The sequence below is a fragment of the Conger conger genome, chromosome 8 (assembly GCF_963514075.1).
Source record: "Conger conger chromosome 8, fConCon1.1, whole genome shotgun sequence".
NCBI lineage: Eukaryota > Metazoa > Chordata > Actinopteri > Anguilliformes > Congridae > Conger > Conger conger.
Window position 1 is genome coordinate 20,601,887 of NC_083767.1, and position 72,089 is coordinate 20,673,975.

A 72,089-nucleotide genomic window follows, 5' to 3' on the forward strand; every position below is an offset into this window, starting at 1 on the left:
CTGCTTCAGGGCAAAGCAAATCTCCAGTCTGCAATCGAAAATGATATAATGTAACCCAGCCCTCCTTGTTTGAATTAATGTTGAATTAATAATGATTTACTGTGAAGTTCACAAAAGGTAATATGATCACATTAGACGCAATTAAGTATAAAAAAAAAAAGCTGCTGATGGGTGATCCTTATTAAAACTGGCAAGCTTGCTAATTAAAAAAAATAAAAATAAAAATAAAACACAAACAGGTTTAGGACAATTATTTTACAGGTAGGACCTCACTCTCCTATATTTTTTCCTTGTTGGTACTGTCATTTAAGCAGGTGCATGTGCTGTTTGGGGGATGGTGGGAGAGACTCAAAATGCCGCTTAAACCCTGGGCAGGAGAAATGTGTGTTCTGAGTGAGTTCTGGAAAGGTCACCCATTACAGGATTTCTGCGGCTCATTATCCAAACACAGCTTCCTGCCATTTACTTTGTCTAAATAACAGATTATTGTTACAAAAACTATGGCATCTGTACAGTTCTGGAATCAGAATAAGAATGATCATGATAAGAATCTTCTTTTCACAATTTTGCTTTACTACATTTTTATTATTATTTTTTTTGTGGAGGGTTTGGGGTTGCTGTGAGGCCTTGCACATTGAATAGGACATTAATACTGTCCAACAGGAATGATGTTTTGCTTTAGAATAACCATTAGGATATTATCAGTTTTAAAAGTTACTTGAATTGCAACCACTTTGTTTTTACAAAACAAAAAAAGGAACTGCAGGGGAATCTTAAATTCTGAAAATCATCTGTGATAATTTAGCTAGATTCAGCAAAAGGTACATTCCAAGAATTGTTTATTATTTTAAGAGTAAAACCTTTTTTTTTTACACATTTTTTTACACATGCGAGAGCTCTTTTTCATACTTTCATACTTTATCAGTGTAAAGAGAATTCTCTCGTAACCAAATCACGTGGCTGTGGTAATATCAGGGGCATCTCTGTCATTACTAGGGTGACATGTGCATATGTAATTGTCATACGTGATAGATTTTGCGAGAACAAGCTTTGTTTTCACACCACGGAATGCACGTTATTTGCTCATATCCAAACCAACCCCTCCATTTTCCTTGGCTGAGTTTAATAGTGACAATGTAAATTTCCATTAAGCCGTTGTGCGCTCAGTATCAAGAGAACGCATGACACGTGCTTCTCCCCTCCCTCTCCTCCCATGTAGTACAGATTTTTTTCAAAATGCCTAAAGAACCCCTTCTGAGGTGGACACAGCAGTCCCACAAATATGTTTCTACAGTGGGCTCCAGAAATATTGGCACCCTTGTTAAATATCCACAAAAGGTGCCGTAAACTAAAAAGTAATTGACATAAGCATTATTTTAAAACAGTGCACTTTACGAATGATTTTATGGAATCACACAAAGTCTTACATTTCTGAAATAAGAAAAGTCGTTTGCCAAAAAAGTGGTTCCACAATTATTGGATTTTTGACCATTCAGAATCATTGATGTCCTTGGGATACCAACCCTCTTCAGTTCAGAGTCAGACCACAGGGTTTTCGTTGGATTTAGTAAGTCTTTAGACTGAGATGGCCATTGCAGAACATGGTTGTTGTTTTTACTGTGTGGATTTTGATGTATGCTATAATGATGTATCATTGACCTGTTGGACCACGACTCAGCTTCCTAGCTGAGGCAACCAGATTTTCTGCCAAGATTTCTTAGTACTTTGTTGAATTAATTGTGCCATTGATCTTAAATAGTGCCCCTGGCCCAGTGGCAGCAAAACATCGACAAAACATCAATGACCCACCACTATATTTGACAGTAGGTATGAGGCGCTTCTCCTTGTATCCATTCCATTTTGCTGCCAAACCTGTTGATGGTGTGCATGGCCAACATGTGAAATTACATTTAATTTCATTACATTTTGGTCTCATCTGACCATAGTACTCTCTTCCAGTCATAATTCCAATGAGGTTTCACAGACTGGTTTTGTTTATTGTGCTGTCTTTGTGCTACCATTCCAAAAAGTTTGCTGGTATGGTGGTTTTTACACTTGGTGACCCCAAGACACAACCAATCTCTACAATTCTTAAACTCTCACCATCTTCCTTACTGTCAGTGGTGATGAAATGCACTTGATTCCTCCAAGTTTGCAACCAATTCCCCCATGTTTGCAACCAATCCATATGTTTACACCTTTTTATTATTGACCTTACAGTGCTAAGTGGTATGTTTAATAGTTTATTATATTTTTTTGGACAATTTTTTTGTGATGGCCTTCTGTATCTTCTGAATTGACAGTTTGGCTGATCGTTCACAAATCTATTTTGCATGCTTTTTACACAATCTTTTTTCAGTGAAACAGGAAGTAATGGAATTGGAATATTGATCAGCCACAACATTAAAACCACCTGCTTAAACCAGTTTTTTCATGACTAAAATATCTTTAAACTGTATAAACTGGTCTATAAACACTTAGTATTTCATTGTATGTGAATACGTACTGTTTATGATGACCTTTTTCTTAACAAATGCTCCTGGACCTGTAGAATTTTTCATATTTAAATAAAATAAAGACCACATGCCATATTTAAAAATGCATGCCGTCTAATCCTACATCGGTTTCACCCTTCTTCCCTCCATTGGAATTACATGGTACTGTATGTTGTGAAATTTATGTAGGAATAGATGGTGGGTGGTCTTTATTTTTTTTAAATACATTTTGAAATATAAAATTCTACAGGTCCTGGAACATCTGGTAAGATAGATGTCATCATGAACACCAGTACATATTCACATATAATGAAACATTAAGTGTTTATAGAACAGTTTATACAGTTTAAATAATTTTTTGTCATGAAAAAACTGGTTTAAGCAGGTCGTTTTAATGTTGTGGCTGATCGATATATACTGTACTACTAATACTAGTACTAAATAAAAAACATTGAAACATGAGAGTAAATGTATTGAAATAAAAGTATATAGTTTTCCTATATGTTTGAACATATTGTAAAATATTGGTCATTTTCCATGTTGTTTATTATTTGCAGGCAAAAATTTTGGAGCCCACGGTATAACATATTGCCAGAGAACAGTGCAGTCTGTAAGTATTTGGACAGTGGTACAATTTCCGTTCTTTTAGCTCTGTGCACATTGCATTTGAAATAAAACGAGAAATAAAAAGGTTAAAGTGCAGTCATATCACCTTTAATTTGAGGGTATGTGCATCCATATCCAGTGATCTGTGCAGAAATTATATATTTTATTTACATCCATGTGTCGGTAAGAAATTATTGCTTACCAAACTTCAGTGGATCAGGAAACATATAAAAACATATGAAACATATAAAAGCACACCCCATATAAAAGGGCATCTCTCCTGTAAATGGCAGGCTTTATTATCAATGAAGAGAATACAGTAGCCAATATAATGCAAACCTCTTGATAGTTGCTTCCCTTAAATATGAGATATGCTATATTTCTTGAGTTTAATAACTTTGATGTGAGTTTAATCATACGCTCTTTGGCTAATGATATATTTTAAATAGCCTATCTTATATCAAGTTGAAGTTTTAGTAGCTCTAGAATGCGTAGCATAGTTCCTGCAGCAGAAATAAACTGTAGGACAAATGGTAAATGGTTGGCATTTATATAGCGCCTTTATCCAAAGCGCTGTACAATTGATGCTTCTCATTCACCCATTCATACACACACTCACACACCGACGGTAATGCCATGCAAGGCACCGACCAGCTCGTCAGGAACATTTGGGGGTTAGGTGTCTTGCTCAAGGACACTTCGACACAGCTTGGGCAGGGAATCGAACCAGCAACCCTGCGACTGCCAGACAACTGCTGTTACTGCCTGAGCCATGTCGCCCGTTGGCATTCCTGAGATTATTCCTTAATAGGCTAAATAAATAAATGTTATTTGAGCTATTATACTTTAACACATTTACACTAGGTTAATGGCAATTTTTTTTGCCAGCACTTGTCCCTGGCTTTGTTGCCGGAATCAGCTTTTTGCAATTTGCATATTCGTATATTATGTTCATATTTGTATGTTATGTATCCATCCAGTATATTGGTTCTTACTAGTTTTTTGCTCAGGAATCATATCAGTTTTTTATGCTCAGGTGAGAAATATACCACTGGAGTAGCCTACAGCCCAAGCTGCTCTACTGTAGGCTAATTTTTGCACGCACCGCCACTTTTATGGGAACGTGCACAGCTTTTGGTTAACAAAACCAATCTTCACTTTGCAAGTAGGTAACCACCTTCATAGTACTGGTTAAGCCTGATTGCAGTTGTTTGGCTTCGTGAAGCCAGGTTACGCACAGAAACCCAGGGTATGTTAAGCTCCCTTTGTAGCACGCCCCCCAGGTCTACCTAATGAAATGGTCACTGAGCGAGTATGGGTTTGGGAAGGTTCCGGAAGGAAGATTCAGAGAGGGGCCACTTCCATAGCCGCATCTTAAACAGCCTCAGACTGTTCAGCACCATGGCAGATCAAGAGGACCGTAGAATCACTGACACAGACAGCTGCATGTCATTGATAAGTCACTCCCGTCACTCAGGTGATTAGTAAGAGGCATGACAAACGAGCTCTCATGGGAGAGATCCTGGTCACAAACTTTGTTTAACCATCTCTTTTCTCTCCTGCAACAGTTCCGCTAACAAGCTGCCCATACAGAGGTACATTTCACTGCTTTAACTCATGTTGTCTGAGTTTATAGCTAACTTGGTGTGTGGTTGGAGGGGGACTTTTTCATTATTGTCTCGTTTTTGGCATTGTTGTTGCCTAACTATGCAGTTGGGCCTTCAAAATAGAAGTCCTATCTGGTGTCAACACTGTCATCACTGTCAAACCGTGTGTTTGCCTAGTCTCTTTCTTCTCCTCTCCGGCATATCACCCCAGGCAGCCTGACAGCATATTAGATGCCATGTATGCAGCACTACTCTGAAACTAAATTTGTGCATTGTCAGTGTGCCACTCACCATAGATCCAGTGCTCCAACCAAGGTGTGTTGCCTCACCAGTTAGCGCTGTCTTTGTAAACTCTGATTTGGCGATGGATCCGATTGTCCTGACGCAGATTCTCGTGCAAATTAGAGCAATTATGTAGGAAGGGAAGAGAAATGTGTAGATATTTCTTCTTGTCAATTACAATTCCTCATTACTGTGCAGATATTTATTTTTTCCATTAGAGTTGCTCATAACCATTAACCGATATTGTTTCTATTAGAATTCATCTCAAAGCCCTGTATTTATCAAAAATACTGCATGTGGTTATATTTTGAGCTGGCCGCTAGCATAAACACTATGCAGTCGATTAGGGCCATAAGCATCCCTGGGCCACACAATTAAATGAAGAACATTTTAACACTTTGGGGCCACAACAATATTCTTGTTTAGGGCCACCATAACCCTAGAGCTGGCTGTCACTAAAACACTGCCAGAACAGTTGGCTGAGGGTGTTCATACTTGCACAAAATCTGATTTATATACAGTACTGTGCAAAAGTCTTAGGCTTTTTTTGTTTTTTATATATAAATTCTGACTTAGATATTTTGATATTTATTGTTTCGTTTTCTGCATTCTGCATTGTAGTGTGTCAGTACAAAAGAGCAAATTTTATATTTAAAAAATTCAATGTGACAGTAAAACTGGTATTTTGTTAAATAAAGTAAAATATTAAGTAATAGACCACTTTTCAGATAAAGCAAGCAATAAATATCTGCAGAACTGTGGCGAAGTTCCCCGATATGTTTGGTACAACCTACCAATAAAACCTTTCTTATAAAACTGCATGACAGTGTACCTAAGAGAATTGATGATGCAGTCTTAAAGGCAAAGGGTGGTCACAACAAATATTGATTTGATTGAGTTTTTAACAGTTCGCTGTTCTTTATAGTACATAGTACACTGCTAATTTCAGTATTTTCTTTACAGAATTGTTGTACATGTGCCGAATGATTCCGCACAGTACTATACTTCACATGGAGATACTGTACATATATGACATGCACAGACTGAAATATTTCCAAAATCTATGTGTAAAATGTTCCATGCTGTGCCTGTGTCGTAAAAGTGTAAAGACTTGAACTGTTCCACATTGTAGATATCCCTCCTTTCTCAGATTCCAGCAGGGGGGTGACATCATTAGGTATCAAAACTTTGCAGGGAATATTTGCCTCTTCACAGCAGGGTCCACTTGGTGCAGCCAGTCTACCATGTGATTTAGGGCGCTTTGAAACGGCAGGTTTGTTTCAGAACCAGTGCAGTATATTTCACTCAGAGTGCCATGTCAACATTTGAAGTGCTTCAGAGAAACAGGCTGAAACAAAGTGAAACTAAATGAACTGAGACCCCCGGAGAGGGGGAATAGTTTCTGTGACAGGAGGGTTCAGCAGACTTAGTTTGGAAAATGAACTGTGTGAGTAAAACAGGGTTTCATGGTCCGTCAGAACAGGGAAACGAGTTGTCTACTTCCTCGTCATAACCATAACTGCTTATTCCCAGACGTGAGCTTAGAAAGGGCACTGCACAGAGCCACCTATCTTTATATCAGTTGGATACACAGAGGGTGAACACATGTGATTATATTATGGTCTGCCTATTATGTATAGATTAGTGGATCAGCACATCACCTCTAAACCAACGGCCCTGAAGAAACAGACTGGGAACGCTAGAAGTGCGCCGAAACAAAATCGATAAAATACCCTTTGTGTATTTTTCTAACATCTTCGTCTAGTTCCACATCATCTATTTTGTTCCTAATAAAGAAGTTGCACAGCATGGGAGAGCAAAATGTCAGAAAGTCTGTGAATGAAGACTGATTTCATCAGATTTCAAACTTTGTGGGTAAAGGAACATTTTTACTATGAGAGCATTTTGGGATGCATCTTCGGGAGTGGACTACCTGGAATGCTTCACCAACCAATACCAGTAAGCCAACAGTCCTTTTTTATTTTTTACATTTATTTTATTATTTATAATAATAATAATAATAATAATAATAATAATAATAATAATAATTCCTGGAAACTCAAAGCGCTTTACAGTGATGACAGGGAAACTCCAACCACGACCAATGTGTAGTATCCACCTGGGTGAGGCAACGGTAGCCATTTTGCACCAGAATGCTCACCATACTTCACCTGATATTAACTCTAGATCTTCCATCAGCAGAAACTCTGGACTGTATCTCACTTCAATGATTTATGAAAGCTTATCTTTTGTATGGTACCTCACACATGCATGTACATACATGTGCTTTTTAAGGTTATTGTTTGGTCTAAAACTTTTGAAGCTGGATGCAATTAATTAAGGGTGCAAATGTAAAAGCGCAGCACAAGTGTAAAATGTGTCTGATAAATTGCCTAGGTCTCAGATTCTTACAGATGTCTGCCACTTCCTGGTATGTACTGTACCAGGAATGAGTCTGGCCACAGGCAATATACCACACATAAACATTAAGTCCAGGAAGAATGAGAACACTGCCAGTCACACCTCGCGTTAAAAAAAACAGATAGACGTTTGTTTGGTGATTTCGCCGCTGCAAATTAAAATTTCAGAGGAGACGCACGGTTCGTGAGTCTCAAACACGCCATGGAGCAACACTGCCACCCTGTGGAGCAATGCTTCAGTGAGGCGTTCCTCGACTATAAATACAGAAGAAAAACCTGCGTTCTTTCACTTTGGAGAGGGGTAATCACATATGAAGGCATTAAGACATTTAGGAGGCGCCCTGGGGAGAGCCGCATCCATCTGAAACAGATTTTAGACTTCCAATTGGAAAATGATTGAATCGCGTAATGTCATTTCTTTGATCGGCAAGCGCCAACATGTGGGCAGAGGACGAGAAATAACAGTAAAATTCAATAGGTGCAGAAATCCACAGAGATCCCACTCTGAATTTAAAACACATACAGCGGCGTACCTGGCAAACGTGAGATTAATCACGCGCCCAGCGCAGGGGCGTTTTTTACTTTATTTTTTATATCGACGCTCATGGGCGTGGGCGTGAAAAATGTTGTCATTAAGTTTTGATTTTGTCTCTGTGGGCCACTGTCAAAGAAAACAGATATTGTTTGAGGCAGCTGCTCTCGACATCAGTAAAACGAAAATCTCTCTGTTTTCCAGAGGACGCATGAGTTTCCACTCATTCTTCCCCCGCTTTGCAAAATGAGAGCGTGTTGTTCTGTGCACAGACACGTGTGTGTGAGTGTGTGTGTGTGTGTGCGTGCCTTAAAAATAAGATAAGCTAGCATTGACACAAAGTGGAAATGAAGTCTTTAAACGAACATAAATACCATGTAAATAGCAGTAACCACATGAGATTATCAGGAGATATATTCAATTCACATTTTATTTGTCATGTCCAAAATGTATCAGTGGAACAAGTTCAATGAAAACCTCCCACAAATTTTAAACTTTACAAATGATGGACAGTGAATCACATGTGAATACAATAAATGCAAGATAAAGAAAATAATTCCAATATTCAATGAATGTAATAAATGCAACAATTATGCAAATACAGTGTGTAATGTGATGAGAGTAAGTTGTGGATGTGCAAATATTAACACCAGTGGTACACCGAGTATGAATGTAGATAATAGGTGATCTATTAACTAAAATGATGGCTTCTGGGTAGAAACTGACTTTGAGTCTAGCACTTTTATGCTACAATACCACTTGCCAGATGGTAGGACAGCAAACAATCCATGACCAGGCTAGGTTGGGTCTGATCATTTTTACAGCTGTTTCCTTCTTTCTCCTATCCTCTTAGCCCAAGTGTATTGTTTACGTCATTTACTTTAAACTTTAAATTACTTTAAGGCTAATTATTACCTTATTATTTATTTTCCTTAATATTGCCTAAAATACAAGTAGTCCTTTTAAAAAACAACACCATCCTCTGGTTTGTGATTGGAGGCACACTCTCAGACCCTTTGAATGGTTATCATAATTTGTTTGGCATAAACACTGAAGCTCAGAGGCATGACAGTTATGCTGTCTGTGTAATCAGAGATAATATAGTCCTATCGAAAATGATCCCTTCTCCTTCACTGAAGAACTTGACAATTCGCCATGACTCCACAACGCCCGGAAACAGCGAAGATCCCTGAGGAGAGATGTCATTTGCGACGGTTTGTCACAACAGAAACAAAACAAAGCAAAAATAAACACAAAATAATGAGCACAAACAAAAAATGGCCTGTGGTTAAACGCTCGGTGAGAGATTTCTATGCTGATTGTTCGCTGCCAAGCGAGAGATGAAGCACTTTGGGGATTTGGGGAATGGCGTCCACATTGCTTACTCCGAAAAGAGAGGAGAGTGAGAGAGACACATCCATTGGGTTTACTTTCAAGCGAAGACAGGCGCCAAGCTGGGAGAGCAATCTTCTGAGCGCCAGCTAAGCTGTCCTTGGGAACTCTGCCACACTTAAACTAAATTATCCCCCAAAATCAGAGCAGGAGCAGCCAAGGATCCAAGAAACACCCTGGCAGCTGGTAAAATAATCTTAGCCAATCAGCAAGCGGCATGTTCGTCAACCAGGGATGTTTCATTGGGCTTTGGTTGCAGGATTACGGTCGATTGACATGCCTGAATAGCAGTGGATAGTGGATAAGGAACTGTGAAATTGGAACATTGTGGCAAAAGGTAAACTCCTGAAACAGCTTGCGACTTTGAAAAATACAAGGAATAATTACTAAAGGAAGTAGACACATTACACCAATATAAACGTTCTAAATGCGAAGGTAAAAGAAACAAGAACTTGCAGCTCGCTGCTTAGTTACCTTTTAGCATAGAGCAACTAAATTGCTTCCATCAATATTTGTCTGTGTAAGTGCGTGTAATTGGTTTGGCTTCTTAGGTTGAGACGTGAATATTTCCAGCAGGACAGGAGAGGTTCGGTAAACCTTGAAATCCTCTGGTTTATTTACTTTGGCAAACCTCTCCTAATGCATATGATTAATTTATGATCTTACTTTTGATTGTCATAAGATGCAGTTATATACAAATGCCACAGAAGAACAAGCAGAAGGGCAGTATAAAAATACATAAACATGGAGAGACATGGCGGTATTGGCACACCAAAAGCATTATGCCAAATAGTTCAGTGGCTAGGATAGGGCATTAATACTCTTATGTTCATATATAGTCTTATTCCAAAGAACGGAAACACACTACAAATGTCCACTCTAGAGAAATATCCTAGCAGTACTGTCAGAATAGGCCAGAATAACCCGGGTAAATAAATTCTGTCCACAAGGAAAACTCAACCTTTATTGCTCGAGTGTCTGCAGGGCCACACAATCCTAATAACTGGAATGACTGTATGGCTACTGAACCTTGGGTCCTGCGGGGCCGCTATGACTGTAGGGCTACTCAACCCTCTGACTGGAGGACAGTAATGTCTGTATGGGTGCTGAACAGTTACAAAGAGTCGCCACCTTCCACAAGACAGCACAATTATCAAGCTGGCCACCATCTTCTGTTTTGCCACAGCACAACAGGATCTAACTGTGATCTTAACTGTGATCTCGAACAAGACAGATCTTTTTGTGCAGATCTGTGCTGAGGCTAACGTGGGATCTTAAAAGTGTATAGCAGTGACACATAAGGAAGAACACAGAGGAAGTGGGCTGAAGGCTTCAACCCAATGCAGTATGCGCCTGATAACACAATTCTGTCTGATTCAGTTTCACAGACTCACATTGCAGCCCAGGTCTTGAAAGACACCTAGGGAAAGAATTTTGGCTCAAAAACAATATGGCAGCATAATTATTGTTAAGTGGTATCATTTTGCAAAATCACACAACACCCTTTTGTTTTCCAAAAGCCTTCCATGAAGCATGTATAACACGTCATTGTCATGTAACTACTTCATAAATCATTCATAAGTAAATGCAAAGAAGGGATGCCATAGCAAGTGCTATAGAAAATGCTGGTCCCAAATGTGATGCGCCACATGATGCATCTAGATTTAAGGGTACCATATTCCGCCATACATACTGATAAATAATTCATATCAATGGTATACTGTGGTAAAGAAGGTGTTACACATGCTGGACTGAGGCATTTGTAATATATTATTTTTGTAAAGTGTGACCAATAGTCCTTAAGGAGGGGTCACCATAAGGAAGGCTAAAGAGATTTTGAGGTTTTTGATGTGAATTTAAATATGGAGATAGTCTCCAATCCCTTCACGTGGAGAGGAAAGTCATTCTATAATTTAGGAGCCTTGCAGCCAAAAGGCACGCCAACTGTTGTAACTTCAGAGGCCGTAGCTTCGTCTGTGATGTACCCTCTCCTGTGTAAATCGCACCCACAGCGCTTCTCAAAGCAGAGCGCGTTTAGAATTTTTGATCAGGCGCGATGTTAATCACCCGAGGCACTGTTTTGTCGGTCACACCTCGAAGGGTTCGTCGCTAAAGTTTACATTGCACCGCTGCAAGACAATATGGCACGACTGAGAAGTCAATATGGTTCAGTCGTCTCACAGCCAGTGAAAAAACGGTTTTGGGTTCAAAATATGACTGGAGTTCAAAACATTTTTGAGTTCAAAAACTTTTGGGTTGATGGCCACTTGTATTCCAAAAATGAAAATATATTTTTGGGGTCACTTTGACTCCAAAGTGCTAGTTTTCTGGTATGTGGTGCAAATTGTAGCGTGAAAGAAATGTAGGTGCATCAGCAGAGGGCACAGGCAGTGGTTGTTGCATGGATACAGCTGGTATAGTGACAATGCCAATGCATAGTGCAGGTTTGATTCCAAAAGAGGGAGTACAAAAAGGGAGATATTTTACCGTTTCTGTGTTTATGTAAGTCTAAATGGCATTGGTTACCCAGTGTCCATTACTGATGCCCTATTCCCAAATAAGAGTCCATTTGGGAACTCCAGAATCCTCTGTAACCTTGAGAAGAAGCTTTATAAACTGACATTTAGGTCATTTCTTTTTTGTTCCTGTTTAAATGTGTCTGCACATCAAAACGCAGCCTGTAATCTTGTTTTTCATATAATCTGTGACACTCTGAATACATTCAGCACAGTAAGCTTCCATCATAAACACAGACAAGAACAGCTGACAAGAAATGCCCTAAGAGGACCCTTCCTAATAGTCATCCCATCCAAATCATCCATTTAGATGATGAATGTGTTCATGAAATAATTGCATTAACTGATGTCCTCTGGTTAAACTAGTCCAATCCAAATGGTAGAATGCAGTGTTTCAGAGCAGAGTTGATGACAGCAAATATGTAATTTATGTGCACTCCACTAATTTACATGCAATGATTCCACTGGTTTTCCATTATTGCCTTGGTATATTACTTAAGAGTTAAGAGAAACATGGCAAGATTATGCTGACACTGTCATCCTGGTCATATTGGCCTCTACCTTTCTGAATTAGGAAATATTACCTGGGCAGGGATTTTACTGTTGGCATCATTGTTTTTTCAATAACCTCCAATGCATGTGAGAATACTTTGATTGATCAAGTCAGGGATCTCATCAAAGATACTCAACACATGTTTTACATATTATTATATGAGTATACCCTGTTTACAAAAATGGATGATTCTAAAACATTTCTAAAACATTCTAAACCTAAAACATCAAGTCTAAAAAAATGAGTGCTCAGGATAACCCTCTTCCCATCCCATTTTTGGCAACAAGGTGTGAAACATCCATTTTCACCATTTTAGGTGACAATTACAAGCATTCCTCCTAGACACAAAAATGTTTGTCGTCAAACGGAAGCAAGTCTTCTAACACCTTATTAGATGATCTTCCTCTCAGTTATAAATCATCTGACTTGTCACCATGGCAGCAATTGGCCTCTCTATAACAAACAGTGGACTGCTCTTTCCAGCTTGACTAAGGCAGTTGAAAGCAGTGTATAATGAAGATTTAACACACTGTATGTGAACACATACATTTTCCATGAGTCTTTGTTAAAAACAATGACTAGGGCTCTGATATTAAACATAATGAAAGGTGGCAGTTTCGGATCATAAAAGGTAACAGGCAAACCAGCGTGAGAATCTATCAAAAACAGCAGATCCACAATGCCTGCATTGTTGATGACTAATCCACATAGCCATGGCTACATGACATCATGATTCATGCTCTTCATTCCTTTTCCACAATCCCAAAGCCCATGACCCCATATTTTTCTGCGCGGATCCATTTGGCCCTCCCTTTCCGCAAAAACACTCAGTGTGTGTGCATAGCTGCCTCCAAACCCAGGCATCTGCAACAAGCGCATTAGCTTGCATTACAGCGTTCCCCGAAACACCACCAAATAATTTATCATCAGCAGGAAAATGAAGCCGCGGGTATCTTGAAACACTGCGGTTTACAGCTGTTTATCAGCTACGTCCAAAGCTGATGCGTCTTTCTTGCTTTCGCCTCATTGGCTGTTCGCCGCCATTTCGTCCACACGGCCACAAGATTATTCCAGGAAGAGACAGCGGGAGGAGGCCCTTATCCAAGAAACCGTCAGGCACAAGGCACCTGGAGCTTCCCTTTTTATCCCTCCATAAACATAAAAGACCGAACCGGAAAACAGGCCTCATTGTCTGACTTAGATATGAGCGAGAGGAGAACAGGGATGCCACAGAACAAAATCTTTTCTTCCGCCTTGGCCTCTTGATGACAATGGCCCCCATCCAATATTTTGATCCTTTTCAGAGCATTTTACACCCTCTGAAATTCATCCAAGAGGCTGCTCTTTTAGGTATATTTGCATATGGCTATCAGAGATTAACTGGACCACTGGTCAGAGTTGTATTATGCAGTGGATCTTCCATTGTGTCATGTAAAAGGCAGCAATATTGAAAAAGAAAGGTTAGATGTACAGTGGTGCTTCCAAAAAACAGGTTTCACAATTATTGCCAGGCCTGGTCTAATACTTTGTGCAAACACTCCTGGCATAGATGATAGCCATGAGTCTTCTTCTTTAATTTGTGATGTAAGCTTAGAGAACATATTTGGGGGGATTTTTGACCATTCCTCCATGCAGAACCTTTCAGAAACATTTAAATCCTTAGGTTTTGTGCTTATGTAACCCCCTCTTCTGTTCAGATCACAGGTTTTGATGGGAAGTCTGGAGACTGAGGTGGCCATTGCAGATCATGGATTTTTCACTTAACCATTTCTGTGTGGATTTTTTACATTATAGTCATTTGGCAGACGCCAGAGTGGTGTACAATAAAGTGCAATTCCTAATCAGGGAGATTGTTGGGAGATGCGATGAATACGCCGGAGGGAAATATGGTTATTTATGGTGCTACATAAATAAAAACTTGAACCCTCTAAACTGTATGTCCAACTGGACAATATACCTATGACAAAGCTTTCGAATAGAGACAACCAGATTTCCTGCCAAAATATCATGGTATTTTCTTGAATTCATTGTGCCATTGATCTTAAATTGTGCCCCTGGACCACTGGCAGCAAAACATCTCCAAAACATCAATAACCCACCCCCATATTTTATATCGTATCAACAGGTATGCATTCCTCTGCATGCAATCAACTATGTTGATTGTGTGTAAGGCCAAGATATTCCATTTTGTTCTCATCTGTCCGTAGCACTTTCATCCAGTCCAATGAGGAAAGTCAAACTCCAGATGCTTTTTATTGTACCCAGTAAAGGCTGTCTTTGTGCCACCCTTCCAAAGAGTCTGTTGGTATGGAAGTGCCATTTTATTGTTGTTTTTTAGACTTGGTAACCCCAAGACGCAACCAATTTTTTGATCCCTGGGTTCTTTATGGCCTCCCTCACCATTTTTCTCACAGTCTGCGGGGACAACGTGCACTTGTATCCTCTTCTGGGCAAGTTTGCAATGTTTGTTATAACATATATTGTAACATATAACATGTACACAGATTGTTATCTGTGTTGTTTATTATATGCAGCCTTTTTTTCTTCATTTGTATGCAAGAATGCCAATAATTTTGGAGCCCACTGTATATATTACTGCAGTGTGTCAAGCACAGTGGTTTTAGTCATTATATTTATTCAGGAGATTTTACCTCGGTAAATAATAAGTAATTAGCATACTAATGAGGACCCTAATGGCTGGGTTAAACGGTGCCTCTGGGCTGATATACTGTGGTTGATTCACTGTTTTAATTTTGTCTGATCAATTGGTTGCTTTTTCTGATTTGGCTACTCACTGCTGGAGCTGTTGCTTTCAATGTATCTCCAAAATATTTGAAGACAGATTTATTTAGCTTCCATCTACAGGGCTGATATGAAATGTTACATTTAGTTCAGGCCTGCCCTGTAAATGAGCAAAAAGTTTGGTTGACTGGTTTGAATAATAGCTCATAATTAAAAAAGAATTATTCCTTAAAATGAGTTTCAATGACTAATAATATTAGTTGTGACTACTGAAGTAATTTCATATAGATTTTACAATGTAGTTGCTTATTTTGTTGTTGCAGGTATTATTAGCATGCTCAGCAGACAAAACAGAATTTAAAATATGAAGTAATCAGAATGAGGGCAGTTTTATTTCTTTCAAATGGAATACTATGCAAAATTTGTGTTTGGGAAAAATAGCAGTATTTTTCATATTTCAGGGCAATTTCTGTTTGTCATAAAGCGCCAGTAATATAAATGTCTTGAGATGGCTAATACTGCTTGTCTAGTCTTTTTAGAATTGAATACTAGATCTTTGTATCTATTCATATACATATATCTTTTTCATGGTGCTCCATTTGTTCCTGAAAATCATTGGTCTAGTTGGTATGAAATGTTCAATCCAGGGAAGAAACATATGGTGCTGCAGCCAGTATGTTCAATGTTAATAATATAATAATAATAATTTGTTATGTAGCTGATGCTTTTATACAAAGCAACTTACTTACTTAGAAAAGGGGGCAATCCCCGCTGGAGCAATGGAGGGTTAAGGACCTTGCTCAAGGGCCTAACAGCTATGCGGATGTTATCATGGCTACAGTGGGGCTTGATCGACCAACCTTCCGGGTCCCAGTAATGTACCTTAGCCACTAGACAACAGGCTGCCCTGGGTGCTGAATAAGGTTCATTGGCTGTGTGCAGTCATGACTATTTACTACATTCAGCAGAAAGTTATAACAAAGATAATACGGTATGCTCTTACCGTTGATTACCGTCTGTGTCGCTAGCATAAACATAAAGACGGGGCCTTAATCAGATATTTCTACAAAATATAAACTTGAAATTTGTTTTGACCACATTCAGAAAGTAAGGATTGTATATGCATGCTTTATAGGGTAGAGTCCAAAACATTATATGCACCTGTCCTCTTGTGGTAAAAATACGAAGCAGTGAAGTGATTGTCCTTCTCATTAAAGATTATTTAGTTGCACATTAAGTTCACTATCCTAGTTATTAAATGTGAATTTCACCCAATTTGAGTTTGATAATCCAAGGTAAAATAGGCCATTAAATCCAATGCATTTTTGAGGCTCTTAAACAGCAGCACATTCCTTTGTCAAGTCTGGGCCTTAATCTCTTTAGTCTCAGCAAAAGCAGACTCAGGGGGGATTTGATTGAGGTTTTTTTTTTCTTTTCTTTTCTTACATTTTAAAAGGGATTAATAAAGTGGATAACAGAAGCTATTTCAAATTGAGTCCAGTCAGCAAAAGAAGAGGGCATGAGTGTTTAAAGTCAAAATTAGTTAAAAGTGGGCTCCCAGTGGTTCAGTAAGTGAAGGTACATGCCGCAAGTGCAGACTGAGGGCATGGTTATTATTTCAACTGGACGACAGCACAGATCATTCATTCATTCATTCATTCATTCATTCATTATCTGAACCCGCTTATCCTGAACAGGGTCGCAGGGGGGCTGGAGCCTATCCCAGCCCAAGGCAGGAATACACCCAGGACAGGTCGCCAGTCCATCGCAGGACGCAGGACACACACACACACACACACACACACACACACACACACACACTCATACACACACACACACACACACTCATACACTCATACACTCATACCCAGACTTTTCAATCATCCTAACCTGCATGTCTTTGGACTGTGGGAAGAAACCGGAGTGCCCGGAGGAAACCCACTCTAACACGGGGAGAACATGCAAACTCCACACAGAGAGGCCCCGGCCGACGGGGATTCGAACCCAGGACCTCCTTACTGTGAGGCGGCAGTGCTACCCACTGCACCATCCACCCCATTCTTTTTTGTTAACCTAAAATACGTATTGTGATGACTAACTGTGCTAACATGGCTCTTCTTAAAAATATCCATCCATCCATCCATTATCTGAACCCGCTTATCCTGATCAGGGTCGCAGGGGGGCTGGAGCCTATCCCAGCATACATTGGGCGAAAGGCAGGAATACACCCTGGACAGGTCGCCAGTCTATCGCAGGGCACACACACCATTCACTCACACACTCATACCTACGGGCAATTTAGACTCTCCAATCAGCCTAACGTGCATGTCTTTGGACTGTGGGAGGAAACCGGAGTACCCGGAGGAAACCCACGCAGACACGGGGAGAACATGCAAACTCCGCACAGAGAGGCCCCAGCCGATGGGGATTCGAACCCAGGACCTCCTTGCTGTGAGGCGGCAGTGCTACCCACTGCACCATCCACCCCATTCTTTTTTGTTAACCTAAAATACGTATTGTGATGACTAACTGTGCTAACATGGCTCTTCTTAAAAATATGAAAAATATAAATGCTTAATGCTGGACAAAAAATAATTTCTTCCTGTTTGGAGAAGTTTTGGGTAGGTTTTTTGACCCCTAGATATTTTAAGACCCTATGCTGTTTAAAATATAGTAATTCCCACTTGGAAATGATGTAAAATAGTTTCATGAGTCAAAACAACCAAAAAATGTAATACATTATGTTTATTTTATGATTCATCAGAATGCAGAATTTATCCATTTGGATAGATCTGGAGATACTATGGGACACCAGGGTACACTGCTTCATAGATCTTTACTAGTTATATCTATCACCCTCAGATTTTTCATACTTGTGGTCAAGGAATTTATAATTCAGACAATGTACCTACCTGTTTCTGATTCTTAGTATTTCATTGAAAAATAAAGGAGAACATTTGTGCACTTTTTTTTGTATTTGTAGCACCTAATTTTGTTTATTATCATAATTTAGGTATAAATAAAGTTGCTATTGTAAAGGTACAAGTATCTTCCTTATCTGAAGCCCTGTGATGCTCATCTCTGGAGTTGTAAAGCCTCAAAGTAGGACACTGCAAAAATGCGTAAGGTTTGCCAGATTTGCCATCTGAACAAAGGGGTTAAATGCATTGATATGGAAAAATATTCTTTTCAAAGTCAATTGAAATGAATGGAAAGGCATTTCATTTTCTGTTTGCTGAAACTACAGTTTGAAACAACAATTCTCCCTAAATGAATTGCCTTGTTTTATGTATGCAGCTAGGGCTGCCAGGTGAAATTCCCAGACCCGGGAAAACATAAAGAAATTTCTGGGTTAGTACAATAATATTTGCCATAGGTCCACAGAACTTGGGCCCACCCCCATCCTCCAAAGCCTGGGACAAAGTACCCAGTTATCCCCCCCGACAGCAGGCCTGCATGCAGCCACAAACAATGCACTGCAGCCTGGGGTTAGTGGGGAAAATTCGATAATGGATGACTTATCTGTATTGTGCAAAATAACTCATTAGGATTTAAAAAGACAAATGCACACTTTGCACACAGGCCATGAGATCTCATCATACTCAGACTCTACAGGTCTCCAAGATATCATCTTTTCTGGGGGAATTTTTTTATTCCCAAATGTTTTGAGGAGCATGGACTGACATCATCCATATGCCGTGGCATTACCAATCACTAGATCTCAACACAATCAAGCATTTGTGTGATATTTTGGCACCAAACACCTGAGACTGAACTAGTTATTGTAGCAAGAAACCATCTCGAAATACATCAAAAGGATCTGAAAAACCTCCGGATGATGTGTAAACATGGCATACAGTATTGAGTTTTAAAGTGTAAGATCAATTATTCAAGTAAATTGGCAAGGGGAAACAAAATATGATTATGGGTTCTGTTCCAAGCACAATGCAATGTACGTGCTGGTGTGTTTGGAGCGGAGGGGGGTTGGTGGAGTATAATTGCACTTTTTTTTCCCTCTGTCTTGTATGAAAGGTTTTAACCTATTGCAGGATCCCTGCACACTAGGGTATTTTTTGTTTATGGGGGAATCCAGTTAGAGTTTATATGTTTTTTATTGGTGTGGAACAATGATCACGGCTGTGCAGTGGGTGAGAATTCCTATTGTTTGTGCTGTGCATTTTGTGGGTGCTGTTTTTGTTTAGCTACTCTGCCTGTCTGTGACCCTATTCCCTCACAGTAAGGTTTGGTCTTTTGGTTTGTGGCCTGCGTTTAAACACATTTTTACTTTAAAAAATGAGTTTAAAAGTCATTAGATTGACTTTAACAAAACCTGTCTTTGTCAGAATACATTATTTGTCACTGAAGTCCCGCTCCAGATTATTCCATTTTATCTTGCGTTGATTTCCCATTCTAGCACCTAATTTACATATATACATATATAATTCTCTTTTTATCAAATTTAGACTGCCTTTGCCTTTGGATGGACTGCGAATCCATCCACCATCCCCAGTTCTTGTATTATAGTGACCCTGCTTTGATCTTCTCGTCTCCAAACCCTCTTCTGTTTGGTTTTCATATCAACCACATAGTATCAAGGTACAACTTGTCCTGATTGATAAGGTTTGACATCAATTGATTTATTTTAGGGTTCTTTCTTTTTTTCATGTTGTCATTGGTTGTCAAGTCCAAGCACGAAGCGTGAAAGAGAGCGCCATTTGGGTTGGCAGTGCATCATGGGAGTAGTCCTGGGAGTAGTCCAGGCTCCCAAAAAATAATTTTGTTGCCCAGATGGTTTACAAGAAACCATGAGAGTGGCCCATTTTTTGCATCAGTGGTTTAAAATCTTCTCCGTCTGCAACATGTTAGAAAACCAGCCATATGTGAAATTTCTCAGTCAGATGCCACCTGATCAATAGCGTTTGTGGTGGGTCTGTGGAAAATATTTGGCTGAGCAAGATAACCAACACGAGGCAAGTAGCTACCACCTAATACACTCACTGAGCTATCTAATCAGCCAATTGTGTGGCAGCAGTGCAATGCATACAATCATATAGATATGGGTCAGGAGCTTCAATTAATGTTCACGTCAACCATCAGAATGGGGAAAAAATTGATCTCAGAGACTTAGTGGCTTGAGTATCTCAGAAACTGCTGATCTCCTGGGATTTTCATGCACACTAGTCTCTAGAGTTTCGAGGCCCGAGGAGAATGGGTAGACTGGTCAAAGCTAACAGGAAGGTGACAGTAAGGCAAAAATAACTACACATGACAACAGTGGTAGAAGAGCATCTCCGAACACACAACACATCAAACCTCTAAGTGGATAGGCTAAAGCAGCCTAATAAATACCTAATAAAGTGCTCCCTGAGTGTATAATGCCAGTTACTTGCAAACATCAACAGGTCAAAAATGCACATTTTAATTGAGAACTAGCCTATATCTGAGAACTGAGCACACCAGTATTCTGTGGCAAAGTGTAAATTGTTTTTGTCAATGTTTTAATGAAAGTGTATGTGTTGGCCAGCTGTGAGTAGTTAGGTAGTTATACAGGAAGTCCTTTAGCTTACAATATCGGACAATGAAAAGATGGACACCAGAATATTGGTGTGCTTCAAATTCTAGAAAGTTACACTGAGATTTGAAAAATTATGGAAACATACTTTACTTCTACTTTTGGGTGAACTCAACTGCCCCTATATATGTCACATCTTCATAAATTTTACACAGGTTTTTACAGGGATTGTAACCATGCACCTTGCTTATAACCTGTTATACCACCACAGCAACAGACATGCAACTTTATTGTAGCATGCTGTATATGTGGTTTAGAACGAAAGCAGAAACCATCTTACACTCAAATGTAAAGCTTACCATGGAGTTCAGCAGTGTTTATTCTCCTTCTTGTCACAAACACAGTGTGTGCTCCAGCCCCTTAAACAGGGGGGACAGCTGTGATCAGAGCAGAGAATTTGCCAGTATGGTCTCCTCCACCTCAGCTTCCAATTAGCATTATGAGAGTGCCTCTCACTAATACGCATTTAATGCACTGCAAATTCAATTTCCCTCAAAGTCAGCCTATGAAATTGGATGTGGAAAATAAAAGCAAAAATAAAAAAATATTAGTAATAGTAGCAGTAGTAGTAACAGTTGTTGTTAATAATAATAAGACATTGTTGCATGCCAGTATGGAGGGACCATGCTAAAGTGTCCGGGAAAGGGAGGCAATCCAATTTAAGAGGTAAAACTGGGAGATCTCCAGAAGAAATTCCAGTGTGATGGAGTATATTAGGCTGATCTTAAGGTGACAGATCACACGAGGGAGAAGGAAGACACGATTCCCCACAGATTGAGGAGGCAGAGATGTTTGTCTTTTGAGGAGGGTTGAAACGAATCAGCGATGCCGGGCGCGAATTGACGGCGGCCCCTGAGAGCTGGTGTTTTTCTACACAGGGGCTGAGATCAAAGAGGGAGAGGGAGAAAGATAGACAGGGAGAAAGAGAGAAAGAGACAGAGATGGGGAAAGAGAGTACGCGCTAGTGGCAGGTGCCCGTAGCACTGAAAATACAGACACCCCGCCGTTCAGTGGTGGAGAGGAGTGTGTGTGTGTGTGGGGGGGGGTTTGCGTGCGTTTCGGTTTGGGCACATGCACACGCATGTCGTGGTGCCAGGCTATGAATATTTCAGTGCACTGCCACCTCAAATCAAATGAAAGCACCCCAGTGAACGGAGCTTGAAGGACTGCTACTGGGGGTTTGTTTAAGGAACTACCCTCATTAAAATACAAACTGCTAGATTTGGAGTCTAGGAGAGGCCTTCCGGAAAGAGGACGCAAGAAGCCAGCCACCTCTGACAACAAAGCAATTTTTAAGTTCTCAGATAACCCGAAAGTGGCCCACGCAAAGGCGTAACGTATCGTCAAGACCACGCTGAAGACTGGCATACCGATTGTAAATATGGCAGATGAACATAGCGCAGGACAACAGCGCATTTCCTGGTTTTATGGAGACTCTGGGAAAGCAAGTATCTGGTTTATATGCTCGGCGATGCCCAGTTCTGCACCTCAGCCTCACAGCGGGAGCTGTTAAAAGACCGGGAGAGTGTAAGAACAGGGGCGGGGGGGACAATCAAAAACATGTCGCCGCATCTTGAAAGGACAATTAGCAATCTGCCCGTGCCATTCACGCCGCTAACGGCAGAAAACAAAACACGAGGATTCGGGTAAACATCTTGCCGTCGCAGGAGCATATTGCAACTTTATGCGCACCCGGGTCCCAGTGGGGTCCCAAGTCAAATTCCGCCGCTGTTGCGTACTACAAATCTAGACTGGCTCACGGTGCGGGCTGGACCAAATCCTGTCGCAGTGCGGTAAGGTTATGATGGAGTGCACAAGAACGAGTGTCCATTTTGTAGGATTGAAGTAGAGGGCCCCCCCTGCCTTCTACTTCAATCCTAATGACAGTTCTTTCATAGTGAACCCTTACAATGTCACCCATTTACAGTAAATCCTGACAATACAGACTCTTGACTCTGCAATCCTGACTAAGCTGATCTGTTTATGGAGTATCCTAATTACTTTCAGTTCAAATGTTACAGAATGCATTAAAAAAGATAATAATACAAGAAAAAACTATTGGAAGTGGTCTACAACACAGGTACTACCAGACAAGTGGATCTCCCAGCTTCCACAAAATAATAACTAGAGGGCACTGACAGTAGAAATGTGTCACTCAGGTGCAGCCCATCAACAAACTGGCCATTAAACCATCATATTTCTTCTCTCATGTTCCTAGAGGCAGAAATGTAGCCCATCTGCAAGGGCCACCATCCCACAAATCCGTGCATTATGGGAGCCCACAGAGCCAGGTCTGACAGATGACAAATGTTTCAGAATGTTTTGGGAAGGGGGCCTGAGCGATTGACTAATGAAGGTTCCTCCTCCACGTTGGGATATAGCCTGGAGCAGCAGTAACTCAGGGACCTGAAGTGGGCGGAGTCCACAGTATAAGGAAGCGCCAGTCTGTATACAGGAGCTGTGGTTTGTGGCAATCTTTCATATTTTTCTTCAACATATTCATGTATGAATGTGTTTTATGTAAGAAAAACAGTATCTGAACAAATAATGTGATAGTGTCTCTATAAAAAGAGCAATACTTGAATTGAATTCCGACAAAAATGTCTCATCACTCAAGTCGGTGATATGGACTGCTTATAAATCCTTGCAGTGCTACCACACTGTTGTATTATCACAAAACAGCAGTAGCTTCTTTAAAAATAAGAAATTAAAATAATACCCCAGGTTTGACACTCTCCCAGTGCTCACTTTCATTCCAAAACTAGGTCCTATCTAGTTTTTATAACAAATTTGTTGCTGTGTAAAAAGTACTTGTTGTACGTAGATTGTGGGGATAACAGATGTTGTGATTAATGCTGTACTCAGAGACAGCTGTACAGATTGCATTTTCCATCTCTTGATTATTACTCAGTGAGCCAATTAAATGGCAAAGTACATCTGTGAACACAATAACTGATGCCTCAAAACAGGAACAATAATAAACAATCAGATATAGTCATTTCATGGAATTAATCTAAATATAGTCTCTTTGAGTGGTGGATAGAAAGACAAATAGTCAACTAACTGAACTGAATATTCATACTTCAACTTGGTATTTAAAATATTCTCAAGTGGTTTCCATGGCCTCAGTCGCAAAACACAAATGAAGCTCATTTTGATGCTGAAGTTTAGAACCTACTCTCCAGTCATCCCACCAGACACTGTAATAGCCTTAAAGTAACTTGCAATTAATTCCTCCAAAGTAGTTAGTCTCCAGAAGAAAAACCCGGAAAGGGAGAGACAGGGAATGGAGGTCAAGCACTGGGACTATTTTCAATTAACATGCTGTGTGGTAGGCAATTCTGCAAAAAGATACCTTCTGTTCCACCTCAGATATGCCATGTAATGGGGTTATAAATTGAGATGTGAAAATCACACATTTGGAACAGCTGCCAACAGTCCCTGGCTACTGACGCCTACTGTTTCGAAGAAGCCATCATGTTAGAGCAACACAGCTCAGTAGAAGGTTCTCCACTCAAAGTCGTATACAATCTATTATGTACATTATACCACACTTGTGGCAGTGTAATAGAATAGTTAGAGTGCTGGGCTAGAGAGTTACTGTAACTATAGGTTAAATTCCCAGGGAATTAGGTGAGCAAGGTGCTTATCCTGAATTGTGTCTGTAATTATCCAGCCGCATAAATGGATTCTATTTCTTTTTTTTATGTGTCTGGATCAGAGTCTCTGCTAAATGTTTAAATGTAAATTTGGAAAGTCCCTGAACAGCCACTGTGGTATTTATCCAAACACTTGAATAGGGCATGAGAGATGCAAGCGTATGGTAAAGTGTGCTAAGCAGCTAAGACTGGGCACAGATCTCTTTTTTGCCATTAGCAAATATGCTGGCTTCGATTCAATCAACATTTGTCCTTAGCTTTGACATGATTTTTTTTTCTACGGTTTGATAAGTCTGAAAAAAAAGTTAAACAACAAAACTTTTTGTGAAAAAGAGAACTAATATTTGTGATAATTTGAAAGTAAGCAAAGTCATTAAGGGCAAAAGCTGGTTGAATCTTGTGTAGCAATAGCGACAGAGGGGACACTGGCCAATGACTCAGCTGGCCTCTCACTGTCAGCCACAGAACAATCCCCCTTTCCACTCATCCTTCCCATGGAAAGAATTTTATAATTTCAGACTGGAAATGTTTAAAAGATAGAGAGCGACTAACTAACAGCTTCCTTTTGCATGACCTTGGGACATTAGATTTCAACCCAGCAGAGAGCAGAAGTAAATCACTGGAGGAAAATTTACATTTCCACATTTTTTTATTTAAACAGGCAGAAAGACAAACACTCTCCTCTGAGAAATAAGAGCAACATTTAATCAGTCTCACCACCTGCAGCCCAGACCGACCTATAGGAAGCGGAGATGGCAGCATAGAGATATTTCCTCATCCAGACACACACCATAGACATTGGCATAGAAATGGAGATGAAGCCACTTTTGGCAAAGCTTAACGAGGATAGCATATTCATGGATGTCAGAGTTTCTTACCATTGACAAAATGTAATGTAACCTTATGATTTTTGGAAGAAAGCAACCTCAACCCCCCCTCCTCCCTCTCCCACTCTCACTCATTCTCTCTTTCAGGTTTTCAACCTCAAAGGTGTTTAAAGAGTGACACCAAGTGGTAAATCCAGGGTATGATTCTACACATTTTCTGCTTAATACTAGAAATTTCTTCATGCGTCTGCAATTCTGCTTGTGAAGTCATCATACAGTAGGTCACTAACAATACATTTTATTTATAGAGTGCTTTTCAAGGTACTCAAAGACGCTTTACATAAAAGAGATACAATGATTCAAATACAATTAAATAGCACAAAAATGTACAATCAAAGAATAAACAGAGACATTAAATCAAACACTAAAAGCAGCTTTAAAAAGGTGCGTTTTGAGGGGTTCTTTTGAAAATGAATCACGGAAGCTGACAGGGTACACTTAACCTGATATTCATTCATTCATTCATTCATTTAAAATCCAATGTGTTGGAGGAGACCAAAGAAATAGAAATGGTGTCACTGTCAAAATACTTAATACTTAATACATAATACTTAACTCCACTGTGTGTGTATGGAGACAATACATACCATAGTCCTCAACCAATTGGTCAAAAATGAATAAATACAAGACAATTTACATGTAATCGGATGTACTAAATTTGATAAAAGTGCGCTCTCTGCAGGAGGACAATGTTTTCTTACTGTAAATTATCAGCACATAATGATGTGCTTTTGCTCCCCTGTACCTGAGCTCATTTAGGGAAGAAATCTTTTCTGAATTTTTTGTGTTAAAAAATGTCCATCTGCTGCCTCCAGAAAGAAAGTCATATGTGAAGGGTGGGAAAGGAAGAAGTGAAATGCATAATAAAAACAATAAAAAAACAAGGTTAAAAGCATCCTGTGTATTTTATCAGTTAGTGTATGGTACGCCCAGTGTATACTAAGAATGTGTAATGGAAGTCACTTCTGGAAGCTTGGTGACAGCCATCTGTTTGAATTACTGGCACTTCATAAATTAGCTATAATTTTAAGACGGTACAGGCTGCATACTGTAACTTTCCTCCATTGACCAATTCACCATTCGTTAAAACCTCAACCGTATCTCAGTTTTAATTATCACTCGCAGAAAAACAGATGCATAAATACTGTGTAGGGTCTGTAATAGTGTGTGCGCCCTAGATTTTTATCATGGAAACAATTCACTTGGCCAAATGTTATGGCAGCATCAGGTGTATCCAGATATCCAATGTCTTAAAAGATGTGAATTTCCATTAAAACAATGGTGACTGGCTGGTAGCACTGCCATGATCAGGCAGGGACACCGAGGCTGTGTCCCAATAATCTTTTCTTGCCTGTTCATTTCCTTGTTCCCAAGCCTCAGCCTCCTCGATGTCTCCTAGTCGACTATGCATAATGTCAGAAATGAGTGAATGAACCAATCTGTACAAGAGAGAGAAAAGGAAATAGTTATAATTCCCCATGGTCATTGAGTACCTTATAAAAACAAATTAAGCTAGAGCATCTAGTTTCCCTGTCTGAATTAAAAATACATTGATAAACAAAACAGTCACAACTGTTGTATTTTATGTGTCAGGATAGATTGTACATGTAAATTGCGTTTCAATTTTATTTTGATATATCATATATAAAAGAGATTGTTCATCTCAAGAGCCTGCTGGTTAATAAATTCATGTTATTTTTAATAAAAACTAGAAAGCAGGAGAACAGCAATATGGTGAGGTAATTGGTGACAGTATTGCATCACCTGATGCACATTAAAAAATTGCTACAATATGTATACATGTTTGAAGCTGTTGGCACCATGCTTTTTAAGACCTAGAATATTCATTCAGGCCTTAAAATCTACCCATGACAAAGAACAATGTGACGGTGACTTCCAGGCTAAGGGGCTATCACAATTACCACAAAAAAAAAAAAAACATAAAAATAACAACATGATCCAACCAGCCTCCCAAACAGCTGGCGTTAATATTGGGGCTAACCGTCTTGCAGGACTTCTGCATAAGAATCTGTCATTGGTCAGGTTCTCTTCTCTCTCAATACTAAGTAATACTACCTGCACACACTCAGCAAAGTTACTCGCCTTCTCATCTGTCTCTACAAGCTACCTAAAGTGAGCACCATAATTAATGGGACAGAGACATTTATTTTTTCTGTTATTTTGGTTGTGTACTCTAGCACTTTGAATTTGAAAGGATACAATGCATATCGGATGAACCGTTTAGAAACTATAGAACCTTCTGTACATGGTGTACATGGTGATGCTCTGCCAGGCCTGTACTGGAGCCATCTTCATTTCCTGCTCGTTTTGCAGACTTTTTACATTCAGTCTCCTCTTAAAAATGTATCTTCAATTGGATTCAGATCCGGTGATTGACTCAGCCAGTCAAGGATTTTCCACGTTTTTTCCAACGAGGATGTACCATCTAGATATATTGGAGAAACGCATTTACCAATGCAAATGAATACAGAAGTCAAGTAGCTAATGAGGAACGTAAATGGGTGCCAAATGCTTCACCGTAATTAGTATTATTTAGTGTTTGGTTTCTTTTCAAACAATGTACACTCGTCTTAGATTAATACGAAAAACCGGTTGGACCAAAGATTTTACCCTCTAACCACGCTTGGTGAGTGATGAACTTTAACCTTATCACAGATACTGATCCATTCAGCATTAAAATAGGGGGGTATCGTGTAAATAATATGTATTTATTTTTATCTTAGAAATGTTGCTGCTGCGTATTCTTAACATCGGAAAAGGACAACTATGGTTTAAAGTCCTAATAATAAATAAATATATAATTATAAATAATCATGTTCAAGTTTTCTTGGCGATAAGTCCACAAGAATTTTCCACATCTCACTGCCAAAGATTCACGCAGTGGTACCTTCCAAGCAGTGTCACGTTGTAGAATGATGAAATAATTTGCCGGCCGGTGTGTTGAATTTATCGGAGACGACTTGGTTGTTCCTGTTTCATAGTTCGGTCTAATAACAGAGAGAAATCAGATGTTGTCTTAGCATTTAAACGTTTATTATATATATATATATATATATATATATATATATATATATATATTTTTTTTTTTAACTTTTTTTAGATTTTTTTTTAGCTTGCTAGTTACACAAGAGGAAAAGTTGCTCTTCACAGCTGATTGTTACTGAAACTGAGAAGGTGATGTATTCGTCAACTAACGTTACTAGGCTGTGTTCTACCCTAGTACAAGAGGCGTTGTGTGCGCCTAAATTCGGGTCACGGGTTAAAAATCCACTGAAGAAACTATCCTCGCCGGCCTCTCTCTATCACCAATTATTCCTGGACGGCCGAATCAACAACCGAGTTCCAGCGAAAGCAGCAACGCGAGGTTTGGCGTACTGTAGCACAGGTGAGGTTTTGAGAAACTTGGTTGCTTGGTGGAATTTAACTTGTCTCAGGTCCGTAACATTGGCTACAATAGGAAAAAAAAAACAATTTTGTTATACGAGTACTAATTTCCATTGAAAGATCCATGATGCGTGACAAGTCATTTAGTCATTTTGGCCGAGTGCATGGGCTGAATTATGGAGGGAGGACTCGTGGTTGACAGGGATCCTGGCTGGTCAGTAAAGATAATTTAAATATTTAAAATATAGTAATCATGCTACCAATATCGTGCCCTTTGATTCTTTTATATTTCTTCATACGTTTTTTAACGGACTTAGTAAAAGTAAAATGAAAATAGCGGCTAAAAAAATACTACTTGTTCTGTACTAAATTGTCATCTTGTGTTTTCTTATGTGCTTCTTTGAGTCGTTTTTATATCTTATAAATCTCTGTAGCTATGCCTATCGTTATAAAGTCATTAAGAATTAGTCATTAAGGTTAGCCATTCAGAATGGTTGAAATTCTGTCTCGCAAATATTCCACTTATTTGGCCATGCCACATTATGTAGTTAGCATATTCCAGTGCAAACCAGTCTTGACCTCTGGTCAGCAGTTGAACCCGGCAGATGTATTTTGCAGATCTCTCCCAATTGCCCTCAGCACCACTGGCTTAAAGCCCACTTGCATGACATTGCACACAATCTACTTATTTTCAATTCAGCTAATTAGATTGATTTAAATAAATCTATGGTAGACAGATGGGTTGAGTATCATTACAGTAGGATACAGTCAGGTTGCACAGTGTGACAAAACGGAAGTTTTTTGCTATGGGAGAAATTGGGATTACATCTCAGTTACACCCTGGCAACTCTGCTTTAATGAGATTAGTTGTGTAACTGCATTAGGGATGGTAGCTTAAATAAGAATGTGTCCATTCCAAGGCACAATAAAAATTACATTGACCTGCTTTCCGTTCCAAGGACTGGCATGCAAGAGGAACTTCTCAGAACTTGTCAGTCCTGGCGCAAATGTAACTTGTTTTTAAGGAAATGTCTCAAGCAACTGTGGTGCAATGTGATATGTGACATGGCTTGTCAATAATTGTTCCTATATTTAACAGGCTTTACTTGAACCCCTGTATTGTCTAAACTGTACCTCCAGTATAGGCTATATTTTTCCTTTCCTTTCTTCTTTTCTTGGCCCTAGCTCCACCCATCGGGAGTGGCTAGGAAAAGATTAAAGAAAAATAAACAGACCGGGAAATCATGAACTTGAATCAGGCAAATGCACATCAGTTTGAAGCCTTGTCAGTTACAGACGTAGCAGACGGGGAGAGGTGGATTCACAGGCCAATCCTTTATGCGTCAGGCTTTCCAAAAAAATATTTCCGCAAAGGATGCGCTGATGTTTACATTTTAGAATGACGACAACAACCCTATTTTCTGTGTAGAAAATGGATCAGGGTGGGCCAGCCGTTCTGTGAAGTTGAACAAATTCAGTTAATTTCCAAATTACATGTGCGAAAAGCACTTTTGAATCCTCGCAGCCCGTATTGACAAGTGGTTCCTTCCAATTTAATTGAGTAATTAGCCAAAATCTACAACACAGTACAGAGGACTGTTAGATGCAATGCGTGACATCGGATATTCAAAGTGAGCCATTGTCTCTATGCAACAAACAGGACACTGGTCTATTCATTGACTCTGGCACAGTCCCGGCCCAGTCACAACCACGGCACTCGAAAATTCCTGTGCGTCCCTGTTTGCTCAAAAGTCTCTTAAACCAAACCCTTTTTTTCTTTGCTGCTCCACGTGATTGGTCCCCTGGCCCTTGCTAAGGGAGTAGGGGGTTTTGTTCCTATTCCTATATAGTTTTTGTCATACACTGCTCAATATGCTGTTCATATGTTATAATTGTATAACAGGAGTGGTCAGTCTTATCTGAATAATGCCAGTGTGCGTGTGGGTTTTTGCTTTGGCCCAGCACTACAACACCTGATTCAACAAATTCAGTAATACGGTCTTCAATCAATACCTTTCAGTAGAATGCGGTGTTTTAGTGCTGGACTCATAAAAAAAAAAACGATTCCCACACTATCCCTTTTCAGAGAAGATTGGATACCTCTGGTATATGTTGGAAATGTACAACTTGAATTGCTTTCATAGTGCTACACTGGCAACAGTTTATTGAGGCAGAGGACTTTAAGGCCTATATTTGAATCAGCAGTTATCATACAACAGGGTTATATTTTAAATTGGGAAACAATACATTTTAAAATGCAACTTTACTGTCTATTCACTTAAAGGTTGTTATTCTCTCGGCTGTTGCGGTCAGGCCTGGTTGTTGAGAAATACTTTTGACTCTGCTTTACTCATTTTATCTGGTCTCTGATCAGCTTAATTGGTATCCCTTGAATGCATTTATTTTACATCCCATGAAGTTCTGACAGTGAAAGTAACCCCTGTATTTTGTTCCATTCACATAGATTTGCTAATTGCAGGTTTTTCAACCAGCAGGTAGTATGCATGGTAGGAGTATTACTTTCTAACCCCTGGGCTTTCCACGTCGCATACAATTTCAATGCATTGGGTATTGCTTGAGATCAGGGTTCTGCATCCCACACATGCCAAGTGGATTCATAATTTGGAACAATTAAAGGTACAATAGGTAATTTCGGACATCTAACGGTCAAGAGAGGAATAGCAGCAGCAAACGCCTTCAAACCACAACACTGTTTATCCCTCCCTCTTCACTGTAAACGCGCTGACATTGAAAGCCATTGGCTCTGGCAATTGGAACCAATTTTCAACCAATGAGCTTGAATTATTGTACAGTTACACAAAGTTTTGGTAGTGTAGGGCAGTCAACTGTATATTTAGAAACCCAAATGTAAGGACTATAAACAAAGCCAGAGTCAACATGTCAGTGAGCCCTTTTTAATGGGGATTTACAATGGTCTTGTAACAATGTTTTAACACGAAAATCTTGCCTATTGTCCCTTTTTAAAAATGCAGAATGCCCAAGCTCAATACGTGTGCATCGTAGTTCTACCGCCATGCAGTAGATGGTGCTGTCCCCATACTTAAGTATTTTGATGTCCTTCACGTAGGATAATGTTTTGAGTTACGCAATTCTTCACAGAATGTCTGCTCTTCGGCGTTCTGCTCTGATCCAGCGAGAGCTGTATGTCAAAGTGAATTTTGAAATCTTTGCTCGTTTTGTCGGTAAGGTTCTAGGATTTCTTGTCGTTGTCGAGTTTAACTTGGTAACGTTATATGACGACTCGCTGTGTTCTGTGTAAGTTGTCTCCTGAGGAATGTGGTTTATGATTATGGGTGCTTATTGGGTATCCCAGACCCTAAAACACTTGGATTCATGTGAATTTGAGCAATTATTGCAGACAAAACGACAAATAACTACACGATTTCCCTGTATTCGGAAGACCGTGTTAGCTCACTATATTCCGAACAGCATCTGAAGCACAACTACAGTTTTGTACTGTGTCTGGTTAATCTCATTAATTAAAAACGGATACCATATATATATATATATATATATAAAACGATGTGTCGGGGGGGAACACAATTACCATGTCACTGTATGCTGTATCACTGTATGATGATGAAACGAATTGCGTAAGTGACTCGTACCAAGTTTTCTATGAAAAAGGAAGGAATTAGACTATACACACACAATAAAACCAAAGCTGATAGTTATTCAAGAAATTTCGGAACATCGTGAACTAACTTGGTGTTCGGAACACGGTGAGTCTACGTTTATTGGGAAACTTGTATTGGCTCCATTCTAATGATTGCTTAACCACAAATTATATTTTATTCATGCTTAGTATAAACGCATAAGAAACCCCTGTGTACTCAACGTTTTTGGTTTGACGGTAGCAGACACGGCACGGATGTCTGTGTTGGCGATGGGTAGGATTACACTGCACTGTTGTATTTATGGCGATGGTATTCCAAGCGTCTGTATGTCATAAACGAAATTTTGTTTTTGTTTCCCGCAATAGCAGTAAAACGTTATGTGTGGAGAAGCCCTTAAATCCACTGTGTTGCGTTTGCTGTTAGCCTGTACCTGCTTATGCAAATCTGTAATACGTAGCAATGAGTCTCGAACTTGTATTTATTTGACCCCTTTTTATTAGTTTGCCAAGGCGAGAAAGTATTTTTCTGTCCAAATGTTATTTTTAGCATGATTAATATTAAGGAATTATGTACCTGTGTAAGAATCCAATCATTGGTGTATTGTTCCCAACTCAAAAAGAAAAGAAAAAAAGGCTGATTAGGATTTAGTGTGGGCTGAAAATATATTTGGGTACTATTCTGCTGGAAAGAGGTTTTCCTTCACCAAAACCAGACTTTGAAATCTGCGCTTTGAGAGAGCAACATTACGTTCTAATGATGTTACTGTACTGCAATAGTCTGTTGGTTTTCACTCCAGCCCTAACAAAGCAACCTAATTTTGGTGTGCCAAATTATGGTTGGAATGAAAAGATACAGGATGGTAGATATTCAGCATACGGTTGTGAACCACTGCTGGACCGTCTGTAATACGTGAGTTAGAAACTGTTGTTTTCACGACAATACACAAGTGCCCTGAACTGAGACTGTCTTCACAGACTATTCCATGGGCAGTAGCACCAGCCGGCTGTACAGTGCCCTGGCCCAGCCCCTGAGAAGTGGCCCCCAGGCCCGGGCGGACCCCTGTGGGAAGCAGGGGGCCCACGAGGAGCCCACTGACCCCGACAGACTGCTGAAGGAGTGTGAGGAGGCGCTGCGAAACCGCCCCGCCCGGCTTCACCGAGACTTCGTCTTCCCCAATGGCAGCACCCACCTGAGCCCACCCATCCGGGTCATGCAGTGGAACATCCTCGCCCAGGGTACGGTCTGGGTTCACCACTCTGAACCATATTAAAAATCCTCACCCAGGGTACGGTCTGGGTTCACCACTCTGAACCATATTATAAATCCTCACCCAGGGTACAGTCTGGGTTCACCACTCTGAACCATATTATAAATCTTCACCCAGGGTACGGTCTGGGTTCACCACTCTGAACCATATAATAAATCCTCACCCAGGGTACGGTCTGGGTTCACCACTCTGAACCATATTATAAATCCTCACCCAGGGTACGGTCTGGGTTCACCACTCTGAACCATATAATAAATCCTCACCCAGGGTACGGTCTGGGTTCACCACTCTGAACCATATTAAAAATCCTCGGTCTGGGTTCACCACTCTGAACCATATTAAAAATCCTCACCCAGGGTACGGTCTGGGTTCACCACTCTGAACCATATTATAAATCCTCACCCAGGGTACGGTCTGGGTTCACCACTCTGAACCATATTAAAAATCCTCACCCAGGGTACGGTCTGGGTTCACCACTCTGAACCATATTATAAATCCTCACCCAGGGTACGGTCTGGGTTCACCACTCTGAACCATATTAAAAATCCTCGCCCAGGGTACAGTCAGGGTTCACAACACTTGAATATCAAAACCATATTAAAAACTGGCAATCCCCCCAATAGAACCTGAAGACTACGTTGATGATCCAATCGGGACATGGTATACAACAGTGAAAATTAAGACGACGTCAAATTTTCAATTTCAGTGTGTAAAATCGAACGTATGATATTATTACATTTGATTTTAATCAAAGTAATATATTTATTTGCTCAAAATGACAACTGGCCAAAATACTAAAATGACACAATGTTGTTACACTTCAAAATAATGCAAACTACACTAGTTTATACCCATAAGTTAATCTGTATTTGGTGGAGTAACCCTGTTAGTGGGTGATATTGTATGGCTGACGTTTGATCCCTTTGCATGTCCCAGCTCTCGGCGAAGGCACGGATAACTTCGTGGAGTGCCCTCCAGACGCCCTGAATTGGGCCGAGCGCAAGTACCTCATCCTGGAGGAGATCCTGACCTACCGCCCTGATATCCTGTGCCTGCAGGAGGTGGACCACTACTTCGACACCTTCCAGCCAGTCCTCCACAGCCTGGGCTACCATGGCACCTTCTGCCCCAAGCCCTGGTCCCCCTGCCTGGACGTGGAGAGCAACAACGGCCCCGACGGCTGTGCGCTATTCTTCCGCCGTGACCGATTCGAGCTGCTTCGCAGCGCCTGCCTCCGGCTGACCGCCCAGGCCGCCAAGACCAACCAGGTGGCCATCGTACAGACCCTGCGGTGCAGGGCGACGGGGCGCCCCCTACGGGCAGCGGTGACCCACCTGAAGGCTCGCAGCGGGTGGGAGCGTCTGCGGAGCGCCCAGGGCTCGGACCTGCTGAGGAGCCTGGGGGGGGAGGAGGGCAACAGCGACGCCCCGCTGGTGGTCTGCGGAGACTTCAACGCCGAGCCCGGCGAGGACGTCTACCGCCTGTTCTCCACCTCCAGCCTGGGCCTGGACAGCGCCTACAAGCGGCTGAGCTCAGACGGGAGCTCGGAGCCACCGTACACCACCTGGAAGATAAGGCCCTCCGGGGAGAGCCGTCACACGCTGGACTACATCTGGTACTCCCACCAAGACCTCCGAGTCGATGCGGTGCTGGACCTGCCCACCGACGAGCAGATCGGGCCGGGCCGCCTGCCCTCCTACAGCTACCCCTCGGACCACCTCTCCCTGGTCTGCGATATCCGTTTCCAGGACAAGCTCCAATAAGGCCCCCTCCCTGTTGAAAGGTTTTAACCCTTTCAGTCTCATGACCAACATGAAGTAGCGCCACTCAAATTTCAAGGGGTTTTGGCTTTGGTTGAGAATTTAGAATTGAATAGGGGCTTAAAACGGTAGTATAGCAGTCATTTTGATTGGTTGAAAAGGCAGGTTGAGAGCACTATATGGCACTCTTGGGACTGTGAGGGTTCATATAAAATCCAGAGTGTAGTACGTATTACATATACTGCGTATGTTTGAAAATGCATCGATTGTTCCCACTTCCATAAATTTCATTTTGTGTATTTTCAAATGTGTATAACCAAAGATATTCCTTAATTTATCAATATCTATGAGGGTGGCAATAATTTATATTTTTATAGATGCTGTGCATTTTTATATATGTTCTTTACATTTTGGATCATCTATTTTAATACTTTATTTTAATAATGAATGTATATTTAATTGGCACTTACGGGAATGGTCCCATATCCGGTGACACTTATTTATTTTAGAGTTTTTATTGCACTTTGTCACAGCTGGGTCAAGAGTTGTTGGTTGTTTAAAGTCCACCATGCCTGGGCACAATGTGGACGAATGATGACTTGCGGGTTGGCATAATGTGGATGAATGGTGGTTTTCCTAAAAGCAACCCCATACCAGAAAGCTGTTGGTGTGAATTTAAGTGAACTGTAATTTAATTTATGATGTCGTTACAGTCCAGTCTCTCAGTGCTTTCTTTTTAGTCCAGTATATTTTCAAGCATTGTTTGGTTCTCATTTGTAACCAATTACAATTGTCTAGCAGGTTGTGTAATAAATTAAAAGCTGTGCCACTCACTTAACTACAAATGTAGGGGGGAAACATCAATTGTGGTTGAGACCAAATGGAGGCCTGTTTGTTTGCAATATATACCATCCATTGCTTATTTTTCATTAATAATAGAATAAAGTGTTTTCCATTTCCTTCAATTAAAATTATCAAAGGGAAATGCTTTGGAAGTCTGATTATTTGCCAACCAGTCAGACGGAATTTTGAGGTTGGCTAAGATGTTTCGCATGGCATAATTGCATCTACTGCAAGGCTCTACCATTAATCCTGTCAGTTCAACTAGCATCAGAAAAAACACATAAAAATAAATATTTTTGGTCTAAAGTTTTCCATACCAACTATTCTTTACCAAAATATGTGCTAGTCTTAGAAGTTTGAAAGTCATACACCAAGTGGTAAGCCATTAAAAAGGGGAAGAAAATGGTCAGACGGTACAATTTGATTTTTTTCATTTAGAACTTTTTTTTTCTGAGCAGTATTATGCAAATCAGAGTTCATAATCTCAGAGTGCACAATCTCAGGATTTCCCTGCTTTAATGCAGCCTGTAGCGTAGTGATTAAGGTAAATGACTGGGACACACAAGGTTGGTGGTTCTAATAATAAGATCCGCACAGCCGTTGGGCCCTTGAGCAAGGCCCTTAACCCTGCACTGCTCCAGGGGAGGATTGTCTCCTGCTTAGTCTAATCAACTACATCGCTCTGGATAAGAGCATCTGCCAAATGCCAATAATGTACTTAATAATGTAATGGTGCTTTAAAGTCGACAATGGTCAACCTAAAATGGTTGCTTTTTCACAGAATGACCCAATTCAAAAACCAAAGGCTGCACCAAAGAGGTGTCTTACAAAGGTAAAATAATTGTCTTGGTCCCTCTATATCTGGTTCCATGACCTTAAGTAAAGGAAACTAGTGATTTCAGCAGAGAACACATAATTGGTTCTCAATTTAGCCACGTTTTCTACAGGGAAAGAAGTCTTAAGACAAAATGTTTTTTTTTATATTTCAGTAAAATCTACTTGAATACACTTTGAAACAAGAGTACAACAGAATAGAATACATTTCAAATGTTGAATATATAAACTAGTTCAGTCTGAACACAAACATTTCTCTCGCCCACTTTTAACAAGTAAAATTGCAAAATTTTATGAAAGCGTATAACTAGCTGCAAGAATGCGGGCAGAACACGGCCTTTTGTTTGAAATCGCCAAGAGATTTCAGGAAACGTAAATGTCCGTAGACTTAAGACAGTGGGAAACAGGCAAATGACAATAATGGTCTGCTGGAACTGAAATCTTGACGAACTCTCTACGATGATACAAAGTGTTGCTTTATATCTATAATACTGTGCTTGGTACAACATGTCAAAACAGCTTTACACAAAAAGCGAGTTAGCTTAATTTTCTTTTCTTTAAAAAAAAATCATCCAAGGCTACTTTGTTTGAAATTTCTTAAACTGTATAGCATATATACAAAAATCCCTTTTTAAATCCCTTCTTTTAATCCTTTTCTAGTGCTGTTGAGAAACCGCAATTTCACTGAGCACCGAGAATGGGTGCCTTGTGCACACAGTGATAGTCGAACAATTTGCTGGTTGCATTTTAAATGCTAAAATCCCATTATGACAAAGTGTTAAAAAGTCCTGACCCCCCCCCCCCCCCCCCCCCGCCCGCCTTCTGTCAAACCCCACTTGAGACCACGTCTTAGTGTTCTGAACTTTTAGTGCCAGGATAAAAAAGTAGTGATTTCCGTTGGTCCCTTTTCCCGTCCGTTTGATTCCTGTGTTTTCATACAAAATGTTCCCACGTAAAAAAACATGGGATATATGTTAAAAATAAGGTTCACAAACTTTAAAATGTCCCTGACTGCGGCTGAACTAAAATTTCCAAATCAGTTCAACCGACTTGCTACTTTCCGTACAGTAGCGTCGCAGTCTGGACCGTAAGCCTTAATTAAAACACACAAATAACGAATGGGTTCCATGCGTTTCTTGCTGCCCCACTCTCAGCATTCGGGGGATTCTGTTTTTGTGACGGGCACGCCGTCGGTCTCTGGTCTGGGGGCCTCGGCCGGGTCGGTGGGAGCCTTGGCCGCGACCTGCTTGGTTTCGGGCAGCTTGATGATGGAGCACTGCTGCTGCTGGGCGGGCACTGCCAGCCTCACCACGTGTGTCCCTTGAGCCACCGACACGGGCGTTAGCGCCCGTACGGCTAGTGGCGCCCCCACCAGGTTGATGGCAGACGCGGGCTTGGCCTGCAGCTGGCACTGCGCTAGCTGGCCAGCGGGGATGGTGATGATCTTGGCCAGCTGGACGGTGATCTTCTCGCCGTTCTCCGCCGTGGCCGGGACCATGGTGGGGATGGCCTGGATGACCACCTTGGGGCCCCCCACCCCACCGCCACCAGCGGGGGCCCCCGACAGGATGGGTGAGGCAGCAGAGTGCACCGCCATGGTGGAGATCTTCTGACCCAGCGACGTCGTCATCACCACGGGAACCTGCATGGCAACCCGCACTGTCCTACACACACAAACACCCCCCCCCCCCTACAGTCAACTCAGAAAACATTTGGCACAGCATATTTGCCAACAAAGGATCTAAAAACATTCCATTATTATATTCAATTATGTTCATTTCACCAAAGCGCATACTACCAGCATAAAATCACTCGCCATTTTTTTTACAGAAAGCACAAGGTGTCTTCCATTGTACATTCATCATATAAAATACAATTATCGTTGTCATGATACAGTAGGTACTCATTTGAAACATAACTGATAATGTGTTCATTCACATGCAACCCAAGGTCATGCTTATCGCACGCTACTGGGGCTTCTCAACGTTCTGATCCTATTCTCGCCTCTTTTTAAATACCAAACTGAGAAACCAATAAATGCAAGGATTCCAGCAAAATGGTATGGTAAGTGAAAAATAATTGCGAAACAAAACAGTTTTGTCCAATAGGACCAGAAGGCGGGGTTTTCACTTTTTGAGAGTTCCAATACACCAGGCAAGAAAAGTATTGGAATCCAAAACAAGAATGCATTAGACCCAGATTTGGCGTAAGCTAATGTTACAGCTACATATTTGGGGGAACAGTCTCAGGTGCCAATCAACAATATTACATCACCTCCATTGCTTTAACCCTTTGAGTCCCAAGAGTGCCCTATAGCACTGAAGCATAACTACCGTAAACTCATATGGCCTTATACCTTTTCAACCAATCAAAATGACTGCTATACTATAGTTTTGAGGCCCTATTAAAACACTACTAAATTCTCAACTTTCTCAATTTTCTCAACCAAAGCCAAACCTTTGGATTTGGGTGGAGCCACTGAGGAGATGCCAAATACTTCACATTGACGAGCGATCCCAGATTCAGCCCTTACCTGGGCCCCGAGGCGGTGGGAATAACGGCGGTGTGGGTGTGTGATTGGCTGACGTCGGAGACCGGCGTGACGGTCACTATGCGGGTGGCAGGATGGGGGCCCTTCCCCTTGGCGGCGAGGCCGGGCTGGGCCAGGGTTCGGACGGCTCCCCGCAGGACCCCTGGGGGCTTCGCCAGCTCAGGCGTGGTCAGGAGTTTCCCGGAGGCCGGGGGCACACGCTCGTACAGCCTCTCCGCGCCCGCGAGGCCCCCGCTGCCAGGGTCCACCTTTTCCTCGTCGATCACTACAATGTTCTTGGGCATGTCTTTGAACTGGTACACCAGCCGCTGGCCCTCCACCTTGGCCAGGATCCCTCTCTGGTAATAATACCTGCAGGGAGAAAGCATTTTGCTTGGTGTTTTTCCCCCCAGACTGGGGGAAGAATACACTTACTGTAGGACCTCATTTAATAATTTTGTGCATGGAAAACCTTTTCGCACATAAAAAACCAGTAACAGACGTTGGTCATATTTCTTGGTATGTTCGGTACCAATCATTGTTTGTGTTATTAGTTTTGTGTGAGCTAAAAGGTTTGGCACGTGCTATAGGTATTAGTGAATCAGGCTCCTAATAAATTAAGCACCGTCTAAAATTGAGTCAGTTGCTTTTTTTTTTTGTTGCAAACTTTGTGTGTTGTCTATTCACAAAGGCTCTATATTGATCAGTCTGAAGAGTGGTTTTAAACCTTAAGGTATCAAATATACAACAGACAAATTCAATAAAGTTTATCTACAATGCCCACTAAAGCCTGATTTATATTTCTGTGTTGAATCTACGAAAAGCCTACGGCATAGCCTGATGTGCACCTCCCCAGTAATGTAACTACACGTCGCGGTGACGCAGACCGTAACAACTGTCATTGGTCCGCTTGGTAGCATCACATTACGCATTTTCGGCTGCTTCGCCATTGATCAGTTTCAGTCGCCTGTGGCTGTGTCCGAAACTAAAGTCAGTTGACGTGATGCCTCGTTGCCTGATTAGTAATCTGTCCTTCAAAGGCGACTTCAGAGGTGCCTTCGCAGCACACGATTAAGACGCACTTTGCAGGCAGAAAGATGTCAGAGTGAAAGTAACATGATTACTTGATGCGTAATTACAAGCAATTTAGCTGGCTAGCTCACAGAGGCTTAAAACATTACATACGTTATTTCAGTGTGTTATACTTAAAAACAAAATGTTGAGCTTGTTGTGTACTCACACTTGCGGACAAGCTCTTTTAGGTCTTTGTCCACTGCCGCCATTAATTTAACAGAAGAATCATAGTTAATCGCAAAGGATTATGGGATATAATGCCCAAAGAAAACTAGCTTTTGGCAGTGTAATTGCAGAGCGATGCAGACACCCCACCGCACAAGCATAAATTCTCACAAGTGTCGGCCACTCGCATAGGCTATGCCGTTAGCTCTGCGTAACGAAGAAGTATAAATCAGGCTCAACTTTGGACCTTACTGCCACCAAACTGGGCCACCTGAATAAATTGCATGACCTTGTGGCCTAACGGACTATAGGTCCCCTTGCCACCCTATAAACAGCTTACATATCACAAGTATCTGTGTAAAACAATGGAACTGAATCGAATTATTATTATTAATAATAATACAATGGATAAACAAATCATGAGCGATGAGCATGTTCATTACCGTAGGGCTCTGCCCATGGTCTCATAGTTCATGTCCGGCTTGTTCTTGTGCTTGCCCCATAGCTTAGAGACGGCTTTGGAGTCCACCAGCTTGAAGATGCCCTTCTCCCTTTGCGTCCACTTGATGAACCTGGGGCAGGTGTTCTTGTCCTGAAGGAGGTCCAGCAAGAACTCCCACAGGTAGGTGGTGTTACCTGCATGGTGCATCAGAAAATCTCTCATGCTCTCATGCAGACTGGCGATTTGTACTTTCAAGCCACAAGCACAAACAGGGTGGGGAAATTAACAGCAGCCACCTGCCAAATGCTGGCAAAGTTTGTCTACTCTACCAGCAAATTTGGCAGGTAATGACTCAGAGGTCCTGTTCTATTCTAAAAATCAAATTCTGGTAAAACCATGAAATTGGATGGTGAATTTTTGGATGAACCAGCCACTGTGGTCTGTGGATGAAAAGGTTTCCTGACCTGCAGGTGAATGCTTACCCTTGCCTTCTCTTGGCTTCTTCTTCATGCCCAAATCAGGCGAGCCATTTGAAACTACTGGCTGATGCATCTTCGGCTTTCGTCCAGCTGAAAGCAAAACTGAAATGAATTCCAAGCAAATTGCGCAGACTAAATGCCCTTTGCAGAGCAAGTTTGAAAATGCTTGCCAAGTCCAACCAGCGGACATTCCCAAAGAAGCTTGCAGACCGCAATGGTTAGCGGAGATATTGCAGTTTATTAAGCCTCTGGTTCCTAATTGAAGTCCATTCAAACGTATGAATTTCCCCTGGTGAAATTAAACCATTTTGGAAAGTACTTTTTAAATTCTATAATTTCTTCACACGGAACGAATTACTCTACAGGGAGCCACATAGACGATATACGATTTCGTAAATTCCTATTCAATAGCTCCAATTTAGGTACCCCAGTGCTTATGCTCAGGTGCCAAAAATTCCCCACAGTAAAACCACCGAGCAGGAACCGAAGCATTGGAGGAGTCCAACCCGTTAGCATTTGTAGGTTTTATTGTAGGGCTTCTCCTCAGGCTCAGAGTGCCTCACCTTTCTTCCGCCTGGCCGGCTCGGTCTCCGGGGCCTCCAGGAGAGCACACACCTCCATGGGCTCGCTGTCCTCCGTGGACACCTCCACCACGGTCTCTGTCATCACGTCCGGCCGCATGGCGGCATGGATGAACTCCGGCGTGGTGCCGCAGGGAGCCTCTGCCTCTGCATGCAGAACGCAGTTACCAAGCGCACGTTACCAAATGCATGTTACCAAGCGCACATTTTCCGTTGTTCTTTTTTTAATTCATCAGCACGTTCATATTTTAATGGGGGTCCACAATACACACACTCTCAATGTAACTCTCAATGTAAAAGACATGCAGAAATCAAAATTAACTTTCTTCCTCAATTTAGCCAATTCTTCATAACCATATGAACACATCTTAAAGTATATATTCCAAAAAATATTAAATTACAATACTTGAGTATTTTCATACCAAAGTTTTTTTTCCATCCAATTTCTGGAAATTTTCTATGAGATGACGTTATTGTGCATCAGCAGGTGTGTATTTCGATCAAATGCCTCAATTTTCCATTCCCCTCCAATCGATATGTCACACAGTGGCGTGTATTCTCCCATGCAGAGTCATAGGCAACAGCTCTGCTTCCCCCACCTCCTTTAACGTCAGTCAAATTGACACCCAGCCCTCAAAAAATTACCCTTGAAAGAAAAGTTTCACTTTTCAAGAACGTCTGACAAATGCCTGTAATCTAATATAATGTAAAGTAATGTATGCAGTCTCGATTTACCTGGGCTGCGGTCCCCTCTCAGGCTGGTGGGAGAGTCCATGTGGAGGAGGGCCTCTGCCGCTTCGATGGTCTTGTCCGAGCAGTGGACCCCGCTGCTGCGGACTGACGCTTCCACTGCGGGAGGAACAAACGCTGGCTTTATACCATTACATTACGTTCATTTACTTTACCCAAACTTACAGGTGATTAGACTAAGCAGGGGACAATCCCCCCCAGAGCAATGTGGGGTTACAGGCTTTGCGCAAGGGCCCAACAGCTGTGCAGACCTTATCATGGCATGAAGCACCAAACATTCCGGGTCCCAGTCATGCAGCTTAGTCACTAGCCTAGTCACATGCTGGCCAAGAGTTCAGCAATTTTATCCATGTCAGTTTTATGTGATGTAATTGGTTCTCTGGGAATTGCCAGATACATGTTGCAATTAACAATTCTTAAGCCCAAGAGTAAAAAAATATATATGTATCAAAAATCAATACACAACGTTAACACCAAATTACTATGACCAGCTAGACCTAAGAGAAGCAGTTCATAAAAGTTAGAGAGCTTAACTTAAGGCGAGCCAGGGACACTGCCATGCTTAGTGAGCAGCTCAACTCAAGTGGAAAGCCCCCACCAAGTGTTTTAATACAAAATAGTGTATTAAAATTAATTACAAAATTACATTAATATTTTACGACCATTTCAAATGTCATGATCACAATTTAAAAAATGTTTAAAATAATTTTAAATGAAAAAAAGAAGAAAGATACACATTTGTCATTTCCATGTCCAATAACCATATTATCCTAAACACCGACTGAAAACAAGGAAAATGGAGGTCTAACAAGTTTCATGTGCTAATATTTTAATGCATCCCCCCCCCCCCCCCAACAAGCAGACCCTCCTCCTTTCATAAAAGAAATGCACCCATCGACATGGGTAGGAGCTATAGGACTACCCATATCACAGTAATACCCCCGCCCCCCGAAAGGAGATATGAGTCTTCTTAAAAACAAGCCTCCGAGAGTGAAGCAGATTTGCCTTTCCAGTCTCTGGGTTTATCCTGTGCCACCTGTTACCCTCCGTTGCACTGTTTACCCACTGCCTGCCCATGTTTGGCTGTGGCAGATGCTTGAGTGGATATCTTTAGGTGAGCAGAGCACAGTCACTGAGACCTCCGCTGTCCCAGAATGCAACTCTGCCAAAGCTGCGAGCCAGAGCTGGTGCCCTTGAAGCCAAACAAGGGTAATGTTTCACAATACAAATTAAGAGTACAACTTTTCTTTACTCTGAATATAATTTAAACCAAATACTGAATGGAATAGCACCTCAGAATTTGACATTTCAGACTAAGAAGTTATTTATTTCTATGGTAGTTTGTGACGCATGCCTTTTAGGCATAATAGCAGTGTTTTAGATAGCCCCAGTAATACTCATTGTAGTAATTAGATTACTGAAGATGAATTTTAAATAAGCCTGTGAGAGAATTATAACGCTGGCAGATATCAGGAAGCATAATTATCTATTTCGTTTTCTAAATAAAAAATAATAATAATAATAATATTTTGAATAATAATAACAAGTGAAGATACAGAAGTAAACATCAGACATGTGTTTTGAACTCATTTTGTAACTTGCGTGAAAAGAATAACCATATAGTTAAATCACATAACCAAGTTACGCAACTAGGGAGAATTCACAGAAAAGTGGCTAGCCAATCGGAACTATTTTCCTGCGGTCCTACAAAAAGTAGTGCAGTCTCCATTGACTTCCGTGTTTACACTCTTCATTTTCCCTCCAGTTCCCTCCGCAAATGCCCTCAAAGCTTTATGCCACTCAATCTGTCCCCCGAGTGTCATTGGTCATTTTATTCCACCCCATTGCTGACTTTATGCTCATTCGTTGGTTGAAATAAATAGATCGAACATCCCCGTGAGTCAATTCGACAGACTAAAGTGCCGCTCAAAAATAATCTCCTCCCACAGATCTTGCAGCTGCTTCCGCCATCAATATGGTTTGGTCGGTAACGAAAATTTTAGTGGAAAGTGGAAATCAATATAGCGAAATAACATTATGGGTTTAAAAATTGAGCCATATAATCGAAATCGCTTCAGTACTCACCCAGAGAAAATATAACCAAACTAACGCTTAGACTAGATCAATTATTCTAACAAATTCTTATTTAACATAGCAAAGTAAATAACGGGGCTAGACAATGAACTAAGTGCGAGAATAGAAATTTAACTAGCTACGCTTTAAAATAGCTAAAATCGCTTTCTTGGAAGTAAGACTCCTAACGTCATTGATACGACATGTTTACAGCTCCTCGCTAGCTGGCAAATTTTGCCAGAACGTGTGATTCAACCATACAAAATGGGAGAACCGCTGATTATATATTTTAAACAGGTGTGGTAATGACATAACAGTGCGAATAGTTTAAATGTGCATTCATCGTTTTCAAAAAATACCAAAATGGTATCGCAAAAACGGCTAAAAACATTCAAAGTGCCCGTCTTCCCGACTCAGACAGCGTGGCAAAGACGTAGGAAAGACAACAATCGCGCATACTTCCTGGTTTCCCCCAGCAACTCGCATCACCAGTCGTCAAAATAAAGACAGCAGGCGAAGCATATGCAAGTTTGGTTAGCTAACAGTGGCGCGGAACATCTGGACACAAATGCACCGAACACTGAAATATGGTTTGCAACTAAAATTAAGTTACTTTAACAACCCTCGAAACAGGAAAGCGAGGGACGCCATGCAGGTTGCTAGCTAACTAAGGTGATCACTTCCTGATTTCCCCTGCATTATTCAACTTGAACGATCTGGATACAGTGGGAAGCAAAATGCGCGCAGACGGCAAGAGCCAGACTGAACACAACAAGCACATCATACTGCAAGCCATTACCGGCTCTGATGAGCAGATCTAGCTGGTTAGTAGGTCCCTCATGCAGTGAAGTCGCCATGTTCTCACAGCTGCAGATTCACATTGACTTGAAACGCATAGAGGCGTAATTTAGATCACTCCGCAGCCACAGGAAATCACTTCAAATTCAGTCAAACACACACCCAACCTCAGATATGTGATCCTTCCGCGACAAGCAAAGGGAATCCTTGCCATGACACTAGACTGCGCAGATGCGGAAGGGGAGCCCTGGGTACACATCAAAATAGTTGCGACTCCGACATTTTCAAAACTTTACACAACCTATCGTACAGCGAAAACAGATGACAAAAAACACATTATAGCCCGCTTTTCTTTCTAGCTACACGTTTCGCTATCGTGTTTCTTTGTGTGTGTAAATCACCGATAAGTGTAAGGCAATCGCAGTGATTCCTTTGTATGCTATGTATTCTGACGATATGTTTTAATACAATTATTCTCACACGTTCCCATTTTACAGTGCTATTTATGCAAGACATAAGACTGATTTTAAAGCATTCTGCTCGGCAGCCGCGTGCTAGTTTACCGGCAGTCACTAGCAGCGTCATTCAGAAGGAAGACGCTCTCCGGGGAAGACCTACAGACGAAATTTTAACAACTAGTTGAGAGCTGCTGATTTAAGGAAATGCAGTAAGCCGTTTTTTTTTCATTATAATTATTAGGCATGACTTCACATGCAATGCTTGTTATACTCTTCGGGACGACGGTTATGGCTGCAATTGTCTATCCCAGCTTCCTATGATGAATTACAAATAACTCCAAGAGAAGTGTTTCATCATGTCAAATAAATTAAAACCAACCGTTTCCACGAGTAATATAAACAGGCTGATTGCGAGAACCCCTTCCTCTTTGGACACGCATTTTGGTCACTCACTGCTTCTCCCAATACCTGCAATCTGTGAGTCACTAAATCTGCCAAATCTTTAGTTTACGATATCCACCCGAAATGCATGGCCAAGCTAAAATGCTGAAGTCAGGTCAACAGTAAACGTTTTAATGCTGCTTCCATCGATTTTCATGACATAAGTAGACAAATTAACGAGATCCAGTGGCTGCCAATCCGAGCACAAGCTATAATGGTAAAACTTGGTTTTATAGACAAGGTAGTTTATTCGAGAATGAACTGTTCACTATTTGAGGAAGGTCTGTGGGCAAAAATGGCTTGATAATAACAGGCCAGACTAGTTCAAGCTGAGATGAAGGCAACAGTAACTCGGATAATCATGCATTACAAAAATGTTGTGCAGAAGAGAATATGAACACAGAAGCTGAAGAGCAGTAAGTAATGTAACATTCGCAGCTTACATTGACAGATGTACAAATAGTGTGTCAGATGCACATCATTACAATGAGTCTCAACCAGGTGTCAACTTCTACTCAGTTGTTTCAAAGTAGTTCCACAAGCTAACCACTAGATGTCCCTCTTGAACGTCAACACCACACAGAGAAGGAATCGTACTTTGTTTACATCCATCAAACCCATTGACGAAATCACCATGAAACAAGTGGGTACTGTGAGAACTGCCGGACACCATGTAGGGAAGTCTGGATGTCAAAGATGTTCACGTTTGATATGTGCTCTGCAGCGAGACCACACATAGCATGATGCGGTATACACAAATTAATCACCACAAGACGAATGGGTAAGTCCATGTAAATGTCACAGATCTTACTGAGATTTCACATGCCGATTTGGCCTTGTAAGAAACCCCTGGAACCGAATTTACACTAGTCTCAGATTGTTAATCTGGGATGTATGAGCTAAAAAAAGATTGCATAAATTAGCATGATGCCATGACTTTGCCTTGCCCTATCTCCATTACAGTAGGTCACCAGCTCCATCTTTTGTAGGTACATGATGTTGACCCCAAAATAAAAAGGTAACAGTTATGTGTTAAATCTGAAGCACACCACATGAATTTACAATTTACCATTTTTTCATTATTATAAGTAGAACAAATACCATAAAAAAACAGCAATAACCCACAAATGTATAGCACAGCGCTATTCAAATCATGCTCCAGAATGCCAAATTGCCAGGTAAAAGAAACAATCGGACATCTTTTAATTGATTGTTACAGATCGCAAGAAGGGTGTACAAAGTTATTTAATATGGGAATTACAATCCCATCATCAAATAAAATGCTGCAATATAGTGCCGTCCAAATGCTGCCACCACACAAACGCTCTGTGTGGATCATTTTCAAAAATAATAAATATAATTCCTCAAGGAATATTTCCAGCTCCAATGTTAAGAATTACTAGTGAAGTTAATCTCAGAGCAGTTTCAACAAGATATTTCATCACTTGAGTGATGACATCAACAGCACGGACTGCTCCATTTCCATATCCAGTGTCAATTTCATAATCCATTCAGCTCAGGTCCAAATGCTAATACATTCAACTCTTCACATGCGTATGATCCAGTTCAGTCTCAGTGCCTGAATTGTGGTTCCTCTTTGAAATATGAGAGCTCTGCTTTGGAAATGAATATGATCCATTCCGGAAGCACCAGTATACTTCAGCCCTTCCTTAAAGACCTGCCTTTATTATTTGATAAAATCAGTATGTTTTCCAGCTTACTACAGTTTTTGGTGTAGTGAGCTTTTGGACCAAAATAAATACATTATACAAAAGCTTTCTACTAGTTATTGTAATGCAATGCTGCAATACTAGGCCTAATATTTGGTTTTATTATTTCGACAGTATATAATGGTGTTATTCAGGGTTAATACAATCGGCTAAGACAGATAGTCCCCTTCAGAAGTATTGGAACAGAAGGTCAATTCCTTTGATTTTGCTATACACTGAAGACAATTGATTTTGAGGTCAAAATATGTACATGATATGACAGATCCAAATTTCAGCTTTTATTTCCTGGTATTTTTATCTAGATTTGTTAAACATATCACCTTTTGTAACAGACCACCCGGTTTTTCAGTGAGCAAAAGTATTGGGACATGTGACTGACAGGTGTTTGCTGTTGCCCAGATGTGTCCTGTTAGATTGATTGGTTAAACATTAAATAGTTCTGAATGTCTACTCGTCTAGCCTTGGGTTTTGCCCATGAAGACGTTTGTGTTAGAAAAGATAAACCAGAAAAGAAAGCCATTTAGAAAAGAGGGGAAATCGATCAGAGCCATTCCACAGGCATTGGGGATAGCTTATACAACAACAAATGTCCTAAAGAAAGAAACCACTGACGAGAATCGGAAGGCGAGATTACAATTAGGAAAGTAGTACAGAGATGAGCCACAAAATTTCTGGAACGTTTTATGGACTGATGAGACCAAGGTTAACCTCCACCAAAGTGATGTACAGGCCAAAGTGTGGAGAAAGAAGGAATCTGCTCATGATACAAAATGAGCTCATCTGTGAAGCACGGTGGAGGTGTCATGGCTTGGGCTTGCATGGCTGCTTCTGGAGTGGGCTCATTAATCTTTATTGATCATGTAACTCATGATGGTAGCAGCAAGATGAATTCAGAAGTCTATTACAACATTCTGTCTGCCAACTTACAGATAAATGCATCCAAACTAATTGGGAGGTACTTCATGCAGCAAGATAATGACCCAAAACACATTGACAACACAACAAAGGACTTCATAAGGGAGAAAAAGTGGATGGTTTTAGACTGGCCAAGTCGATCACCAGACCTTAACACAATTAAGCATGCATTTCACCTCCTGAAGAGGACCCTCTTGAGACAAGTAAGTGAAATGGGCAGTTTGGAGATTTCAGTGGGTCACAGGCTTGATGCAGTTATTGCAAGCAAGTTATTAAGTGTTATTTACTTTCACTGACTTAAATACACTCTGTTCCAATGCTTTTGCTAATCTAAAAATTGGGTGGTCTGATACCAATGGTGTTATGTTCTAAATAGTTTAACTCATGTAGGTGTAAATACCATACTCTTGTCTCAACCCCAAATTTATTCAGTGTATTGCAAAAACCAAGGAATTGGCTACACTGTTCAAATACTTTTTGAGGGGACTGTATACCCTTATAAGCTAAAGCAGCTTTTTCACATGCCTGAAGCAGCAATACAATACAAAGACTACAGTAACAGAACCCAAAAACATAATTGAGTTATTTATCACTTACCGTTATTTTACTCCCATTTAAAAATAAATGTGTCAATAGTGATCTTTTAGTGATGTGCTGTTCTCTCTAGACCTTCCATTCACATGCCCCTTTTGCTGTGAAATTTGAATAATTTGTTTTGTCAGTGATACCAATGTATGTTCAAATTTGTTCAATGTTCTGCGTTTCTTTTTCTGCAGTATTTAATGTTGTCAGTCAAATCATACCTTATTTCCATTATAACAAATATTTGAACAAATACTTTATGGAGACACATACAGGGCTGATTTGGAAGGCTTGCTTATTAAAAGTATTATAGATCAGCCCTGGGGAGACCGCTGTGTATACACCAACACAATGCAGGTTTTTCTTGTTCCCATGTTCTTTTGTCTTTGAACTTGTTTGTTTCTGCGACCAGGACCAAATTGGAGAATCCCAGTTCTAGATTACTCCAATTGGCAACTGTAATTTCTGATTCAGGTCAAGCAAGAATACCTTATATTTTTGAGATTCCTCAAATCTAACAAATAATTACAGTCCTAATCCATCGGACACACAGCCTGACTTTAACAATAAAATGGCTGGCTTGATGAAGGCCATTCATAGATATTTTTGCTGTGCAAAGGACTGAAACAGCTTCTCAGTAAACATTTACAAAACCTCACCCAAAAACTGCAAGGAAATAAGTTTCCTCCCCCATGAGAAAATACCATAATGGTATAAAAATCTGCTGTACTATGTTGGATGAAGGTAAGAGCCTGTTTCTAAGAATGCCTACAGCTACAAGTGTTATCAGAACTGTTATCTGTGACATAGTCGGTGATATTATTATTAGTACAGGAGCTGGTAATATTATTATTATTATTATTATTATTATTATTGTTAAGATAATTGCACTACACAAGCAATTTTTATTCTTTTTTTTCTTTTTTTAATGTTTAAAACAAATGTGAGTACAGGATCTGAACTGAAGAATAGGTAAGTGTTACGGTAGACTATTTGGTTAAAAAAAGCCTATTGTATCAGGTACATATAAATAACATCTCTTATTTATTTGTATTTTTTAAAACACATTTTCTGTTCTCTCAGTTATGCTGGGAAACCTGCCAGCGTGATCAGGATGAAAAAAATTATTCTTGATGCGGTCAGCATTTTGGCCAAGAAAGCTGAGCTCAACATACTGTTGCATCATAGATATTAATAGCTGCATCGGAAACATGCTCATGTGATTGGTATGAAAATTGCATTCTTGGTGCTCACAGCATTTATGCCAACTGTACAAAGCTCAAACAACAGTGCTGCCGTTTATGTGCAGCAAAACAGGACCTGATAACCAAAGCAAACAAATTCATTTAATTTTCACTTCCTTTTTTAGAATACACCAATCATCATTTGTCCTTAACTCAAGACTTTTATGACAGTATTCAGTTTGGGATTAGTGACTTCTAAAACTACATCTGAGACTAAAATAAATCTTGCTTTTAATAGGAATTTTAATGTCCAGTGTTGACATAATCCAAGCCAATCTCTGCTTTGACGTTTTCTATTCATGGTCTCAGATTTCTTCTCTTTTTTTGGAACATGGCGGAAAATGTAACTAAAACTACAGGGGGTTCACTGGGATGCACTGAAATGCAACTAATTGAGGTGTGCTGCATAATTGTATATGAACTAAGTAGAAAGGCCATTCATTTACCCAGTATGTCTACAAGTACAAGTTGGCTATAAGAGCACCTAGTACACAACAATGATACCTCTAAACAAATAAGAGGACGAAGAAGCCATACCTGTCTCAATGACCTCAGTCTCCACTTCCTGTTCCTCTGCAACGCCCTGCATCAGGTAGGTCTCATCATCATAGACCAGCACCTGGGCAGCGTAGCATTGCTCTACCTCAGTGGTAGGCACGGGCTCCACAATTACTGCCGGGTACTCCTCCTCCACTTGTACCTCCTCCTGCAGTGAGAGCACGCCACCAATCACACATCAAGCACAATACCACATTGGCTCAGGCAGTAAGAGCCGTCGTCTGCCGGTTCAATCCTGCCCTGAGGTGTGTTGAAGTGTCCCTGAGCAAGACACCTAAACCCCAAATGCTCCTGACGAGCTGGTTGGTGCCTCGCATGGCAGCCAATCGCCGTTGGTGTGCGAGCATGTGTATGAATTGGTGAATGAGAAGCATCAATTGTAAAGAGCTTTGGGTGAAGGTGCTGTATAAATACCAACCATTTACCATTTACAATACATTATTGGCATTTGGCAGACGCTCTTATCCAGAGCGACGTACAGTTGATTAGACTAAGCAGGAGACAATCCTCCCCTGGAGCAATGCAGGGTTAAGGGCCTTGCTCAAGGGCCCAACGGCTGTGCGGATCTTATTGTGGCTACACCGGGATTAGAACCATCGACTAATACACCACACCCACTGCGACTCTCACCCACAGAGCTCCAAACAAGCCCCACTCGCAGACAGCTGAGGCAATTATTATTGTAAATCAAATTCCAGTAAAAACTAATGAAACTTAAAATGTCCCTAGTGATGTAGACCAAGCTACTGTGAGTAAATATTATGAAATATTGACATATTGGCATAGTAAGAAGGCGCACTTATACTCAAAATATAAAGCACAACTTAAGATGCCCCATTTTCAGCAACCATTACTCTAGTATAAACACACTGTGCTACCCCATCCTGAAGTAATCATGCTAATGTGCAAATCTAGTACAAGAGAAACCACTCCCATTATATTAAGCACAGATGAAAACAACCTGTCCTGTTTATTCAGGCTTAAAATCTTTTTTTCAGCTGCTTCACTAACTAGTAGACTGGCATTTCTCAAATTAAATGTTGGTTTAAAAATGGCCAAAAAGAAGCAGGTTTCTCAAGAAACACAACAGTCAATTGTGGTTTTGATATATGAAGGCTAGTCCATAAGTGAGATTCTCCCAAAAAATGAAGATTTAACACAAAGGTGTGTACTACTGTCTTGACAGAAGAGAGCAAACTGGATCTAACCAGGACAGAAAAAGGGAGCGGAAGGCCCAGATGCACAACTGTGCAAGAGGACAAGTACATCAGAGTTTGAGAAACAGATGCCTCACAGGTCCTCAGCTGGCAGCTACATTGAGCAGTTGAAACACTCCAGTTTCAGAAGCGGCTTTTTCTTTGCCTTCACCATCTGAAGTGACTGGATTTTCAAATGCTTCCAAAAGCTTTCGTAAAGCAAATTTCCAATTGAAGCATAGGTTGTATCATATCAGGAATGCAGCTGCAAAGGAAATCATTTTTACAAAGATAAGCAAAAGCTCCCACAAAGGCTGAAATTCCTGGGCGCTCCCAAGTTCTCCGGCATTCCAATGTACGCCGTCTTGCTCACTTCCTGAGGAAATGGGAAAGCGGGGAGTGCAATGACGGCGCCAATTACGGGAAAACTGCAGCGATTGTCCAGGAACGCAGTAGCGCATTTTTTGCCAGCCAATCAGAGGCCAAAAGAAGGATTTTGCTGGGGATGTTTTGAAAGCTGTGGACTGAATTTCATTGGTGGAAAAAGAGTGTAGTTAACACTTGCATTCCCTTCCCCAGTTCTTTCCTCTGACCTTAACCTAAGGCACTGGAGGCATCTTCTCTGTTGTTGCTAGGCGGCTGCACTCCCCACCTGTCAATCACTTGGCTAGCGTCTGAACTTGCTAACTAATTTCACCGAAAATAACTTACCATTCCTCATTGATCATGGCATCAATTTGTGGCCATAACTGCTTTTTTCTGTCACGGAAGACCTGTACAACTCCGGGTGGACAGAAACTATAACCACCAACATTGCTTATAGCGTAAGCTAATGGCAGGAGCAAGGCCTGCCTTTATTTTCATGTGATTGGGCAGCAGAGAAAAGAATGACATAGGGATGCAAGGTGCTTCGTTTAAAACAGCCAGGCGCCCAGAGTGTATACACATGAGGTGTCTGGTGCATAAAAACAGTGTACAAAACACTTCAAAATCATTGAAAATAATTTGATGAAAGCTACCACTAGCTGTTAACACATTGAAAAGTAGTATTCTTAGTATGTTTTTTTATTTTATTTATTATTAGTATTTTTTTATTCTAGTTAGTGTTCTCAAAACTCCATTGCTTTACCAGTAGATTGAGGCATCAGCATTAGAATGTTAAGCAAGCGCATTCTAATCACACAGTTGCGACAGATTTGCTACACCTTACACCTTAAACGGTTAAAGCATCCTGTCAGATCAAAACCAGAGTGCCATCCGTGCTCTCTGCCCCTTACTTGCTGTGGGTCCTCTGCGGCACAGATGTACTCCACCACCGATCCCCCGCTATCAACGACCAACACAGAGGCCATGGCGCGCTCCCTGGCGGCCGGGCCGTGTTCTCAGGAAAGGAACGGGGATCAAACCCTCCTTCGCCGTAGCGCCTTCGTGCACAGGGGCGACAGCGCTCGACCAGCTCCGATATGGCCCGTCCCGACGCCTGCTGGAGGAATAGGGAGAAGTGAGGCTTCAGGCGTGTGTTCAAAAACAAACACCGTTACTGTTGAGAGATTTTAAATGAATATTTCATTTATTTCGCCACCAATGCCTTATTAATAGAAATGGACATGATTTCAGTCGAACAATGCTTGCTAGCCAACTAGCTGCTTACCTGGGATTTATAGCAAGAAATATAGCCACTTCTTGGCAAGACTGGCATAGGTAATGCTATACTAAAATTATCAGCTCTGAGAAGGCAGCCTGTAGCGTAGTGGTTAAGGTAAAGGACCGGGACACCCGGTCGGTGGTTCTAATCCCGGTGTAGTCACAATAAGATCCGCACAGCCGTTGGGCCCTTGAGCAAGGCCCTTAACCCTGCATTGCTCCAGGGGAGGATTGTCTCCTGCTTAGTCTAATCAACTGTACGTCGCTCTGGATAAGAGCGCCTGCCAAATGCCAATAATGTAATGTAATGTAATGTAATGTAATGAGAGGCCAGGTGAAATATCAGAAACTATTTCATGCTGCAAAGCTTACTGATAACAAATGAAAACATTTTTTTTGAACATTTTGAAGTTCACTAACTTGTCAAAAACTATTTTTCACAATGGTTCACGGCTCAATCTCAATGTTGATTGGTTCACGTCGTGGTCACATTATAAACCACTTCATGGTCAAGTTTCAGCATTCCGGCTAGAAATTCTTGGCATCAATAAATACCTTAGGATTATTGGGTTTTGCAGATGGACAGTATGGAATTTTCCAGCACGACAGCCTTGTTTAGCAAATGTGAGAATAACAATTGAACGTCACCGACATTTGAATAAAAACAAGGTGGCCTTGGACCTGCTTGAGATTACAGGCTATGGCCGACACTGTAAATGTGCCAAATGTCAGCGCATCCAGGCAATGATGTCAGATGGAGGCAGAAAAACAAGAAAGAAGAAAACAACAGAAGGAAAGCAAAGTTGCTTACCACCAGAGCTCCTAAAAACCTAGTTTTTTAAAAAATTGTAAAAAATCTTGGAAGCATAAAAAATCTTGGAATTCTAATCGTGACACATCTTATAGCTGTCAAACAACTCTTAACTTGACAGCCATTTCTCATTTAATGCCACCGGTACTGAAGTCCCGACTACAGTCGGGAAAAAGTACCTGCATGACGCAACACAGAAATTACACAACATTGTCTCTGAAATGAGTCTTGTTTCACGCAGCTCTGTGAAAAAGCCTAGGCTACCCAATGTAATCGGAGATCTCCCAGCCGGAACCCAGCTGTTGGGTCCTTGGTGTGTCGAAAGTGTTTCTCGTTCAACCGGGCCCCGGTGCACGTGCCTTTAAAGCCTGCTATCTGGCGACTCCCTCCCTCTCCACCTACCGTAAAGCCGCAGCCTCTAGCCCATTGCCGTCCGAGCGGGGAGACGGTGGGTCCCTCATTCTCCCTCTCTCCACTGGCAGACGAGAGAGACAGACGGAGAGGAAGACGAGAGAGACAGAGAAACCTCTCTACTGCACTGCAGTGCTAGTCTCTAACACCCCCCATCCCGCACCCCCCGTGTGCAAGCCCCGAACGTGGCTGCCTCCTCCCCCAACCCCTACCCCTCCTTTGCTTGTTTCCCTCTCCCGATCCATCGCTGCCCGTTCCACTCTGTCCCTCCCCCTGCCACCTCTCTCTCTCTCTCTCTCTCTCTCTCTCAACTTCTCCTTCTCCCATTCACTTCCCCTCTTTTCTCTCTCCTCCTCCCTCTCCAGCTGTGGACGTGAACCAGGCCGGCTGGAATGTCCCCGCACCGGTCACTCTGCTTCGGTTTTATGACCGAGTCGTGTACTCAGGGAGCGAAAGACAAGGAAGTATCCTGGAGATAAACGACACTTCTATTTAACCCAGGGCACTAAAACTCCACCATGCCCCTTCTGCCATCTCACACACACACACACACACACACACACACAGTCAAAGCGATGTACTCCTGCGAACACAAAACCAGTGCAAGCCTGTGGCCGGCACCTGGTTCACATCTTCACGGCTATTCGAAGCTGTGTTTCCTGTGTTTGTTGACGGGGAGAAAACTGAATGCTTTAGCAGTTTTATTATACTCCAGAATTATGTTATGGTTGGTATTTTATGGAAAAGAAGACAGGAACACCGCACAATAAAACTTCTTTAACCAAAGTTTTGACTTGAAGTCTTCATCAGGGTACTGCAGATTCAAGCGTATTTTATGGAAAACATTTTCCTGTGAGTGACAGTTTGGGCTGAAATAAATGTTGCAAACGCATAAATATGGATGCTACTACTTTCATGAACTTCATTAAAGGAAGAGAAAACACAAGAGGCTGTTAGTGAATATGACGCATGAACCATGTAGCTACAGAAAAAACTTATATCAGAACTTCATGCTGGTATTAAAGGCGTTGACCTGATTAGAACAGGTCAGCCAGCCAGCTTTAGTGTGGGTATCCTTTTGTTTAACATGAGACTTGTAGCTATTGTTACAGAATAGCAATGTTGCTGTTTGTATTGATCAGAACAGGCTAGCCAGCTTTAGTGTGGGTTTTCCCTTCAATTAAATGTTAAACTTGCAGGTAGCAATTTGGGCTCGTCCTACTAGTATACTATAGTAGGCATCCACACTACACTATTTACGGGAATAAAAACTTGAAGAACTACGAAGAATATTATCAATATTATTAATATTATATTCTTATCAATAAGTACAAATCTTAATCTAAAAACGAATCTTAATTTACTAGTCTATGTGTAAAATTATTACTAATTACAGAAACTAATTCTGACACTTACTGTCACTTTTTTCTCGCATTTTCTTTCTCCTAGTAAAATACAAATCCGTGTGGACGATTTGAGCTCTTTACTCAAAGATAGTCTACTCTGGGTCTTCAGCAGGTGGTGTCAGAGGCAACTACCAAATGATCTAAGGATAGTAGTATCACTAAAAAAAAAAGTATTTGAATCCAAAACATTTATGTATTTGACCCAGGTCTGGCAGGTACTAAGACAGTCAGGCACATAGCACTCAAAATATATATAAATGGAGATTCAAGGTAATCACAAAATAATCCAGATCCACTGAGTTTCTGTGAAGATAGAACAAGAAATAAATGTACCTCCCAGAATCCATTAGGATTAACGTTTTATCAACAAACGACTCGACAACCATGAATCGCCACACACTGTACAGGACCAGTCTGACACTTCACGCATACCAACTTCCAAATATCTTGCTGATAACGATGTCTAGTTAATATTTTATTTGGCGGTGCCAGGCGCGTCGACAATAGCCTGTATGACTACGCACAATACAAGCGAGTACAGTAGCCTGATGTACACTTTTATCGCTAGAAATGTAAAACCACTGTTGCAACAGCGGTGGAAAAGGTAACGTTAGGCAGTTGTAAATGGTGAAACAAGCGTTTGACGCAATAATGTGTATTATGCGGAAAGTTAACTAACAAAAGGACAAGTACAACAGACACTAGCTAATAATTTTAGTAGTATTCTTAATCCGAGCAATATCGTTTCAACCAGATAAATTGGCTCACGTTACACTGTTTAATTGCATTAATTTCACATACGAACTGTAACGTTAATTTAGCTATGGATATCGACAAGAACGGATAGGAAATGGCATGTAACATTAACGTTACATGCCTTGCCACCAGCGTAACGAGTAAAACTGCATGCAAATATACTAATCAACATTTATAAAAATAAACTAACTAGATAACTGTGAGCTCTTACAACATCTAATGTCAGTTAGCACAAAATCATCTCATGAATTCATACGGTAACTTCCACTTATTTGCTATGAACTGCAAGTGTGTCCACCGGTGCACTCTGATGTCAAAACGATAGCTTAACTGTTAGGCCTGCCAATGTTTGCAAATCCGAACATGCGAGTTACGATTTGGCTCGCTAGAAGCTAACCTTATTACAACATTGCAAACAATTAATGAATACTCCAAGCAAACTAACGTTATTGTAAGGTTAAACTTTGAAACTATCGAGCTAGCATAGCTAACTGTTAAGTAACCAAAATAGTCAGAGAAAACAAGCTTCATAGCGAACAGTTAGCTAAAACTATCTTACTGGGAGCTAGCGTCACAAGCTAATATATATGCACGTCGTACTCGAATACCGAACGTACTTGGGTCGCACATGCACATCGAAAACGATATCGTCTTGTTTTACTTAACTTTTGTCTTGCTAGCTAGCTAACTAGTTGTTGTTGGAAGTTTGTTTCAGCTAAGTTAGCTACTCAACTTGAAAGAAAGCTATCCACACAATGATTCCATTCAGCAGACCATCAGACCAAGATCACTAACGTTAGTGTAGTTACTGACATAAAACCTTGCCAGCTAGCGTTAGCTAACCTTAGCCAAGTTAACAAAATACATTATGCTTTCTGAATTTACAGCCATATTTAATGTTAGTCAACTAGCTAACTAGATGGTGCTAAAGTGAATATTCAGTGCCAATCGACATCTAGCTTTCAAATTGCCTTGAGAACTTTGACAAATATTAAAATTAAGGGTTAGCTGGCTAGTGCTAGCCTGAGAACAAGCAAGTCTAGGTTTCTGAAACATGACGTTCCAGAATATAGATAGCCAATAACGTTAGACAGTTAGCCATATTAGCTAATCTGATCGTATGTACTCTAAAAACACAGCTCAGCTAATTTACGTATTAAACATCATATTCTTACCTTCTAATATGTCTTGTTCTTCAATGGGCAGCTTGGCAATTACGAATATCCTGCCTGATAACCCTGATGCAAAAGCTGGTAACTGCCCAACTGTGCTATGCAGTTTAATGTTACCTTTCGCTAGCTAGTTAGCCCGCGCTGTTAGCTTGCATTAGCCAACTGTACAGTAGGGATATATCACGTTAGCTTGCTCGCGAGCTAGCTAATGTTACGTTAACTGTCCTCGAGTTTCCAAAGTAACATTAACGCTAGCTGTAGAGCAGCTTCGTATAATAAAGCGCCGGGTGTCCTTTCTTGAAATGTGCAAGCCTAAGAAAAAGGAGGACTTTGATGTTTTTTTGGCTTCAATCTCACTGTTTTGATACGAACCGTTTCTAAGCTGGGGATCCAGGTCATTCTCCTTCAGTTTGCAAGTGTGAGACATACACGTCATGACGTTACACCACCTAGCAATGAACTGCCGCCCTTCCCAGACATGTTGTTGCGTACCTATGACATAATGTGGGTGTCAAAACTTCCACACAAAAAAGGAGTTATAACGACGCATAATCATTTAGGTCAGAAAAAGTAACAATTAAAACGTATAAATACAACACACACAAATGTTAATAGTTGCCCACTGCAACAGAAAAACAAAAAGGCGGTAATATGACATCAAACATGAAGTGACTTTATCCTTCTGGGTTGGACCAGGCAGGGTAAATAAAAACAATCTGTGATACAGAGTTGACAGTGAGTAGCCTATATGGTTGAATGATAAAAGCAGGTTAAACATTAATAGTTGATACCCTCACTACATAGCACTTGTACGAAGATATCTAATGCTCAGACAATATTTTCATGTAGTATAATACATTTATGGGTAATAAACTTGCTAATTTAGCCCACATTTTAATTGGAAAAGGGTTAAAGACCTGGAGTTTGACCTTACAAAAATCCCCTGCTCACTGACTACCATGAATCCTGACCCTATTCATAGTAACTCCTCTCCACCTCTACGGTTTCTTACTTACAGTGGCCTCCAGACTTATTGACAACCTTGATAAAAATTGAGAAAAAAGGCTGCATATAATAAACAACATAGTTAACAATCTATATTTTATGTTGAAACATAAGGGAAAACGATAATGAAATACATTTACTCTTATGTTTCTTTTTTCTTTTTCTTCTGAAAACCAGAGATATTTAATCTATTGAAAATAAAATGCAAATGTATTGTCATTTAAAAAAAATTGGCAATACAATTTCACTTTGATGTAGGTAATCTCAGTCTCAAGAAATTATATTTTGTCATTCCATCACTTCCCGTTTCACTAGAGTATAAAAATGAGGCAACAAGCTTGCAAAATCCCATTATCAACCATCAGCATGGGGAAAGCCAAAGAATTGTCAATTCGGAAGACCGTCACAAGTCAATTAAGGTAATTTGTCCAAAATACAGAAACGGTTAAACATACCACTTACAACTGTAAGGACAATAATAAATAGAAGTAAAACATATGGAATGTTGGCAAACTTACTAAGAAGAGGATGGAAGTGCATATTATCCCCACCATCAAGGAAGATGGTGAGGGAGGCCATAAGTAAGCCAAGGATTGCGGTTTAAGAATTGCAGAGTTTGGTTGTGTCTTGGGGTCACCAAGTCTAAAAATAATATAATAATAATAATAATAAATTGCCAAACTTCAATTATGACTGGAAAAGAGTAGTATCTACTATGGTCAGATGAGACCAAAAAATTTACATTTTGGCCATATGCACCAGACATGTTTGGTGGCAAAATGAAACGCATACAAGGAGAAGCACCTAATACCTACTGGCGGTTGGTCACTGATGTTTTGCTGCCAGTGGTCCAGGGGCAGTATTTAAGATCAATGGCACAATGAATCCAACAAAGAACCAGGAAATCTTGGCAGAAAATCTGGTTGCCTCTACGAAGCAGAGTATTGGTCATAGGTAGATTGCCCAGCAGGACAAAGCATACATCAAAATCCACACAGAAAAGGTACAATAGGTAATTGTATGATGATTTATGATGGTCTTGTAACAGTGTTTTAACACAAAAATCTTCCCTATTGTACCTTTAAGTAAAAACAACAACCATGTTCCGCAATGCCCATCTTAGTCTCTCTGGTCTGTACTGAAGAGGGGGGTATATCCCAAGCATATCATTGATTCTGAAAAGTTCCACATGGAGGAATGGTGTATATCACTGTATATCAATTACAGAAGCAAAGGTGCGGCAGGAGCCCATCTCATTCAAGCCTGCTGCACTGGACAACCTCAACCTACTCTTCCTGAAAGTTGCAGGCCCCATTTCACGTCTTCAATCTCTCAATTAATAAAGCAGAATTTCACAGGGCATCCACTATTTGCCCACTGATCAGAGGAGATCAAGCAGACCCTAACTGGTACAGGCCCATTTCTAGTCTGCCTTGTATATGAAAGGTCGACAAAAATACCAATAAACTAGAAAATCAAGAATTCAGTCAGGCTTCTGTTCCAGTCATGGCTGAATCAAAGCAATACTTAAAGTTCTTAACAATCTCACTAACACCCTAGACAATAAACAATACTGCACTGCCATATTCATAGACCTAGCCAAGTTCCTTGAGACCTTCAATCACCGTATTCTCCTGCTTAGACTGAGAATGAGCAGTCACTTGCTTGGTTTAGAAACTATCCTTCATACAGAGTACAATGTGTGAGGGCAGAAAACATAACTTCCCAGCCCTAGCCACCAAGCATGTTACGCAAGGTTCTATGCTGGCTGCCATGTAACAAGTTAAGAGATTTTCCCGAGTCCGAGGTGGGATTTGAACCCCGTCCTCTCACTCATCCAAAGAATTTGCCAGATGAATGGGTTACCAGTCAGCTGAAGGTGAACTTGCCTCTATCCAAGGGCAACGAGGTTGTGAGGAGGAGCGTTGTCGTGGTAATCTGCACTTGTCGTGGTAACCTGCTTCACAGAGTGCTTATGGGTGAACTAGCCACCCTAACCCAGTTACACCCACACGGTTCTCCATTTATAACAAGATGGCAAATCCCTCAAGCATTGTGTTGTACTCCATTGGGCTATACCTAGACTCTGCTCTGGATAAGCTGCAAAAACCCTTTAACCATTTACAGCATGCCTTCTCAACCTCATATTAAACTCCAATTTTTTTTTTTTTTTTGGAGGAAGACATCATTCATTTCATCACCATCAAGATGTTATTGTAAATTTAACTGCTCTGGTTAAATATATATAAACTATATCTCAGCATCTCTACATTTCCACAAAACACTACCATATAATGTATTCACATCAAAGTTATTATAGCAAGATTTCTTTCACCCCAATCTGCAGAAATGTAATTTAAAAAAATGAATTAAAGTCAGCCAAAGTAACTTAGCAAATGTGTGGCCCTCAAGGGACAGAGATGACTATCGCTGGCTGAGATGACTAATGGACGCTACCACTTTCACCAAAAAGTAATGCAATGCAATGCAATCCAGTCTAAGTATGGAACATGTTTATCATAGTTAATTTCTACATTTTTAGGCACTTCTGCCCAAACACATGAAGTTGCAGACAAAGGAAGTGACAGCAGCTTTTGAGTCCCTTTTTATTTCTCAGACAAGTATCTACATTCACAGCTTAAAGCCACCTATTGGCCTTTTCTATTGAACTGTTATTACAGAGTGAAACACTGCACTATCCCAGATCCCTTATGAATACTTTGAGGAGACAAGGGCATTTGGTTTACAGAAGCTCTGAAAACAATTATGCAGAAAGTACAAGCAACCTACTTCACTGTGTGCATAATTGGCTTCCTTACAAGTCTGCAAAAGGAAGGGCCACTCTTCTAATAGGTATGTTATTGAAGAAAAACATTACTTTAGACTTTCAAAACTTACTTCACCTTTCAGGAATTCTTCCATTTCCCATTAAGTCATAATGAAGGATATCCATAGTTTGACTTTCTCATGCTTGCATAAACTACCCAGTTTTAAATGGGTGCTTTTCTGGAATACCCATCTATCAGTAAAACGTAGCCTTTACTTGTGTTGTGAGCCCACTAGTGTTACAAGTTTTCAGTTTTCGAGATCGATTCAAAACCCAACAATCTTGACAAGCTAGGCTTCCCCATTTCAAATATTCATACAGCATCACAAAACAAGAGAACATGACATCATAGATCCTACCTACTACCTTATTTATAGACCACCATAACTCTTCACAAAACCACATTGAGAATATTTAGTTGCCGGTTCCCAACACTCAGCACTGAAAATGGCCATCAAAGGGCCCTGATGCTGCTCTCTGAAAATGATCATCAGTACTTTCTTGTACAGATATATTACATGCATTTTAACTGGAATGTGAACTAGAAGTTACATATTTGGGAAGCATTCGGTTGGAGTGAATGGTCCTCATAAGAGGTGTACTTACTGTAAATGTTCAGTACATCCAACCAAACGCTTTCCCCGGGTTTACTTTTGTTGAAAAAACACCCCAGGTGACTAACACAGCAGCTAATGTACCAGGTAAGATTCTACGCTCATGGTTTTTGCACCATGAGCGTAGAAAGAAAATAAAGTTTATGCCAGACGGTGGAACATGGCACAGTTCATCATTAGGTAGGATAAATAGGACAGGTAAAAAAAGTAATGTCTGCCTTATGAAACACTTAAAATGTCACTTATAACGAGGTAGGACCAAGCATAAAGAAGCCTGTGTTTAGAAGAGAAATACTGAACACAAGGACCAAGTAGGTGTGTTTCTATTGTATTTTGTTAAAGATAAGCCTCAAAATCATCACCTGACACCCTTTTTTTGTGCTCAACACACTTTTCACATAGGAGATGTAAAGAAAGTACAGCACTACAGTTGCATTGAAATATTCCATGATGGATCATCAGCCATAAAAAATTGAGGTAGTGAAGTGAACAACATGTTCCCAACTGATGCCTGAAAATAGACTTTGTTTATCAAAACCGGTCCTAACTATGTTTTCATTGACAATTATACCATGGCTGGCTGTGAAATATGGCTCCAAATATAAATAATAATAATTCACTTGGCCCGTTGACATGGTCACTGAGCAAGAGTCGGGAAACATGCACCCACTGTGAGGACCAACATAGTAAACTGTATCAACTGTTCCACTGGAATAATAGGAATTACCCATATAGTGATGGGCAAATATAGACATGTTAAAAACTGGATGCTCAATTGGCAAGTTAGAAAAATAAACCTTATTGGTGCACGAAATTGTAACTGTAAGCATTATATGCAGCAACATGTGTCATAGCCGTCAAAGTGAGGGATGCATTGAGTGTTGCAATAAAGGCCCAGAGCATCAAAGGTAGACTAAGTTTGCGGTTTGTGCTGGGTGAGAGATCTTATCTTTGCAAGTGCTGTGTACGAAAATCAGAGAAATTGGATCCATAAAGCAGGCATTATTTTCAGCATGGCAAACTACTGGTGAGGCCCAAAGGGTGGTGGGATGGAGGGGGCAGGGTAGGAAGGCACATCCACTCTCTTCTCTGATTATTGCCAGCTACTCCGTACTACAGAAAGAGAGAGAAAAAAAGAAAGTTAAAATTCAGCTATTTGCCACAGCATTATACTCCAATATGACAATTGTCCTGTATTAGTGCAAACTGCAAACAGAGAACATTTGGACACTTCTATTTTAGACATCCAGATACATGTGGAGAAAATGATGGGTTGTTGTGCCGCATGTATCCATCCAATGGGTTGTTGAAGCAGTTATTTGAAGCAAAAAATAAGTGTGCCATTTATCGCAGTTCATCAATTACAACTTCATCAGGTGGAGAATACCAGAGCAAATGTAAATAAAGTGGCAGCAGTGATGACAAAACTCCAGGGCTCTAAATTAAACGTAATAACCATTGCCACATAGGTTAATTGTCTATTGGTTTGGTTATTCACACTGATGTATGAACTTATCCATAAGATCCACCTCTCTCAGCAACTTCAGAATTTGTAACAACAGAAAGGCATATTCTTAAGCCTGTTGCTTGTTTTTTTTCCAAGCACTTTTTGTGAAAGCCCAAAACAGAATCAAGTGTGATGTTTTAGAAATCCCGATTGTTGTATCTTCATCTTTCTGCAATATCCTGGGAGCTGCCACTCATTAAATTAAAATGAGATCTCTATTGATGCTCCATTATTCTGTCTGTGCTGTGAATCGGAGGTGACACTCAGCTACTTGAGTTCGTATGTATTGCGAATTCTGCCATAGGGATTTTAGAGTAAGCCGTAATCATGTAGCTTGCCCTGTACATTGTGTGAAACAATACAATCGTTTCTTTATGATACACTGCACAATTCCCTCTGCCGCTGAGGATTAGTTCAATGTATCTGCTATAATGGCAACCAAGTCAACCATGATTGACTGGCCCTGCAAAATAAACACAATGGGCAAAACAAAACGGTATCTCAAATTTGTGGATTTTTCAGAGACAACAGACATGCAGTTAACCATTTTGATCAGTCATTTGATTATCTTTGCTGACTTCCCTCTGTTTACTAGGTTTCATAAGAAATGTGTATCATTTTGGGTGATGCAATTTTAATTGAGAATATTTTTACTAAACAATGCCTTAGCGAAATCTTAAATTAAATCACAGCTGCCTCTCACTGGTCTCTTTACTCTTTATGATTTTTTTTGATAGTTTGTTATTTACCCTCACACCTGAGGCCATTTCATTGAGTCAGTCAGTCTATATAAACCTTTGCCCAATGGTCGAAAGACAATTTGCAATGTACACAATATAAATCTATTCCTTCAGCACGCACCAGCATGAAATCGTGTTCCCTGTCATCAGTCTTGACATTACATTACATTACATTATTGGCATTTGGCAGACGCTCTTATCCAGAGCGACGTACAACAAAGTGCATACCCAGGGATTGCATGTGCATCCGTGTTTCACTTGGTCCACAATTATCTGCAACTGAATTACTCTCATTTTGCACTGATGAACACTTCATATTTAGTCCCAAAATGCATAATTAGTCTGTACTGACTGGCAAATTATGAGTTCACAGTGACTACATAAGCACTTTGTGAATATCTCCTGAAATTCAGAGTGACAGCTCAGATCAATATTTTCTCCAGGCCTTAGGTATAAATGGCACCTGTCTCCAACCAACAGATCTGTACAATACCAACTGATCTTTTTGAGATTCATACTGAACATGGATTAAGGCATGAGTATCAGCTGAATTATAAAGAAACAGAACAATAGAATTAATGACAGGTTACAGGGCAAAATAATTCTCTGTGGTCAAAGATTTTACCTTCCAGCTGAAGCTACAGCATCTGCACTCTTAGCAGACGTCTCTTCTTCTGTGGAACAAAGGAACAATTGAGAGAGAATTTTTTATTTTTTCAGCTTTTGAATTTGCTCAGAAAATACAATAAAGATCCATAAGACATAAAACACACATCTATTAAGCCGCCGTTGGTCTTTTTATAGCATGGCTTTAAATAAACTAAGTAAAGCAAAACAACCCCCAGATTCAAACAAACCAGATTTGCCCTCAGAGTAAGTAATGAAATCAAGAACATTTCTGTAAAGTTCCACAAGTTCGATGGTCACTGAAATAAAATTTCTGCAAAATCTTTCAAATATTTCCTTTTTGCTGAATCTCGTTATTGATTATCAAGCTTAATTTTTTGGCCATTTCTATCGATCAAGTGGAAATGAACACAATACAACAGTTTAGTTAGTAGAATTTTCAAATTACCTTTTACCTCAGGTGCAGGGCTGGTTTCATCCTCATCATCATCAGATGGGGCTGGGATGCTTCCTGTCATGGGGGCCATTGCCAGAACCTTTGGTGTTTTAGGTGTTTTCGGTGCGCCTTCCAGTACAACCACAATATATTCCTTCGCGGGTGTGGCTACTGCCAAAGGAGGCTCGGCCACTTGCACTGGGACCTCCACTTCTGCTGGGGGTGCTGTGGCTTCGGCTGGGGCAACTACCTCTGCCACTGTTTCAGGAGAAGCCTCCACTGCTGGAATTTCTGTCGCCTGAACAACTGGACTTGCATGGACCTCTTCTGCTACTTCCATTGGCGTCTGTGTAACCTCTGGTTCTGAAGGGGCTACCACCGTTTCCACCACTTCGACTGCTGCTGGCTGTTCATCTATCGCGGGCGCTGCAGCTGGTTCCTCCACTGAGGGGACTGCCACTTCTGGTGCTGCTTCAAGCACTGATTGTACTACTGGAGGCTCAATTGGCTTTTCTTCCTCCGCCACTAAGGACACTGCTGCTACCACTTCATCCACAGGGGGCACTGCCACAACCTCCTCTACTACCTCGACTGGTTTCTCTTCCTCGGCCACCAGGGGCACTGCTGCGGGCTCCGCTTCCGCTACCACCTCAGCTGGCTTTACTTCCTCCACTACGGCAGCCTCAGATGCGACCTCCACAGCAACCTCAGCAGGCTTTACTTCCTCCACAGCTGGAGAGACCACTGGGATCTCAGCTTGCGATGTGGCCTCCGCATTCGTGTCCAGGACTTCCGCTATGATCGCGGCGGTCGCCTCGGACACTGAAGCAGCAGCGATCTCTCCGGTCTCCGCCGCAGACACTGTTTGCACAGCACTCAACAGGCCTGTCACTGAAACACAGAATCGACCAATCCAAACATCATTCAGCTAGTTTTATGCCACCCCTCAATAAAATATCTAGCCATTAACAGGAGACAGGATTGAGTATTTCCCCCATTTTATATCCAATCTAAAATGATGATCTTCTGTAGGTGAAGCATCTTTAAATACAAGTAACAATTCTCACACTCACCTTCCCGTTTACCATACAGACGATCTTTACACAGCAAAAATTACAACGCCAAGGCCTCAACCATGCCCTACTCTTTGAGTGGGGCTGCATGGGTGCACAAGAAAACTTTTCAACCAATGACCCCTCCCCATAAAGGCCTCACCATGATTTAATGGAGAGGGCCTAAAGTATGTAGGGTGTGTGTTCATGAGAAGGACAGGAGCATAAACTACAAACAGGCTTTTGGTGTAAAAGGAGTTCATAGGGGGTTTCATAACAAAAGGAACAGAGCAACCTATGGGGGCCTTTAAAGCCCTGAGAGTCAATGGAGGGAAAAAAATCTAGAAATTTTGAGACACTTACAATCTGATTCAAAATGTAGACTGTTAAATGCCGCTTATCTATGTGCATCTGAGCAAAAGCATACACCAAATGGCTAAAACTGTAAATTGTACATGAGCAAGCTATGGTGACAGAGAAGGGAAGCTTGTCTGATTAATCTGTAACGACTGACAATGTGATCAGACAGGTCCACCGTAAGTGTGAGGTGGTGCTGTTCTACAAGGTTAAGAACTGAAGCATGGGGAAATTGGCTTAATTGATTCAAAAACCTGACCCTTGAAGACTCTTATTTTGGTCTGTCTCAATTCCACATCCGGACATTGCTGGCACATTACAAATGTCCAACTTCAATTTCACAAAAATAAATAAATAAATAAATAAATAAAATTAAGCATTAAAACATAATCCATGGGTGAAAGTTGTTAGTATGACCATCTTTCAGCAGCTGTTAGAACCAGGTCAATATGAGCAAAAAAGACAGACTAATAAAACAAGAACACTGGCTTATTTACACTTCTTACAATACTGAAAGATGTCATTTAGATGACTGCTCATGATTGAGTGCTCAATGCTTCTGAGCCTTGGATCAAATAGAACTAACCTGCAAGCAGTCACCAACACATTACTTACGGTCAATACAAAAGATGGGAGGTGATGTACGAAATGAGACTATGTTCTAGACAAGACAAAGACTTTCATAAGCAGATGGGGGGGGGGGGGGGGGGGCATTCAAGCAATTGGCAAAATAGACAAGCAGACACAAAAGAGCAATTGCTATGGCAATGGAAAAAAGGAGAAAGTCTTAGAGGTTTGTGGTCTTGAAGGCGGTGGACTTAATTAGAGAAAGCAGCAGTGTCAGAATAATGAGAGAACTCCCCTGAACCACAGCAGGAAATCAAGGAAGTTGTAAGCGATAAGTGGAAAGAAATGCATCAAGACCATTTTGCATTTTGAGTTGGTTTTAATATCCTAATGAGGACAAGTGGACTCCACCACAGCTTCAAAATTCATAGCTTTGAGCGTTATAGGCCAATTTCCTGGAATTCAATTTCTTCATATTGTGCAAGAAAACTTAACCAATGTAGTTTCCCTTCTGTGCAAGTGTATAATATTCTTCCCAAATGACCCAGGAACATTTTAAAGGTGTGCTGTCATTTGCTTCTAGCTTGAACCCTTGCGTAATGATTGACCCAGCCATGTCAGGTGGGGTGATGCATCAGCAGCGATCAGGCACTGTATGCGATGAGAAGCAGAATGTGAACGAAGTGCCACCTCGTTCAGACACCCTGTTAACATGTTATCTTTATAAAGGTTTGTGAAGGTGTGAATGCATGCAACAGATCATAACTGAATGACATCCAGTACTGTGTGAGAAAGAATTAAAAAAATAAATATATAAAATGCACTTAAGTTTGAGCCCAGGTGCTGACTGTAGGAAATGCAAACACTTGTGTATCATGCAGCAATTGGAAAAGATTTAGACCAGTGGGAGCAGAACTTTACGGCGTTATGTATAATGAGTGTCATGGCATCAAGACGCAGTGAGAAACAGTCAGGCATGGAACAGCAGAGGATGTTTGGGTTACAGCTAGAGAGAACCACTACAGGGAGGAAGAAAAGCATAGCAGCAGGAAGGGGCAGCATTGAGCGCTGTATCAGAGCACGGTACAAATCAATGGAAGAGGACTGGAAATGCTGTCAATTCTAGAGTTTTTTTGACCAAGGCAGTCTTGCATTTCTAAATGGATGAGGTGAAAACTGCAGTTCAAAGCAACTGCAAAATTCATAGCAACACAGAGGGTTCAGCACACACATTCCTGCCAAATATCACAAAGAACGGCAAACACTAAATAAAAACTTTCATTAAATGCTTACATATCCACTGCACGTGACAGGATTCATGCACAATGATCGCACAATGAACTTTCAAATGTGTTCTCAGCTGACATCCAAAGCAAACAGCCACACAAGATGTTCTATTTTATTCCGAGGACACCATGAGATAACCACTAAAGAAACCTCGGAATATCACCATTTATTTTTCTAGTAATTGCGCCACCCTTGCCCAAATTAGTATTATACGGCTTTGTATTAATGAAATCACATGTTAATGCAAGCATTTCCAGTTAATGTTTGAAACATACAAAGGCATGCAGAATGAATCTGTTAATACTACCATTTCTTCCTTCAAACTAAACACAGCTAGCTCATTTCATCCAAATCACCCTGAATAAGAAGAAGCACTCCAAATTAAACACAGAAAATGTTTTAATTTAAACAATACTTTTATTGTGGCTCAATTTCCTCATTCTCTTCCAAAAATGCTTTTAGGTGATTTGAGTATGGTGGCAGTGTTAATAGCCATAGTAATATGTGTGGTGTTTTAACATTACTTTCCAGCATTCCCCTAACAGTACACAATGAGTTCACATATGGGTACAGAAACAAACCAAGTAACAGTTTGATTACTTGCTCTAAATAGCATCATTTTCAGGCAATTTTTGGGCAGACCCGACCATTGATTAAAGAAAGCATGTTACATCGGCACAGGAGTCTAGTTGCCCCACAGCACACTAAACAAGTTCCGAGTGATATCTGGCAGAGAAGCAATACTTTATGGCCTAAACACTTGTTTTAATAGCATTTTTGTAAGTCGGCATATAGGCATTCACAAGCGTGTTTTTGTATTGAATACAGCATTTGATTCCTACAGAGGAAAGGCTGGTAAGGTAAGTTGGCAGGTGGCTTTTCCCAATGATTCACAATGGTACTAGCTTGTGTATCACAGTGGAGGTCAATAGCAGAATACAATCTTAAATACAAAGAGAAAAGCCACTCAACCGGTTACTACGGTCACATAAGATAAGAAAAAGAACAAGGTTTGGAGCAGTAGTTAATAAAGCAGTTTCCGAGAAGGGGGAAGAGTGGAGGAGACGGGTCACATTTCACTATCAGGTGCAGTGTGAACAGCCAACAACCCATTCCACTTCTTACAGTGTTTTCAAAAATGCAGCTTCACTAGATAATTAATTTGATATATTTTTGCCTGAACGTAAGCAATCAACAACGTTCAACTCAATATTCATAAAAAAATATAACACTTGTAATGTGCCAAGAATGTGCAAATGTCTGACCATCCTCTAGAACAGGGATCATCAAATCTAGCCCTCAAATCAAAATCCAGCCCTGGTTTTTCTTTTATCCACAGTAATTAGTGCCACCGACTGCCCACACTGTCTACAGACCCGACTCCCAGGTAAAGGGAGGGTGGAAACCCAGCAGTTCTCAGCCCTGAGGGACCACAAGTTGAAGATCCCCCTCTAGAATATACCCAGAATCAGACACTAGGAGCTTGAAATTTTCATCTACAGTCCAGCTGTTGAAAAAGCAACAGATTTCAACATTGCTGGCATTCAAAATTAGACAAACGTGCCATTTTGGCGCACCAATTTAAAATAAGGAAAAATAAGAACAAGAACAAAGAATCCCTTAAGTGCAATCCAAATAGTCTACATTTTAGATTTTCACAAACTTTCCGTAAAATATATTTCCAATACATACAAAAAGAGAATTGGGAGTGGCAGAAGAGGTATTCAAGGTATTCGAGAGAACAAATGTCCTGAGAATAGCATCTGTAATAACACTTATAGGACCAGTAAAGCTCTACGTGTTGTGTTGTGTTGTGTTGTGTTGTGTTGTGTTGTGTTGTGTTG

The 72,089-nt window shown here is 40.8% G+C and overlaps 3 protein-coding genes and 1 long non-coding RNA gene across 17 annotated transcripts in view; 1 reads left to right on the forward strand and 3 right to left on the reverse strand.

Annotated features, from left to right (window-relative positions):
• Positions 1 to 25,006: 25,006 nt before the first annotated feature.
• LOC133135897 (uncharacterized) lies at positions 25,007 to 27,910 on the reverse strand. The gene is made up of 2 exons (XR_009709455.1): positions 27,607 to 27,910; positions 25,007 to 26,702 (listed from the first exon to the last, which is right to left on the reverse strand). It is a non-coding gene; the product is annotated as an uncharacterized LOC133135897 (long non-coding RNA).
• LOC133135896 (nocturnin-like) lies at positions 27,771 to 36,318 on the forward strand. Of its 7 annotated transcripts, none has more exons than XM_061253241.1 (3): positions 27,771 to 27,910; positions 33,281 to 33,541; positions 34,510 to 36,318. In XM_061253241.1, the coding sequence occupies exons 2-3, from the start codon at positions 33,289 to 33,291 to the stop codon at positions 35,334 to 35,336; spliced, it is 1,080 nt and encodes a 359-aa protein (XP_061109225.1). In that variant the 5' UTR covers positions 27,771 to 27,910; positions 33,281 to 33,288; the 3' UTR covers positions 35,337 to 36,318. The 7 variants fall into 7 exon arrangements, with proteins under 7 accessions (XP_061109225.1, XP_061109218.1, XP_061109221.1 ...); XM_061253234.1 differs by lacking the exon at positions 27,771 to 27,910 and adding an exon at positions 28,344 to 28,669; XM_061253237.1 differs by lacking the exon at positions 27,771 to 27,910 and adding an exon at positions 28,344 to 28,458.
• A 1,500-nt stretch (positions 36,319 to 37,818) lies between these two features.
• On the reverse strand, positions 37,819 to 59,704 carry LOC133134955 (ETS-related transcription factor Elf-2-like). Of its 7 annotated transcripts, none has more exons than XM_061251598.1 (9): positions 59,599 to 59,704; positions 54,304 to 54,506; positions 51,810 to 51,978; positions 43,017 to 43,130; positions 42,264 to 42,428; positions 41,704 to 41,790; positions 41,223 to 41,415; positions 39,544 to 39,912; positions 37,819 to 38,674 (listed from the first exon to the last, which is right to left on the reverse strand). In XM_061251598.1, exons 2-9 carry the CDS (start codon positions 54,376 to 54,378, stop codon positions 38,161 to 38,163), a joined length of 1,686 nt encoding a protein of 561 aa, XP_061107582.1. In that variant the 5' UTR covers positions 54,379 to 54,506; positions 59,599 to 59,704; the 3' UTR covers positions 37,819 to 38,160. The 7 variants fall into 7 exon arrangements, with proteins under 7 accessions (XP_061107582.1, XP_061107581.1, XP_061107580.1 ...); XM_061251597.1 differs by having other exon boundaries at positions 54,304 to 54,509; positions 59,599 to 59,703; XM_061251596.1 differs by having other exon boundaries at positions 59,230 to 59,687.
• A 3,119-nt stretch (positions 59,705 to 62,823) lies between these two features.
• LOC133134707 (fibrous sheath CABYR-binding protein-like) overlaps positions 62,824 to 72,089 on the reverse strand; it is a 21,742-nt gene continuing 12,476 nt past the window's right edge. The window contains exons 6-8 of one of the 2 annotated variants that reach the window (XM_061251019.1): positions 67,002 to 67,873; positions 66,545 to 66,593; positions 62,824 to 64,785 (exon numbers count right to left, since the gene is read on the reverse strand). In XM_061251019.1, the coding sequence (XP_061107003.1) occupies positions 66,558 to 66,593; positions 67,002 to 67,873 (908 nt within the window). In that variant the 3' untranslated portion in view covers positions 62,824 to 64,785; positions 66,545 to 66,557. Of the gene's footprint in view, positions 64,786 to 66,544; positions 66,594 to 66,994; positions 67,874 to 72,089 lie in introns of both variants that reach the window. The other variant, XM_061251018.1, reaches the window with a different exon arrangement.

Coding starts and splice junctions, on each gene's coding strand:
- LOC133135896 (XM_061253234.1), top strand. CDS start 28,462: ATGTATTCGTCAACTAACGTTACTAGGCTGTGTTCTACCCTAGTACAA. Junction 28,670..33,280: donor TTTGGCGTACTGTAGCACAG/GTGAGGTTTTGA, acceptor CTGTCTTCACAG/ACTATTCCATGGGCAGTAGC. Junction 33,542..34,509: donor GTGGAACATCCTCGCCCAGG/GTACGGTCTGGG, acceptor TGCATGTCCCAG/CTCTCGGCGAAGGCACGGAT.
- LOC133134955 (XM_061251598.1), bottom strand. CDS start 54,378: ATGGCCTCTGTGTTGGTCGTTGATAGCGGGGGATCGGTGGTGGAGTAC. Junction 41,791..42,263: donor GCCGGCCAGGCGGAAGAAAG/GTGAGGCACTCT, acceptor TTTTGCTTTCAG/CTGGACGAAAGCCGAAGATG. Junction 38,675..39,543: donor CCCACCGCCTCGGGGCCCAG/GTAAGGGCTGAA, acceptor TTGTGTGTGTAG/GACAGTGCGGGTTGCCATGC.